Source organism: Nicotiana tabacum, chromosome 23, assembly GCF_000715075.1.
Source record: "Nicotiana tabacum cultivar K326 chromosome 23, ASM71507v2, whole genome shotgun sequence".
In the NCBI taxonomy this organism is placed as follows: domain Eukaryota; kingdom Viridiplantae; phylum Streptophyta; class Magnoliopsida; order Solanales; family Solanaceae; genus Nicotiana; species Nicotiana tabacum.
In genome coordinates, this window is record NC_134102.1 from 58,003,570 (window position 1) to 58,073,463 (window position 69,894).

The window sequence follows — 69,894 nt, forward strand, 5'->3', positions numbered from 1 at the left end:
AATCTACTCCCTCCGTTTCAATTTAGATGACACATTTTCCTTATTAGTTCGTTCCAAAAAGAATGACACATTTCTACAATTGAAAATAATTCAACTTTAAACTCTTCATTTTACTCATTTTACCCTTAATGAGAAGTTTTTATAATCACAAAAATGTCATGGCCCCCAAAGCTTTTACTTAAACTTTTAAGACCACAAATTTCAAAAGTCTTCTTTTTTCTTCTTAAACTCTGTGACGAATCAAACTAGCTTATCTAAATTGCAATGGAGGGAGTATTATCTTTATTAAGAAGTTGTTGTTTGAAAAGCAAATTAGGGGGTTTACATGTATTCTCTAAATTCACAATTAATTTATTCCTACAATAGCACACAAGCGTATAAACAGTTCAAAGGAAACCTAATATAACAGTAACAAACCTAATATAACAGTAACAAGAACAACTAATTGACTATCATACAGCACTGAAGTCGGCAAGAATAAAAAGAAGAGGAAGGGGGAAAAAAAAAAGAGTAAGGAGTCAACTTCAGGTGGCAGATTAAAGTGCCTTGACATTTTGGCAGTTGTCGAGGAGACTGCCTATTATTAAAGCTTAACGTGCTTGCAGCCTTTCCACTACGTAATTGAGGAGACGGCTTTATTAGTGAATATAGACTTGGTCAACAGAATGGTTATAAACTTGCATTGACCTTTTCAACCTGTATCTTAGGAACGGAAGAAAATGAGACCTCACTTGTCACAATAAATAAAAGTATTATATATAAAGTAGAAAGAGTTTAACTAAAATACATCGACTATCAGATTATTTAAAAGCCAATTAAATATAATTTTTTGCGATAAGCATATATTGATAACCTAGATTACATGATAAATGACTTGTCACAATAAATAAAAGTATATATAAGTATCTTTGGCATTGTTGGTGAATACAATTTAAATCCATAATTGAATTACCCATCCCACTGTTTTAGGTTCTCGTTGTTGTCTATTACTAATGTATGCGGGTAAAATCGAGTCCGTTGTATGACTCGACTCTCCGGTGAGCCAAACGGAGCAGGAACGTGACCATAATATATCGGAGTCAGAGCGAAAAACCCCTTGTATCGGGGCTCGGGCAAAACACCTGCCCTCGAGGATATCCGGGCCATTACCTCGAGGCCCGATTTGAGGATTGAGAATTAGGAGAGCATTGCCAAGCAGCTGCACATGACTAACGAAGGGACGTGATATCCGTGCCTAACCGGATACCACGGCGTGAATCTCGGCCAGTATCGGCAGAAAATCAGTGATCGGCGAAGCGAAAGATTTTTACCTTTTTTAGAATTGTACTTAGGGTAAAACTCTCCTACTATATAAAGGGAAAAGCTTATTATTCATAGAGGACATTATAACACGCATATCAAGGCAATATACTCGTATTTTCTCTGTTATTCAAAGTTCTTACTTTTGTTCATCAGTTCTTTATTAGTGTGAACCTAGGATCGAAGGCAGGCATTTCATTAAGCTGTTACTGAGTCCGGGGTCACTCCCCTTAATTGGTTTGACAATTTATTATATCCTTTATCTGTTTAATCTAACGCTATTTATCATTTGTATTGAATTAATCCGCATATCCTTAAAACTACATATAATTCAATTGTTATCTGTTTTTTAGGGTAAACAGTTTGGCACCCACCGTAGGGCTAATCATAATAGTGGGAATTTGATACAAATTTCCATAACGCACTCTATTTTACACTTGTTCTTTGAGCTTCTAATTTCAGGTCAAATTAAAAATGTCAAACTCCCAATCTGCCCATTTGAACGTTGATACTGAGTCCGACCACCATGGCGGGAACAACAACGTGGTGCCCAGCAACGAGGTGTCCCCTGGTGACCCCAACAGAGTCCCAGTCGCGGATCCGATCGATGCTAACTCATACGTGGCTATCGAAGCAAACTTGCCTATTGACCTCGAAGACAGCATTCGTGGGGGAGCCCGATCGATAGCCCGGAGTACACACGATGGCGAAGGTGATGGGATCAACATAGGGGTGATATTCGAAATATTACAGGCTCAACAGGCAACAATAGCCCAGTTGCAGAACCATGGTCGTGCCCCCAGCAGAGTCGAGCCCGAACCATCCCGAGAAAATGCTTGCAGAAATGAACCGGCCACAGAAAGGTCGGGTGAAGCTGAACCCGGGACCAACCCCGAGATAAAAACGATGCTTGAGGAACTGACAAAACGGGTGAAATCGGTGGAAAAGAAAATCGAAGCCAACGATAAAAAAGTGGAGACCTATAACTCCAAGGTCGATCAAATCCCAGGAGCACCACCGATACTGAAGGGCCTGGATTCCAAGAAATTTGTCCAAAAGCTTTTCTCTCCAAGCGCAACTCCAAAGCCGATCCCAAAGAAGTTCCGTATGCCCGAAATTCTAAAATATAATGGAACAACTGATTAAAATGAACATGTGACCTCCTACACGTGCGCCATCAAGGGGAATGACTTGGAAGATGACAAAATCAAATTCGTTCTGCTAAAAAAGTTCGGAGAGACCTTGTCAAATGGAGCTACGATACGGTATCACAACTTACCCCCTAATTCTATTGACTCGTTTGCTATGCTTGCAGATGCCTTTGTAAAAGTGCACGCCGGGGACATCAAGTTCGAGACCGGGAAGTCAGACTTTTTCAAAGTAAAGCAAAGAGATAAAGAGATGCTCAGGGAATTCCTGTCGAGGTTTCATATGGAATGGATGGATTTGCCTCCGGTAGCGGATGATTGGTCCGTTCAAGCATTCACCCAAGGACTCAACCCCCAAAGCTCATTGGCTTCATAGCAGTTGAAATAAAATTTGATAGAATACCCGGCGGTAACTCGGGCCGACGTCCATAACAGGTACCAATCAAAACTTAGGGTCGAAGACGATCAGCTCGGGGCCCCTTCCAAATCTGTTTATCCCATCAGAACTAGTGACAGATCCAAAAAGGTTGTCGATCATGAACCAAGATCAAAAAGAGATCGGTATCAACCATACAATAGAGATCGAAGGGGTAATCAGTCCGGACGCAACCCTGTGAGGAGTGAAAGAAGGAACGATCGAGGCCACAATAGTCAGGGACTCATGAGTAAGAATGGTTTCGACATGCCACTCAGTGTCGATGCTGCTAGCATTGTATCCACCATCGGACGCATTAAAGATACCAAATGGCCTCGACCATTGCAATCCGATCCTGCCCAAAGGGACCCTAACCTAATGTGTAAGTATCATGGAACTCACGGCCACAGAACCGAAGATTGCCGACAATTAAGAGAATAAGTAGCCCGGTTATTCAATAACGGACACCTCCAAGCTGAGTGATCGAGCCAAAAATCACTTCAGGAATAGGGACTCCAACAATCATACCGAGCAAGAGGAACCTCAGCACGTCATTAACATGATCATTGGTGAAGCTGACGTCCCCCAAGGGCCGATGCTAAAGCGCACTAAGGTGTCCATTACAAGGGAAAAACGGACTCGAGATTATGTACCGGAGGGAACCGTATCTTTCAACGATGAGGACGCTGAAGGCATCGTGCATCCACGTAATGATGCACTGATAATATCTGTACTCATAAATAAATCTCGAGTTAAGCATGTGTTAATTGATCCAGGTAGCTCAGCCAATATCATCAGATCAAGGGTCATGGAATAGCTTGGTCTACAAGACCGAATAGTTCCTACAGTCATTTTAAACGGATTTAACATGGCATGCAAAACTACTAAATGGGAGATAACTCTACCGTAAACCTCCGGAACCATTCAGGAAATAAAGTTCTATGTGATCGAAGGAGATATGAGATACAATGCTCTATTCGGAAGGCCATAGATTCACAACATGAGGGCAGTACCCTCGACACTACAGCAGGCATTAAAATTCCCCACACCGGGAGGGATCAAGACAGTTTACGGAGAACAGCCAGCCGCAAAAGAAATGTTCACGATCGATGAGGTGACCTTGATATCCGCACTCTCGACATTAAAGGACCCAAGTTCGGTTACGAGGAAAGAAACCAAATAGCAATCACCGACACCGGCCCCGACCGAACCAGAGAAGCATGAGACAGGCGAGGATGATGATTACGGAGTCCCTAGGTTGTCCATAGCACCTGACAATTCCGATGTCACCAAGTCAATGGTTGAGGAGCTGGAGCAAGTCGTACTGGTCGAGCACTTGCCCAATCGAAAGGTATACCTGGGCACGGGGCTAACTCCCGAGCTCAAGCAAAAACTCATTGAATTCCTTATAGCTAACATAGATTGTTTCGCTTGGTCCAATCTTGATATGACAGGGATCCCACTAGAAATAACTACTCACAAGCTGAGCTTGGATCCGAAGTTCGACCCGATTAAATAGAACAGGAGGCCTCAGTCCGAAGTCAAGCATGCATGCATCAAAGATGAGGTATCCAAACTTCTTAAAATAAGTTCCATTCGGGAAGTTAAGTACCCGGATTGGTTAGCTAACGTAGTGGTAGTGCCTAAAAAGGGAAACAAATTAAGAATGTGTTTAGACTACAAAAACTTGGACAAGGCATGCCCTAAGGACTCTTTTCCTTTGCCTAACATCGATCGCATGATCGATGCGATGGCCGGCCACGAGATACTCAGCTTTCTCGACGCCTATTCCGGGTACAACCAGATCCAGATGGACCCGGACGACCAAGAAAAGACTTCCTTCATCACTAAATACGACACCTATTATTATAACGTAATATCATTCGGACTAAAAAATGTCGGTGCCACTTACCAACGCCTAGTAAATCGGATGTTCGAAGAGAAAATAGGAAAATCAATTGAGGTTTACATTGACGACATGTTATTTAAGTCCATGCGAGCAGAAGACCATTTGGAACATTTGTAGGAAACCTTCAACATACTAAAGAAATACAATATGAAGCTGAACCCGGAGAAATGCACATTCGGGGTCGGGTCCGGGAAGTTCCTTGGATTTATGGTGTCCAACCGGGGGATCGAGATCAATCCCGACAAGATCAAACCAATAGAGGACATCACCGTGGTGGAAAATGTCAAGGTTGTTCAAAGGCTAACCAGGCGCATAGCCGCCCTGGGTCGATTTATTTCAAGGTCCTCCGATAAGAGCGATCGGTTCTTCTCGTTATTTAAGAAGAAGAATAACTTCACATGTACCCCGGAGTGATAGAAAGCTTTGGAAGAACTCAAACGGTACCTTTCGAGTCCACCTTTGCTTCATACTCCGAAGGCAGACGAGCAGTTGTACCTGTACTTAGGGGTATCTGAGATAGCGGTAAGTGGAGGCTTAGTTCGGGAAGAAGAAGGTACGCAATTTCCTATATATTATGTTAGCAGGACTCTAGGCGAGGCCGAAACAAGGTATCCTCACCTGGAGAAATTGGCGCTCTCTTTTCTAAGCGCCTACAGGAAGTTAAGGCCATATTTTCAATACCATCTCATATGTGTCGTAACTACTTACCCATTGAGGAACACAATGCACAAACCTGAGCTCTCAGGATGATTGGCTAAATAGGCCATGGAAATTAGCGGGTACAATATCGAATATCGACCCCGAACAGCCATCAAATCTCAAATCTTGGCAGACTTCGTGGCCGACTTCATGCCGGCCTTAATACCCAAAGTCGAAAAGGAATTGATGTTAACCTCGAGGACTTCCTCGGGAATCTGGACCCTCTTTACGGACGGTGCCTCGAACGCAAAGAGGTCCGGACTCGACATCGTGTTGAAGTCGCCTACGGGTAACGTAGTTAGGAAATCTATTAGAACTATGAAATTGACTAACAATGAGGCCGAATATGAGGCCGTGATTGCAGGTCTCGAATTGGCTAAAAGCTCAAGGGCCGAAGTGATTGAAGCTAAATGTTATTCCATCCTCGTGGTAAATCAAGTCAATGGGACATTCGAAGTGAATGAGAAACGAATGCGAAGATACTTGGATAAACTACAGGTAACGCTACTTCGATTCAAAGAATGGACCCTACAACACGTGCCCCAGGATCAAAATAGCAAAGCTGATGCTGTGGCTAACTTGGGGTCGTTAGTTGATGACGATGAATTCATCTCGAGAACGGTCGTACCACTCATGAAATCTGTAGTGGAAGAAGGCCATGCCAAGATAAACTCAACAAGTTTAACTTAGGACTGGAGAAACAAGTATATAGACTATTTGAAGACTGGGAAGTTGCCCTCGGATCCTAAGGAATCAAGAGCTCTGTGCACGAAGGCAGCCAGGTTTAGCCTGTCCGAAGATACTCTATTCAGAAGAATGTTCGATGGCCCAATCGCAATATGCTTGGGGCCGGGAGACATCGAATATGTTTTGAGGGAAGTTCACGAGGGCACCTGCGAAAATCATTCGGGGGCGGAATCGTTGGTTCTTAAGATAATCAGAGCCGACTATTACTGGATCGACATGGAGAAAGATGCGAAGGACTTTGTGCGAAAATGCAACAGCTGTCAGAGGCATGCACCAATGATCAACCAACCTGGGGAGTTGCTACATTCAGTCATGTCGCCTTGGCCGTTCATGAAATGGGGAATGGACATCGTCGATCCCCTGCCATGGGCACCCGGTAAGGCTCAATTTATAATATTTATGACTGACTATTTCTCTAAATGGGTCGAAGCTCAAGCATTTGAGAAGGTCCGGAAAAAAGAAGTCATCAACTTTATTTGGGACCACATAATATGCCGGTTCGGTATACCGGCCGAGATAGTGTGTGATAACAGGAAGCGGTTCATCGGCAGCAAGGTAATCAAATTTTTCGAGGACCATAAGATCAAAAAGATCTTGTCAATACCCTACAATCCTAGTGGGAACTGACGGGCGGAGTCGACGAACAAAACAATCCTTCAAAACCTTAAGAAAAGGTTGACTGATGCCAAAGGAAAATGGAAGGAAATACTGCCCGAAGTCTTGTGGGCATATCGCACGACCTTAAAATCCAGTACTGGGGCCACCCTAATTTCATTGGTCTATGATACCGAAACACTAATACTGGTCGAGATGGGAGAACCGAGCCTCAGGTTTCGATATGCAACCGAAGAATCAAATGGCTAGGCCATGAGCAAGAGCCTAAAATTACTGGATGAGAGGCGCGAGGCCGCTCTAGTCTGGCTCGCCGCCCAAAAGTAGCAGATAGAAAGATATTACAACCGGAGAGCCAACCTCCGACACTTCAACATCGGGGACTTGGTGTTAAGAAGAGTAACATAGAACACCCGGAACCCAGACGAAGGGAAGCTAGGACCAAATTGGGAAGGTCTGTATTGAGTTATCGAGATTACCGGTAAAGGTTCATATAAACTCGAAGCAGGAAACGGCACACAGCTACCAAACAACTGGAACGTGACCCACTTAAAACGATACTACTATTAAGGTATGACCTCATTCGTTTTCTTTTATTTATTTTATTATGAATTGGGCTAACACTTACAGGCAACAGCCAAAGGAGAATGTAGATGTTAGGTCTGAAAGCACGCGTTGCACTCTTTTTTCCTTGAACCGGTTTTGTCCCAAATGTGTTTTCCGGCAAGGTTTTTCATGAGGCAACAATAAACCGTGCTAACTTAGAGTCGAAGACCGGTTTTAAATGAGTCAATGGTTGCATCAACAGTATTCGAGCCCACCCAAAGATCGACCTCGAATACTGGGGGTCATCACTCTCGGGTTTTGATTTTTAGCAAGGAAGGAAACTCTGTGCTCGAACAATCTAGGCTCGGTGGTTAGGATTTATTGTAAGGTCCAAACGGTCAAATGAATCGTACCCGCGTAGGTTACCTCGGCCATAATACGAGCTTCTACACACTTACAATCTTGTACGTTATACACAAAAATGATAGTAAGTTTCTACCTTCCTATAAAACATGTTTTGCTTCTTAAAAGTATCGAGCCTAAGGGCTATTCCTACCCAGGAACTATCGAGCCCAAGCGCCACCCTTATCCGAGCCTAAAGGGATACCCCCACTCAGGGACTGCCTCTCCGAGATAAGTCCAGGTGGCTCGGGTTATCGAAACCCGGAGGCACAAGACCTAGTAGGTAGTGCACAAACCTAAAAGGCTACGGCCGCCCTAAAAACGGTTCAGAGACGTGCGGAGCCCGTAATCAAAATATAAAGCCTTCAACAAAATTCTAAACTAGTTCAAAGGTTACCCTCGGCAAAAATATAGTCTAAAAACATTTAAACAATCATCTTGGGGAAAGCTTTCGGCCACTCCGAGCCCCCATAAGTTTCAAGCAAAACTTGCAACAGGGATAAATCTTGTTCGGACCTCCGAAAAATAACTTATTACTACGTTTGATTCTCGTGTTAAGGCATTTGAAATCCTTGCAATTGTAAAGGATGCTAAAAATAATAGACTTAAAAATTGCCAAAAGAGAAAAAACTTTATATACATTCCGGAATGTCATTACAAAGGCCAATGAAAACGGCCTCAACAAAATAAATGTAAAGATACAAAAACAAAGATAAAAAATCCTAAGGCATCTACGCTTGATCTTCACCAGAACCCGCCTCGTCACCAGAGCCGCCGAGGCCTTCGGGTTCTTCGGAACCCTCGGAGCTTCCTTCGTCTTCGGGTTCAGCCAGCTTCTTGGCCTTGACCTCAAGTCTCTTCGCCTCCTCGATCTCGGCCGATTTGTCAAAGCCTCGGGCATGGATCTCTTCGAGGGTCTCCCTCCGGGATAGCCGCCTCACATACTCAGCAGTAGTCTTTAGGTGAGCCTCGGCTGCTTCGACATCGGCCCTATACTGGGCCACCATCTCTTCAGCATCAGCGGAGGTTGTGCATAGCTGAGACTTTATAGCTTCACATTCTTTACCGAGGGCGTCCCGCTCTGCCAGAGCCGAACTCAATTGCGATCGAAGTTCATTATTCAATTGGGACCACTTGTTGGCTTTTTCTTTCACCACCTGGAGTTGAACCTCTACCGATGCCAGTTGTGCCTGGGCGGTTTCCTTCTCCGAAGCCAGTCGGTCCATTTTTCTCTTCCAACCATCGGTCATGGCTTGGACCTCATTCATTTTAGCTTGGAGTTGGTCAATCCGTTCAATCTTCTGTTGAACCTGCGAGGGTTAGTCGTTAGCCACCATGGCTAAGTCTTCATTTCTAACTTCAAAAACCTTTACCTTTTCGACTAGATCGGCATGTTCCCGCCTCAGGTTCAAAGCTTCCCTTTGAGCCTCATCCAGCCCAGCCTGAAGGTCCTTGATGGGCCCTTCGTGTTGCTCGCTGAGACATTTATTCATATCTCTTTTCTCGGAAAGCTCCTTGACCTCAAGCTCAAGCTGGTAAACCTCATCCCAGTACCGAAGAAAGCTTTCGTGATGAAGTACCGAGGCCTGCAAAAGGGTGAAAGAAGAAAACATAAGGAATATCAAAAACTAAGTCAAAGTTCAAAAAAGCATAAAGATGCCTTACCCGATTTTGTGCCTGTTGCACTTCGTTGAATAGGCACGGCATGTCCACCTCATTCACTTTTGCCTGGTCTTCTTCGGTTACCAGGCATCGGAGGTAGCTCGCTACTCCCACGGGAGCAAAAGGAACCCGGGCATCCTCCGATACAATGATGATTATCGACCTCTTACGGCCGGGATCCACACTCGGGGCAGGGAACTGGTTGATTAACTTTGGGCTCCTGTTCTGCCCGCCTACCTCTGAAGACGGATCCTTTCTCGGCACTTCTGGTCGCCCAACCCAGAAAAGTCTTCCAAGGCTGATGAGTCCATGCCGTCAAAAAAGGAATGAAGGGGATCGTCCATGCCATGAACCCCTTCGTTAGATTTCTCCTTCCTCGCTTTGGCCTCCTTGAGCATAGACTCGGTGTAGGAGGGCATCCCCGAGATCTGAATTACGCCGGGCACTTCCTTTGGTGCAGAACTGGCATCCTGGGAAGTTTCACCCTGGGAATCCACGTCGACTTTCTGAGTTGGAGGGGGGTCGATCTTGCGAGTCTCCCCCTCGGATACATCTCAATCACCGGGATAGGTTGTCGTCCCGTGAGTTACGAAGACAGATTCATCCTCCGGCTTATCCCTAATCTGAAGAAGGGAGTCAGAGGCATGCACACGGGAACTGGAGCCCTTCTCGGGCTTGCGGAGCACCCACTTCTTCGATTTCTTCGCCTTGGAGCTAGGGGAGCCCGAGGGTTTTCTTTTCCTTTTCTTCTTTCCCTCCATGGCAGCAACAGAGGGAACAACGTGCGGGGGAACATCTTCGTCCCCTTCCAAAGGCCTAAGTTCGGTGGTCTTAGGCAAACCAACAATGATGAAGAAGAGGGGTTAGTATAATATAAAGCAGAGACGTAATGTTGGCTATTCAGAAAGAGACCTTACCATGAGAACGGGCTTCCCATCAGCCCTTTGAGAGTCCGCGCCATGTGCGCTAGAAGTAGGACATCTGAGTACAAATACCCTCGATCCACTCCTTTAACCGGGGGACCGCATTTGGAACCCGTGCAACAGCTGCACAACCACAAACATAAATAAGAAGATTGAAATAAAAGAAGAAGAAATTTTGATGAAGGAGTTGCACTTACGAGACGCATTCCATTTCTCAGGGAATGGCATGTATTTTGGGGGGATCAAATCCTCGGTCTTCACTCGGACGAAGCATCCCTACCAGCCACGGTCTCGGTCTACGTCGATACTGGAGAAAGAAGCCTTGCTGGCCCGACGTGTGAGCTTGATCAGTCCCCCTCGGAACATCCGGGGACTGTATAATCGAAGCAAGTGGTCAATCATGAACTGACGAGATTCGGTCTTGTTCACAAAGTAACGGAGGAGGGTCACGATTCTCCACATTAACGGATGAATTTTCCCGAGGCATACTTCGTACCTCTTGCAAAAATCCAGGACGATCCGGTCCACCGGGCCCAACGTGAAGGGATAAGTGTAAATGCTTAAGTACCCCTCCACATGGGTAGTAACGGCGTCCTCGAGCCCGGGGACTACTACGTCTTTGCCTTCCCAATCGCAGTACTTACGGACTATGGGAAGAACGTCCTCGGTCACAAAACATATATTCCTCGAGACCCCTTCGCCCCGGTCCTGTTTGTGCGAAGGCTTCTTGACCTTGACGTCATGTGCAATTGAGCATCCCTCGGGGATAAACGCCGACAAAGGAGGCTCGAGGGCCGGTTCATTAGCAGCCGCAACAGGGGAAGCCGATTCGAGGGCCACCACCTCGGGGTCAGTCGCTTCAGTACTAGCGGCCGGTTGAGAAGATGAAGAGGCAACTTGTTGAGGAATAGTTTTTGATGTTTTTTCCATTGTCATATGGGAGAGAGTTTGAAAATTTGAGAAATAAACACGATGTTTTGGAAAAATGAGTTTTGAAGGCGAATAACAGGGTATGAAGATTTGAAGAAATTTTGGGTAGGAATCTGGAGATTGCTATGAAGATTGAAGAACATGGATGAAGATTTGAATATTTGAAGAAGGTTTTGATAATGGTGGGATGGCTCAAAGATAGCAGTTTGATCGGAAAGTAAAAAAAAAGGACAAAGGAATGAGACTTTTATGGGAAAACAACCGACGTTTCGCATTCGGGGGCAACCTGCTGGTGAGCGACACGTGTCCGAAGTCAGAACGACGCGATTGATGGGACGTTTCGGCTCCCCGTCGTAACGTACGAAGCAAGGAACCGGAGCCATCTGTCGTTTCCCATCGTTTCGGAAAATCTACTCTTTGATAAACGAGGGGACTATCTGTATGCAGGTAAAATTGAGCCCGCTGCATGACTCGACTCCCCGGTGAGCCAAACGGAGCAAAAACGTGACCGTAATATATCGTAGTCAGAGCGAAGAACCCCTCGTATCGGGGCTCGGGCAAAACACCTGCTCTCGGGGATATCGGGGCCATATCCTCGAGGCTCGATTTGAGGATTGAGACTTAGGAGAGCATTGCCAAGCAGGTGCACACGACTAACGAAGGGCCGTGATATCCGTGCCTAACCGGATATCATGGCGTGAATCTCGGTAGAAAATTAGTGATCGGCGAAACGGATGATTTTTACCTTTTTTAGAATTGTATTTGGGGTAAAACTCCTCTACTATATAAAGGGAAGAGCTTATTATTTATAGAGGACATTGTAACACGCATATCAAGGCAATATATTCTCTATTATTCAAAATTCTTACTTCTGTTCATCAGTTCTTCATTAGTGTGAGCCCGGGATCAAAGGCAGGCATTTTATTAAGCTGTTACTGAGTCCGGGGTCACTCCCCTTAATTAGTTTGATAATTTATTACGTCCTTTATCTGTTTAATCTAACGCTATTTATCATTTGTATTCAATTAATCCGCATATCCTTAAAACCACATATAAATTCAATTGTTAACCATTTTTTAGGGTAAATAGCTAGTTTCTCAAATTGCTGAATTCTTATTTACTTGTAGGAAAGAGTTTATTCACTTGTTTAACATAAAGTACTGCTTTTAAAACATCAAGCATGCATATATACAGCCAGAGCGAAGAAAGTCATACCCAAGAAGAAGAAGTAGAAACTCCATTAGTAATTTAATTATATTGGTATACATTAATCTTTTTGGAATTTTGTCCAGTGTTTCTGCATATTCATATTGTCCTTTCTCTTTGAGACCTTTTTTAGTATACACCGATAATGTAAAACCGTGTTAAGACCAAAGACTCCTACCACAAAAAGTGAAAGGAAAAGGAAAAACATTCATAATACCTCTTTGTTAATTATCTTCATATCGATTAATAGTAACCAGTTATCTCTTCTTTTCAACTATATATCTTGGGCATAGAATTCAATGATCTCCTTGAGATTAAGCTGAAACAAAGAAGAGCAATCATTTTGCATCAACCACAACATGTGTTCAAACAAGATAGCATCCACATCCACCTAAATCACTTTCTTGGCTCTAATATTTTTTTATTCTTCCTTTATCTTCTTTCCTCACCATTTCAATTAAATTCCTAAATGGACTTTCTTCCAACACAAATGGCTCCACCAAAAAATTTCTCTTCTCCTTTCCCGCTACCACAGTTATCAGATCATCTGAATCGCCATAACCGTCGTCCACGAGTGGCCGATACCCTAATAATCGGCCCGAGCACCGCCTTGTCAAGATTGCTACCGGCAAAACTATGCAATCCATGAGATGAAATTTAAAAAATGGAAAGTACTTCTCTAGCTAGTAAATGGTCACTTCTATGCACTATTTTGTATGAGCTAGATCCTTGGACTAGCTAGGTTATAGTTGCTATATTGGTTGAAATGGAAGAAAGGGAAGAAGAGTTCTTGATGAGGGTAAGGATTGAATTGGCCAGCCAACGGCTAGTGTAGGTATTGCATATGCACAAAGAATAAATAGACATTCTAATTAAGATAAAAAAAAAATAAATGGTGTAGTTTTCAATGGTAGTTTTCGTGGAAAGAGAGCCGTTTGAGTGAGACGAAGATTTTCTAAATTTTACTTTCTTATAGGTAGGAAGATGGAAGGTGACAGACAGACAAATGGTAGGTCTAATGGCACTTATGAAATTTGTGTGACTTGGCCCCCATCTTAAGCTTCAAACAAACCTACATCTTACATTTAAACACGTACGTATGGCAAAAGAGCCAGTTGGAGCTACAAATTTCACATCAATTATTCAAAGTGCGTTCAACCATCAAAGCCGACTATATGGGCCACCTGAATTTGCTTTTGATGCTAACAAGGCTTGGAACGAAATACAATAAGATATTACTTCCTCTTATTCATCTTTTTATCCGTCGTTTATGGTTTTCAAATATCTATTAAAAAAATTCGATACGATAAATAATAGGGAGTATCCGAGTAAATTATTGTCTGTATTTTTCTTAAGTGATTAATTAATGAATATATGCCTTCTTGGATGAAGATGAATTGGAGAAAAAGATAATTGCTTTCTTAGTCCTAAGCCGTAGAAAAGAATGTCCAAATGTGGCGAACTTCTCAACATGTGACAATGGATAATCAGGGAACTTCTCAAAAATTTGAAATAAAATTGTGGATACGCTTACGTGGGTAAAGTTTGTTTGAACTCTAAATTTTCCTTCTACTCCAACTAATTTCCGGCCGATTTGCATCCAAAGAGGTCGGTCCAGAACCAAACAAAACGTTACCAGATTTTGGTAGAGTACTGAATAAAGCATCAGTTAGGTATCAAACTTTGCCTTTGTTTACCATCAAAATCGGATAACAATTGAATTTGTCAGTGGTTATAAGGACATGCGGATTAACTTGATACAAAGCGATAAATTAGATTGCAATTGGAATAAATAATGATAAAATAACTGTAAACCACATAAATTGGATGATTCCAATTTAGGAATGTCAGCCACCCTTGAGTTGAATACACTTTTATTGACTGAAAAAATATCAAAGAGTAGGAGTTTGAAAAATGTATTGCTTATCAGTATATGTTACAATGTCCCTCATGAATTGTCCAGTCCCCTTTATATATTAGGGGAGATCTACCTTTTAAGATATTATTTTATTATTCTATAAAAGGCAAAAAGGACCGTTGGTTCCCTTTTTCCGTGATGTCTGCCATAATGACTGGTTAATGGCGAGAATTAAGGACCCCTGTCGGATGAGTTGGCAAAGCTTTCTTCGATGCCGTTGGAAAAAGGACCGGTTATGCCTTCGGTAAACTCGAGGGCATATCTGATGGTTTCGATGGCTAACTTCGACAACGCTTTGGGTTCAATCATAATCACCATGTGCTGATCTTGGCCGATGATGTTTGGCGTCAGATCGATCTTCGAGCTCGACTTCACCTGATCACAGATATTTCGACACTGGTCTAATCGGGGAGTTCGGAAGCTCGACCGAATATCGAGCTTGGTTTTACCCGTATACAGATAGTCTCCTCGTTCTTCGGAGAGTAGATGACAAGGAACGACATGAGCCCCCGATTCTCACTTCGATATATCATGACGCAAGTGATAAATATGACGTCAAAATCCCCTTATTTTTCGGAGAGCAAATGATGGGAAACGATTCGAGCTTTCGATTCTTACTTCGATAAAATATGACGATTCATGACGTAAGTGATAAGAATAGTGGAAACATCCTGCCGGTCCAGTCTTTGAGGTATTAAATGTGTGTCAGTTAACGGTCAGCCATCTTGGGATATGAACCGTCGTGATGTGAACCGCCGTTTGGGAACACTATAAATACCCTTCAATCCATTCATTAGAACCTTTTCCTTTCCAACTCTTACTCTTACGTTTTAAGAGAACTTCAACATCTTCATCTTCTGGTTTTCTGGTTTTAAGTTTAAGAACTTCATTCCTTGTGAGTTCTTTGAAATTTCTTCATAAGTTACCTGCTAGTTACAACTCCTCTTTTACCAACATCTTCTTCTCTCCTCTATTTAGAAAACATGGCAAAGACTTCAAAATCTATTCCTCAAAAAGAAACCCCTTCTTCCTCGAAACCATCAAAAATTGTTTCACTTGCTGCTACTGAGGAACCAACACCGGAACCCCCTCTAAAGTCGTTTGTCCCTTCGGGGTGCCCAACCAGGGCCGACTTTAAGATCGAGAACACCCTCTTGGTACCGGGTCGGTGCGAGCTGGTCTCGAGATACATAGCACTATTACTGACAGCATCCTCGATAAGGTCAAAGAGGACTGTCACTGGGAAGATAGACTCGTTGTGATCCCTACCCCCAAGGAATCGATCACCACCTATGTGGAGGGTTTTCTAAGTGTTTACACTTACCCTTTCACACTCGATCCCTTAGACCTAGTCATCATAGCCGTTTGCAAAAGGTACGAGGTAACTCTCGGGCAGATTCACCCCTTGTTTTGGAGGATTGTAATTCTTTTGCATTTCTTCGTGAGCTAAATCAAGGGGTGTCCATTTACTATCGACCACCTCATGCGCCTGTATAGCCCTTGACTTTACCGAGGGGGATTAATCAATCTCACACATCGAGCCACTAAGGCCATATTCTCGAGCATCGACGAGGATCAGGACCGGGGCTGGTTGGGCCGATTCGTTCGAGTGAGGACCTTGGACTTGATCCCGGCTGTGGATATGCCATTTTCTGAGAAATGGAAAATGAAATGTAAGTATAACTTTGCCTTCAAGATTTCTTTTATTTCTTTTCCTTTTCATCCCTTCTCATCGACGTTATGTGATGATGCAGTTGCTGCCCAGATGTCGGATGCCGTTCCTCGACTCAAGGAGTGGGTCGAGGGCATTGTGACATAGAGACCTTATTCCGAGCGCTTATGTCATGAGCTCTCGAAGGGCCGATGGGAGGCCCGTAATCATGGTGAGAATTTCTTCACTAAGTTATATTTGATCTTACTTTCACATCATCGATCTTTGAATAGTTTTATTTTCTCTTTGTAGGTCTACCAAAAGACGCTGAAATGAGGCCTCCATCGGCCGATGATGACATATACGTCGATCCATCTGCTCCGAAGAAAGATAAAGAAAAGAAAAGAAGAAAAGCTTCGAGTTCCTCGAGCCCTAAAAAGAAGAGACCGAGGAAGCGGCTGGCGCACAAACATAAGAATGCCAGCGCCCGAGAACTCTCATCGGACTCACTCCAACGGTTGAAGGATGAGTCCGAAAAAGAAGAAGAAGATTCTGAGTTGGTGGCCCGCGTGAGAAGCGGTTCCGAAATGCCTCAAAGCCATGGAGGACGTAGAAGAAGCAGTGGTTGAAGTTTCCGAGCCAAGGAGGGTCGAGACCGATTTGCCCCGAGCCAGTGAGGTCGAAAACAAAACAGTGACCGGTACATCTTGGTCAGAAGATAATGTGCCTAAGGAGGTTCTTGGGGTGATTGATCTCTCTGGGTCGCCTTCGTTTACCAATTCTATGATAAACGAGGCTTAGGCGCTGAAAGGTAACCTCGGTGAAGGGTCCCAAGGAGTAGCCGATTCTTTCCACAATTTCTTCGACGGCTTGGATTCTACTACTTCGGAAGATGTCACCGATTTGGGTGACTTACCGGTACCAAGGAAGATACTGTCCCCCGAGATATGGTGGGTCTTCTTCAAGCCCAAAATTAGTGAATCAGTTCCCCGCTCCAAACATTAATCCTACTCGGACACGTGAAATTTGTTTTGTCCATTCCGTAGGATGCCCGGGTTCTCTCTACCCCGATGGGGATTGCTAGTTACCTTCGGTGCTTGGTGACCGAATAGGATTAAGCTAGAATGAACGAGGTGGAAGTGTCCTGCCTGTTCAACGAAGCTCAACAGGCGCTGAATCGGGTAATTTCGAATATCCTTTTATTATGTACTTAGATTCAATAATGAATAATCCTAACATTTTCCTTTATGCTTGCAGGCCTCGGTGCTTCATCACGAGGTCTTTCTCCGATACCGGGAGGAGTTCAAGCATCACGAGGGCGAGACTCGGGAGCTTGACGAGAAGAAAGATGCTTACAAGCTTCTTAGTGAGAATCTCCAGGCCGAGTTAGAAGCGGCTCGGAAGGAGAATGCCTATTTGGTCGACTAGGTAATACGAATATTCGAACTTAGTGATGATGATTCAGACACATTGGCTAATGACTCGAACCCACAAGTTCAAAAGAGACTTGACCAGATCGAGCAGCTCCAGGTGGAGGTGGACATGGTGAAGGCTGGAGCCGAAGAATGGAAGAAAAATATGGACCGCCTGACCTCGAAAAAAGAGATTGCCCGGGCGCAGTTGGGTTCGGCTGAGATTCTGCTTCGGGCTATAAATGATAAATATTCGGTGCAGGCCAATAAGATCAAGGAACTCCATTCTCAGTTGAACTCGGTTGTTTCTGGTCAAGAGGCCCTGGCCAAGGAACTTGAGGCGGCCAAGTTAGAGGTCGTTGTGACAAAGACCGAGGCCGATGATAAAGAGGCTTAGTTCAAGGCCGATGCCGAGGCCATTCAGGAATAAGCGAGAAACATGGTAAAGCATGCGAGGTGGCAATCCCGAAGGGACACCCTCGAGGGAGTCCATGCTCAGAGTTTTGATATATTGGCTGAAATTGAGAATGCCAAGATATGTGAAGCCAAGGCCCGGAAGCTAGCTTATCCCGATGAGGATTCCAAGGGGTCTGAAGAGTCGGGTGGGTCCGATGGTGGCGAAGACCCTGTAGGCGATGATGTAGCCCCCGATGAAGATTAGTCCATTTAGGGTCTTTTTACCTTTTGTATTATCTTTTGTTGAGGTCGTTCGGCCTTTTGTAAAAAATATCCATCGGGGCTATTCAGCCCTTGTAAAGAGGTTTTTGATATATATATATATATATATATATAAGGCTTTTCCTTTTCATAGTTTTTGAATCTTTCCTTTGCTTTATTTGTATTCGCAAAGGTCAAAATGCCTTAGCATGAAATGATTAGGTTATGTTCGAAGGTTCGAACAAACCTTGCCTTTACTTTGTGTTAAGGCATTGTAGGGATTCGGTGTGACCGAAAACTTTTCCCCAAAATAATTTAGGTTTATAGCTTGTCAATGATAGCTTTTAAAACTGGTTATAAGAGATTTTCAAAGGCCTTATTTTTGTTACGAGTCTCGGACGTCTCCGAGCCGTATTAGTATGACCGTAGCCTTTTTAGTTCGGGCGCTTCCTAATAAGCTTTTGTGCCCTCGGGTGTTATTAATCAGAACGGCCTTAGCCTTTTAATTCGGGCAATGCCAAATAAGTTCATGCCCTCGAATGTTATTAACTCGGAATGGCCTTAGCCTTTAAATTAGGGCAATGCCAAATAAGCTTCATGCCCTCGAGTGTTATTAACTCAGAACGGCCTTAGCTTTTAAATTCGGGCATTGCCAAATAAGCTTCATGCCCTTGAGTGTTTTTAACTCAGAACGGCCTTAGCCTTTAAATTCGGGAATTGCCAACTAAACTTCATGCCCTCGAGTGTTTTTTAACTCGGAACGGCCTTAGCCTTTAAATTCGGGCATTGCGAAATAAGCTTTATGCCCTCGAGTGTTATTAACTCGGAACGGCCTTAGCCTTAAAATTTGGGCAATTCCAAAGTGGCAGTCCCCGAGTGAAAGTGAATGTTCGAACTTTGATTAAGGTGGCCCTTGGGCTCGATAGCTTTAGCTTTAGGAATTTCCTTGAAAGATGTAAGAAGTACTTTAAAGGACAAGATGTTTATGTTCAAGGAAGAATCTTCTTTTATAGTCTTGTGCACAATAGTTGTACATGTATACATGTTTTGTGCCAGGGCTCGAGCGGTCTGTGTGGGCACGGTTCATTTGACCGTTTGGGCCTTACAATAAATCTTTTTCTCGTTAAATTCGATATCTCTGAGGGTATTGCCCCTCAGTGTTCGAGGTTGACCGAAGAGAGGCCTCGAATGCTGTTGTGATCAATTCCACCGGTTCCTAGCCGGCCTTCGATTCTAAGTTAGTATAATTTACTTGCTGCCTCGTTAAAAACCTTGCCGAAAAACCCATTTGGGACAAAACCGGTTCAAGAAAAAAGAGTGCAACGCATGCTTTCAGACCTAGGATCTCGTATCATCCTTTGTTGGTTGCCTGCAAGTGTCAGTTTGAAATGTAAAAAGAAAAATAAAGAAAGAATTGGGGTCGTACCTTAGAAATAATATCGCTTTAAGTGAGTTATATTCCAGTTGTTCGGTAATTACTCGTCGTTCATTATTCCGAGCTTGTAGGATCCTTTTTTGGTGATCTTGATAATTTGGTACGGTCCTTCCCAGTTTGGGCCCAATTTTCCTTCGTTCGGGCTTCGGGTGCTCAGCGTGACTTTTCTTAGTACCAAGTCCCCTGTATTGAAGTGTCGAAGGTTGGCCCTTCGATTATAATACCTTTCGATACGCTATTTTTGGGCGGCCATTTGGACTAGGGCAGCTTCGCGCCTTTCATCTAATATCCCTAGGCTCGTATTCATAGCTTTGTCATTTGATTCCTTCGTTGTATATCGGAGTCTGATGCTTGGTTCTCCGACCTCGACTGGTATTAAAGTTTCGGTGCCATAAACTAAAGAAAACGGGGTGGCCCCAGTACTGGATTTTGAGGTCGTACGGTACGCCCATAGGACCTCGGGTAGCATTTTCTTCCATTTCCTTTTGCGTCGGTTAACCTCTTTTTAAGGCTTTGGAGTATAGTTTTGTTGGTAGATTCAGCTTGTCCATTTCCACTAGGGTGATAGGGAGTGGATAAGATCCTTTTGATCTTATGGTATTCGAGAAACTTACTTACTTTGCTGCCAATAAATTATTTTCCGTTGTCACACACAATCTCGGCTGGTATCCCGAACCGGCATATGATGTGGTCCCAGATGAAATCGATGACTTTCTTTTCCCTAACATGTTCGTATGCCTGGGCTTCCACCCATTTAGAAAAGTAGTCAGTCATAAATAATATAAATCGAGCCTTACCGGGTGCCCATGGAAGGGGGCCGACGATGTCTATTCCCCATTTCATGAACGACCAAGGCGACAAAACCGAATGTAGCAGATCCCCAGGTTGATGAATCATCGGAGTGTGTCTTTGGCATTCATCACATTTTCAAATGAACTCCCACGCATTTTTTTCCATGTCGATCCAATAGTAACCGGATCTGATTATTTTTCAGACCAGCGATTCGGCGCCCGAATGATTTCCACAGGTGCCTTCGTGGATTTCCCTCAGAACGTACTCAGTATCCCTCGGCCCTAGACATATTGCAAGTGGACCATCGAATGTTCTTCTGAACAGGGTTTCGTCTTCGGCTAGGCTAAATCGGGTTGCTTTTGTACGCAGGGCTCTCGACTCTTTCGGGTTCGAGGGAAATTTTTCGGTCCTGAGATATTCCACGTACTTGTTCCTCCAGTCCCAAGTTAGGCTCGTCGAGTTGATCTCGGCGTGGCCTTCTTCCACCACCGATATCATAAGCTGCACGACTTCTCCCGAATTGAACTCGTTGACTTCGCCCAACGATCCCAAGTTAGCGAGGGCATCGGCTTCGCTGTTTTGATCCCGAGGTACATGTTGCAAAGTCCATTCTTTGAACCGATGTAATGTCACCTATAATTTGTCCAAGTATCTCTGCATTCCTTCCCTGACCTCGAATGTTCCATTAACTTGATTTATTACAAGGAGGGAGTCGCACTTGGCTTCGATCACCTCTGCCCCCAATCTTTTGGCTAATTCAAGGCCTGCAATCATGGCCTCATATCCGGCCTCGTTGTTAGTCAATTTCACAGTCTTAATAGATTGTCTAATTATATTACATGTTGGTGGCTTTAGTACGATACCAAGTCCGGACCCCTTTGCGTTTGAGGCCCTGTCTGTAAAGAGGGTCCAGATTCCTGGAGATGTCCCTGAGTTAACCAATAACTCTCTTTCGACCTCAGGTACTAGGGTCGGCGTGAAGTCGGCCATGAAGTCCGTCAAGATTTGGGACTTGATGGCAGTCTGAGGTCGGTACTCAATATCGTACCCACTTACTTCCACAACCCATTTGGCCAATCGGCCCGAGAGTTTGGGTTTATGCATAACGTTCCTTAACGGGTAAGTAGTTACGACACATATAGGGTGACATTGGAAGTATGGTTTTAGCTTCCTAGAGGCACTTAGCAAAGCGAGCGCCAGTTTTTCTAGGTGAGGGTACCTAGTTTCGGCCTCACCTAAGGTCCTGCTAACATAATAAATTGGAAACTACATACTTTGCTCTTCCCGAACCAAGACTCCACTTACCGCTACCTCCGAGACCGCTAAGTACAAATACAGTTGTTCGTCTGTCTTTGGTGTGTGAAGCAGCGGTGGGCTCGATAAGTATCTTTTGAGTTGCTCCAGAGCTCGTTGACATTCCGGAGTCCATAATAAGTTATTCTTCTTTTTTAACAGTGCAAAGAATCGGTGGCTCTTGTCGGACAACCTCGAAATAAATCGCCCCAGAGCGGCTATGCGCCCGGTTAGCCTTTGCACGGCCTTTACGTTGTCAACGATCGTGATATCGTCTATGGCTTTGATCTTATCGGGGTTGATCTCGATTCCTTGGTTGGATACAATGAACCCGAGGAATTTACCCGATCCAACTCCGAACGCACATTTTTCGGGTTCAACTTCATATTGTACTTCTTCAATATGCTGAAGGTTTCCTGCAAATGTTTTAAATGGTCCTCTGCTCGCAGAGACTTAACCAACATATCATCAATGTAAACTTCCATCGATTTTCCTATTTGTTCTTCGAATATCCGATTTACTAGGCGTTGGTATGTGGTACCAGCATTTTTTAATCCAAACAGCATTACATTATAAGAATATGTGCCATTTTTAGTGATGAAGGAGGTTTTTTCCAGATCACCCGGGTCCATCCGTATTTGGTTGTACCCGGAATAGGCATCAAAAAAACTGAGGATCTCGTGGCCGGCCGTGGCATCGATCATACGGTCGATGTTGGGCAAGGGAAAGGAGTCTTTGGGCCATGCTTTATTCAAATCTTTGTAATCTACACACATTTTTAGTTTATTCCCTTTTTTAGGGACTACCACTACGTTTGCTAACCAATCCGGGTATTTAACCTCTCGAATGGACCCTATTTTAAGAAGTTTAGATACCTCGTCCTTGATGAAAGCATTTTTGACCTCGGACTGGGCCTCCTCTTCTGCTTGGCCAGATTGATTTTTGGGTCCATGCTTAGTTTGTGAGTGGTTATCTCTGGTGGGATCCCTTTTATATCAAGATGGGACCAGGCCAAACAATCTATGTTAGCTACCAGAAATTGCATAAGTTTTTCCTAAGCTCGGGAGTTAACCCCGTGCCCAGGTATACCTTCCGATCACGTAAACGCTCGATCAATATAACCTGTTCCAGCTCTTTGACCATTGATTTGGTTGCGTCGGAGTCATCGGAGGTTATAAAAGCTTGGGGAACCCCGTTATCATCGTCTCCATAAGTCTTGTGCTTATCCGGTTGAGTCTCGGCCGGTATCAGTGATTGTTATTTGGCCTCTTGGTTCACGCTCGAATTTGGTTCCTTCGATATTGTGGATGTTAATATTAGAACCACTTCTTTGGCTGCAAACATCTCTCTTGCTGCCGGTTGTTCCCCGTAGATTGTCTTAATCCCTCCCCCCCCCCCCCCCCGGGGTTGGGAATTTCAACACTTGGTGAAGAGATGAGGGCACTACCCTCATGTGATGGATCCATGTCCTTCCGAGGAGGGCGTTGTACCTCATGTCCCCTTCGATCACATAAAACTTGGCCTCTCGTATGATCCCCGCAGTATTGACTAGTAACGTTATCTCTCCCTTTATGGTTTTACATGCTATGTTGAACCCGTTTAGGATTCGGACTGCGGGCACGATTTTGTCTTGTAGACCGAGCTGTTCTACGACCCTCGACCGAATTATGTTGACCGAGCTACCTGGATCAATTAACACACGTTTAATTTTAGTTTTATTTACTAGTACAGATATTACCAGTGCATCATTGTAAGGTTGTATGATCCCTTTCGCATCCTCGTCGCTGAAAGATAAGATTCCTTCCCATATGTAGTCTTGAGTTTGTTTCTCCCTGGTGATGGACACTCTGGTCCATTTCAACATCGGCTCTTGTGGAATATCGACTCCACCGATGATCATATTAATGACGTGTTGAGGTTCGGTATCTTCTTGTTCTGTCTGTCTGTTAGAATCCCTATTCCTGAAATGATTCTTGGCCCGGTCGCTCAAGAATTCTCGAAGGTGCCCATTGTTGAATAATCAGGCTACTTCTTCTCTCAGTTGTCGATAATCTTCCGTTCTATGATCGTGAGTTCCATGATATTTGCACATCTGGTTGGGATCCCTTTGAGCTGGATTGGATTGTAGAGCTCGGGGCCATTTGGTCTCCTTGATGCGCCCGATAGCTTATACGATGGCGGCAGTATCGATGTTAAAGTTGTATTCTGATAGCCTCGACGCTTCTTTAGGCCCGACGGACCTGTCGAAGCTATTTTTGGTCATGAGCCCCCAGTTGCTTCGACTTTGTACATTTCTCCTTTCGCTTCTTATGGGGTTCCGCCCGGACCCACTATTTCTCCGATCTCCATTATATGGCAGATACTGATCCCTGTTTGATCCTGGTTCATGATCGATGTCTCTCTTGACTCTGTCGAGGGTTCTGGGGGGATAAACAGACTCCGAAGGGGCCCCGAGTTGATCATCTTCGACCCTGATTTTCAATTGATACTGATTGTGTACATCGGCCCAGGTAACGGTAGGGTACTCTATCATATTCTGCTTCAATTGCTGTGAAGCCACCGAGCTTTGAATATTGAGTCCCTGAGTGAAAGCTTGAACGGCCCAAGCATCAGCGACCGGCGGCAGATCCATTCGTTCCATTTGAAAACGGGACATGAATTCCCTGAGCATCTCATTGTCCTTTTGTTTGACTTTGAAAAGGTTCAATTTCCTAGTTTCGACCTTGATGGCACCGACATGTGCTTTTACAAAAGAGTCTGCAAGCATAGCAAATGAGTCAATAGAGTTAGGAGGTAAGTTGTGATACCATATTATGGCTCCCTTTAATAGGGTCTCCCCAAATTTTTTCAGTAAAACAAACTCGATCTCGTCATCTTCCAAGTCATTCCCTTTGATGGCATATGTATAAGAGGTTACATGCTCGTTTGGATTGGTCGTCCCGTTATACTTAGGTATATCGGGTATACGGAATTTCATGGGGATCGGATTCGGAGCCACGCTTGGAGGAAAAGGTTTTTGCACGAACTTCCTAGAATCCAGTCCTTTCAATATCGGAGGTGCTCCTGGGATTTGATCCACCCTGGAATTGTAGATTTCCCCATTTTTGTCGTTTGCTTCAATTTTTTTCCCCTGATTCTATCCGCTTTGTCAGCTCATCAAGCATCTTTATAATTTCGGGGTTAGGGCCCGATTCTTGTTCATTCGACCTTACAGCGACCGGCTCAGTTCTGCAGGTGACTTCTCGGGGCGGATCGGGCTCAACCCTGCTTGGTGCCTGGCTTTGGCTCTGCAACTGAGCTATCGCCACCTGTTGGGCTTGCAGCATTTCAAAGATCATCTGTAGGCTGATCCCGTCTTCTTCAATGTTTTGTGTGTTTCGAGCTGCAGATCGGGCTCCAACATGGACGCTATTTTCGGGGCTAGTAGGGAGGTTCGCGTCGATGGCCACATATGAATTAACGTCAATCAGATCCGTGGTCCCGAATTCTAACGGGGTCAGCAGGTGGCCTTACGTTACTGGGCGCCACGTTGTTATTCTCACCTTGATGACCGGACTCGTTGTCGATATGTAGGGGTGCTAATTGAGAGTTTGTCATTTTTAGCCTGAAATCAAAGACACTTCAAAGAGCAAGTGTAAAGTAGTGTGTGTTATGGAGATTTGTATCAAATAACCACTATTATCCTTATCCCCCACGGTGGGCGCCAAACTGTTTACCCTCAAAATCGGATAACAATTGAATTTGTCAGTGGTTATAAGGACTTGCGGATTAACTTGATACAAAGTGACAAATTAGATTGCAATTGGAATAAATGATGATAAAATAACTGCAAACCACAGGAATTGGATGATTCTAATTTCGGAATGCGAGCCACCCTTGAGTTGAATACACTTTTATTGACAGAAAAAATATCGAAGAGTAGGAGCTTGAAAAATATATTGCTTATCAGTATATATTACAATGTCCCTCATGAATTGTCAAATCCCCTTTAAATATTAGGGGAGATCTACCTTTTAAGATATTATTTTATTATTATATAAAAGGCAAAAGGACGTTGGTTCCCTTTTTCCGTGATTTCTGCCATAATGACTGGTTAATTGCGAGAATTACAGACCCCTGTCGGATGAGTTGGCAAAGCTTTCTTCGAGGCCGTTGGAAAAAGGACCGGTTATGCCTTCGATAAAATCTAGGGTATATCTGATGGTTTCGGTGGCTAACTTCGACAACGCTTTGGGTTCGATCATAATCACCATGTGCTGATCTTGGCCGATGATGTTTGGCGTCAGATCGATCTTCGAGCTTGACTTCACCTGATCACAGATATTTCGACCTTGGTCTAATCGGGGAGTTCGGAAGCTCGATCGAATATCGAGCTTGATTTTACCCATATACAACCTTCCTTAGCGCTAGCGGGTACGGTTTTAGCTCGGTCTTATCATAGGCGAATTCAAATTTAAATTTGATGGTTTAACCTCTACATTCTTATTATTGAACCAGTTACGCTTTTAAAATTAGTTTCAAAATTTAACACACATTTTTTGAAATTTTAGCGATTTTACGCATGTATACTCCATGTGAAAAATATTTGATTAAGTTAAACCCATTAATTTAATGCTACCTTTGCCACAACTCGTTATATTCTAGCATCGGTTATCCGAGTAGAACGCATGACATAACATATGGAGTAATATTAACAAGGTAAGTTTTGAATCTTAATTTTGTTTAATTTAAATTTTTCTAGTTGCATAACTAAAAAGTTACAAATTTAGTGTTACGAGCAATAAAGGTCAATTGTGTGTTATCAATTTAGTGTTAATTCTTCTGCAAATAGAGGGGGAAACAGTCATTTTGCATTTCTTCTAAATCGCTAAGACAAGGAAGCACGTTATAAAGATGGAATCGGAAATCCTAACTAAGATCCACTAGATTTTGTGGGATTCTCAATTCCAGGTAAAACTTGTCTAGCTTTTAGCATTTCACTAAAAAGAAACGTGATTTCAAGTACTAGATCATATTGGTGAGCATGTTGATTACTCATCATGATTGGAATTCGAAAAAGGAAATAATTTGAAAAAGGAATTAATTTGTATAATCTTAGTAGCTAACGAGAGGATAAGAGATGAAAAGTGCATATCCTACTCCATCCATTTACAAGAATTTCTAATCAAGTACTCTCTCTCCGTTAACTTTTAGTTATGAAGTATTTTTAAAATAATTTTTTATTTTTAATCACTTTTCGCATATCAAGAAAAAAAAATATTTTTTCTATTTTGCCTTTAACATTAATTACTCATTCCAAATCAAAGGGTCAAATATACCCATCTATCTACTTTCATATATTGTCTACATTTAACATCCGTTATACTATCGGGCCAAATTTATCCATACCGTTATACTATCGAGCAAAATTTACCCCTACAATCAGCAAACTTTAAAAAATTACCCCGTACTCCGCAGGTGACCCAGAATCTCCCAAATCATTTTAATTAAGATACTGATTCTTCTTCTTGGTCCACTATTTTCGAAATAATTGGCATTCACCTACTTTCTGAATTGGAAAAAAAAAAATAAGAGAAAAATATTAAATAATACAATTGTTATTAAATAGAGTATAGTAAATTGAAAAATCTAAATTAGGTAGCTTTTCTAAATTCTAAAAGTATTTACAACATCCCAATTTTAATGAATTTGTTGCACCAAATGTATGGAGACTTTGCAATTATTAGTGATTGAAGTTGAAGTTCCTCGTAGACTTTACATTGTCGAATTCAACTTTGATTTAATCAAATGTCTACACATTGTGTACTCTTAAGTTAATCAATCTAACTCTATACTAATCAGGCAATGACAAAATATATTTGAATATACATGTACATACATGATGATCAGTTGCAATACAAAATAAATGAAACACTGAATTCTACTGTATGTATATGATTCAAAAATAAATAAAATTTTAAACCAATTTCAAACCCATTATTACAAGAAGAGAAGTGGGTGCATTGGTAATTAAAAACAAATTATGAATAATTTGTAGTCTAGTAACTTTAGCAATTTCTAAAAACAATGAAGCAAGAAGAACAACAAGTGATTTAAATAAAAAGAATTTGGGAGACTTAGGATTACTTAACGATCAAGGGGTAATTTTTAAATGTTTGTTGATGATAAGGGTAAATTTAGCCAGATAGTATAACGGTAGGGGTAAATTTGACCGGAGGTTAAATGTACACAATATTCAAAAGTAGAGGGGTATATTTGACCCTTTTCCCTTTTCCAAATCAATTAAGACTACACCCATTAATATGGGTATCATGATAAATTATACACTTTATTTATTACTCTCTCCATTCACTTTTACTTGTTCACTAAACTAAAAATGCATTCACTTTTACTTGTCCATTTTAGCAAATCAAGAGAAAGACAATCTTTTTTTCTTGTTTTACCCTTATAACTACTTATTCCCCAAATTATTTCCCAAGACTTTTTGAAATGCTATCATTATTAGGAGTTATATAGTAAAATAGATACTACAATTATTATTTCTTAAGGGACATGAAAAGTACAAAGTGGACAAGTAAAAGTGAACGGGGGAATTATTTCTTAAGGGGTGTGCAAAGTCAACAGTGGACAAGTAAAGTGAACGGAGAAAGTAATTCCTAAAAGAAGTTACAAAGTTAAAACAAATACTCAACCAAATGTCACCTAAGCGACCATGAAAATGGCTTTCTGGAAATCAGCCATGCTTTTTACCTCAGCTAGTACAAATCAACTACATACCAAAAGGAAAAATATTGAAGTGGGGAAAGGTGGGGGGGTTGGGGGGGGGGGGGTGGAGGAAAATAAGCTCAAGTCGAGAACTCAAGAAACACCTATACTCTGCCTCTGTTAGCATCGCGAATATATTGCCAACTCTATTGTAGGGAATGAAGAAAGTCAAATATCGTTGGCAATGTCATGTCAACTAAGGAAGCATTTTTCACAGTGATTTTGGCCAGCCCATATTTGCAAACATAGACATACCATGCATAGGTTGGCCAGCATTACCAAAGGGTCCTGGTTCATGGTGGAAAGGACTATTGCCATTTTCATCAGATGAGTCACTTGAGGCACCTTGAGAAGGAGGGCTCGTTTCTGTGACTGGAGCACCAAAATTCAACATATTGGATGGTGGTGTCGAAGATGGTGCCTTAGACTTTGGCTTTTTCCCTTCTGCAATGAAGCTACCTACAATTACCTGGTCATGAACTTAAAAAACAGTTATTAATGACATATAGTCCACTCACACATGAGGGGAGGGGTACAAAGGTAGATAGAACAGCACCTGCACGGGCGTGGCAGCCATAAGCATTCCTGCAACTCCACCACCCAATACTCTACCATCTGAACCAGCCAGCGACACACTTAGACCACTTGCTCTGCTGCTGTCATTACTTTCCGACCGCAGGAAGGAACCTGACAAGGAGATGATTTCAAATCGGCCCTGCATATTAAAATATATCATGAGATTACTTGTTGAGAATAATATACATATATCATATGAGATTATTAGTATAGGTAATATACTAAATAATTCTGTGTATTACAAGCCAACAACCTAACTCATCCGATGCCACTCACAATCAGGTTAGCAACACCATGTTCTAGAAAAGTACATTGATCAATTAAGATTCCATTTAAGCTCCACATGATCATATGCACAAAGTAAGCGAAAAATTCACTAATGGTCATTCAAGTTACGCTTTGCGTTTTATGTCACTTAAAAATCATTTTTCTAAAGCCTAGTTAAAATAAATATAAATGTGGCCGGAAGATGCAAATTTTGGCACGAAATCTGATGCGGCTATCCTAATCCTCTAATTAATTTAATAAAATTGATGGAATGTGTTAATCCATTTTAACATAAACCCTTAACCGACCCATACCTACTCACCAAATGGGTCAATAACCCATTTAACCCATATTCACAAATGGGTAAATATAAAAGTTAACTACCCCACCATTTTCCACAATACTTATCCATTCTCTTTCACTTTCTATCCTTTGGCGATTTAAGGCTCCAAAACACAAAGTTTCTGAAGAACTTTTGTGTAAAAGGATGGAATCCTCTTTCGTGAAAAGAAATAATTTAGATGACACACTTTCCTTATTAGTCCGTTCCAAAAAGAATGACACATTTCTACAATTGAAAATAATTTAACTTTAAACTCTTCATTTTACCCATCTTTCCTTTAATGAAAAGCTTTTATAACCACACAAATGTCATGGCTCCACAAAACTTTTACCCCTTAAACTTTTAAGACCACAAATTTCAAAAGTCTTTTTTTTTCCTTAAACTTCGTGCCAAATCAAACTACCTCATCTAAATTAAAACAGAGAGAGTAATATTTTTCTTGTTGTTCTTGTTTGTTTATGTCTAAACACAAATGATCCTTTTTCTGCATTGTTCCGAATGGCAAATTTAAGCAAGCCAAGTATAACCATAATTTAAGAGCTATGCACAAAAGAACCAATCAGCCGTGGAAACAGCCTCTTGTAGGAATGCAGGGTAAGGCTGCGTACGATAGACCTTTGTGGTCCGGCCCTTACTCGGACCCCGCGCAGAGCGGGAGCTTAGTGCACCAGGCTGCCCTTTTTGCACAACAGAACCAATCAACTGAAGCTCACTTGCGATCAGCTAAATTAGCTCATTCAAATATATATCTAAGCAGGTCAAGTTCGACTGCAACTTTAAAGCTCTCTAAGCATCAAAAATAAAACTTGACTAGCTCTATTTCATGCTTTTACCTCTCAATGGCTTCGCCTAACTGGGCTTAACAGAACCTCGAGCAAATAAAAAAAATTATAAGGGAACCGCAAGCAAATAATGATTCTTAAAGAAATGATTGGCGCTAAATAAACCTTGTTTGCACTATGGAAATTATTACCTATGGTTAGAAAACACAAGTATGCCCAGGGGAGAAAACCTACCCATAAATATCCTGACCCATGCTGTTTGATTATAAAATATTTAAGTTTTAATTATATGCTCATCATAAACTATTAAATCTCCTATTTTCAAGGCCAGTTTCTGTAAGCCTGCAATCGAACAAAGCGAATTGCTTTTTTTACAGTCTAACCAACTGTTAGCCTGGAAAGTAATGTTGCAAGGACTGAAGGACGCAGATAGCAAATTAAACACTATAGTGACATAGTAATCTCCGCCACCCCTTACTATCACTTTAACGTAGTCAGTCCTAGTTATCTACTAAGGAAAGGTTTGCCTAAGTTTTGCAAGAGAATTAAAAAGATGCTTTAGGGAAGAGATTTATCAATCTCCTTAAAGAAAGCGACCTAAGAGAGTGGATCCAATTTTAAGACAATCCTTCAGACAGAACTTAAGAAAGCGATCTTTTTATGGCATAAAATGCACCTTTATCTTTCCATCATTGGCAAGGTTAAATAGATAGCTAATTCTAGCAACCAAAATTGTATCAATGGTTACTACTCTCCATTGCAGTCAAGGTCAATTGAAATAAGACCTATCTCAAATATCAAACAAATGAAGACAATAGAAATGTCAAAGTCAAACAAATTGACAACAGGAAACAGAAAAGAATTTTGATCTTCATTCTCAATGGCTAATTCCGTATTGCAAAGCTGAGGTCATGTCCTATATATAGTCCAAGTTGTTTTCCAACTCAAAGAAGATGAGCAACGTTTCACGGCTGAGATAAAAAGATCAAATAGATCTCAGAATAAAACTAAAGTACTGTTCAATAACAGTTTTGCTTTTTGCCCACAAATAACTAGGCCACTCAAGAAACAAATCTATAAGCATTATTGCATTTATGAGTGTACTACCATCCATTGAAGACTTTCCAGTGTTTCAACCCATTTAAACCACATCCATCACACAAACTTGCGCATGAAAAGCAAGGACTAGGTCTAACACGAAATAGAAGAAAGAGGAAAGATTGAATTAAAAAGCAGATAAAAAGAGATGTGGTTTCTATTACCAAACACTTCTATAGTTAAACTCCGTATTTGTTATCAATCCACCTGACAGATATGTGCTCAAAAATGTACAGGGACACAAATCAAGATTCTCAGGGTAACTAATGTGTTTCATACAAACCTCTAATCAGTAATCAGGCAATAACAAGGACCAAAAAATGGTATCAGTTCACAATAGTTTTTTAACAATCATTTAAAAGAGGATTCAATTAAACAAACTAATAAACTTAGCAAGGACTACAGGAAATATTCCAAACTATGCTACGTCAAGAGTCAATTTTTCAAGAAGTATTAAAAATGTTAGGTGAAAGTTTGTATATAAGATGGAAAAGCAGATACTTTAGAACAGGCTCCCATTAACTCCGGTGCACAGGCACGATAGGTAAAACTATATGAACTAAGATAATGAAACAGAAATTGTCTTAAAGGCAAATGCATACAAACCTCGTAGGACACAGTGCCACCTCCCATTGCTGGTTGGCGAAGGGTGACGTTACAGATGGCTCCATTTGCAGATAGTATACAAACTGTACGTGGCCCCTGCTGGGAGAAGGCGATTATTTTTGATGCTATGTCCTGAAGACGAGGAAACAGATTCGCATCATATTGAACAGCCAACTGAAGATTCACAGGACTAGGAATTTATTAGAAGTCAATTTTAACAAAGACAGATAAAGCTAGAAAACAAAGGCTTCAAACTGCATCAGTGTTCTGCAAAACCGTAACAAAAAAAATAAAAAATAAAAAAACACCCCACCACCAAGCCCTTTAGTAGATACAAATCTATGAACCATGGGCAGCAAAAATTAAAGATGTACATCTACCAAAGGTGCACCTTCTCAAAAGATATGTCTAAAACGGTAAAACCTATCCAATTCTTTTGATTTTGCAGCATACAAACCAAGGTGCAACAATTTTGCATAAATCTAGATAGGCACATGCAATCTATCTGTTAAAAGCCACCCATTCAAAAGTCTAATCAAATGCTGAAAAGTATACCCTACCATTTTCGTAATACTAATTCACAATTAAAATAGTTGAGATCTCCCAAACAACATGTATATCAAAAAGAACAAAGTAACTTCTAGTAACAAGTTAGAGTCAAGGATACGAACCTTGGCCAAAATAAATAAAAATGCTATATAAACTAAGTAATTTTCGCAAATTATAAAAACGGACTGAATAAGCAAACGAAGATTGACATACTTGAACCTTACCACTGCAACCGGTCAACTGAACTCTTAAACTGGTCATATACAATGTCAACCACCAATGACGTCGAAACAACATGCTGGAAACCCTACTTATTTCCACAACCAAAACAAGAAGTTCTATACACAATATTCTTTACAGAATGAGATAAAATACAACAACAACAACAAGGACTACAGGATTAAGCATAAATTAGTTCGTTATTTCCAAATCCATACTTCCCCAAAAACGAAAAAATAAACTAATTAATTTACCCAGCCACTTCCTGGTGCAATATTTACACCTCTTGCGTTCCCAAGACACCAGTGTGAAAAGCCTACCTTCCCAATGCCCAGGATACCTCTCAAAGCACTCCAGCTGGTGGCAAAGATCATCGATCTCCAACCATAAGGTTAGGGTTCAAATGATAATGTAATGTAAATTGATTAATTCCAAATAACAAGGACTACAGGATTAAGCATAAATTAGTTCGTTATTTCCAAATCCATACTTCCCCAAAAACGAAAAAATAAACTAATTAATTTCCCCAACCACTTCCTGGTGCAATATTTACACCTCTTGCGTTCCCAAGACACCAGTGTGAAAAGCCTACCTTCCCAATGCCCAGGATACCTCTCAAAGCACTCCAGCTGGTGGCAAAGATCATCGATCTCCAACCATAATGTTAGGGTTCAAATGACCAAGGGAGCAAAAGCACACCAGGTAGGGGGATTTGGTAGTAGAATTACTACACCTTAGGGGTGAGTAACCTTCAAGCCAGAAGATACGTAACAATGCCTCAATCCCAAACAAATTGTGATCGCTAGAGTAAAAAGAATTAAGGTGTCACATTTGAGTTAAGATTTTGTCTTTTTACTGATTACCTGTTTTGTTAACATACAGGTTTGACCAGGAACGGAAAAAGATTGAAGCATTTGTCGGATCAAAAGCTGGTATTCAGGTAATATCAGGTTAACCTAGCACATGCACATCTTATTATACTGACCGGTTACTGCCATTGAGTTAACTATCTTTTTTTATAAGGGGCTATATGAAACATCATTGTCCATGTCACTCCATTTAAACTAACAGTCCAATATTATATAATATAATTTAAGAAAAAGCACTAGAAGTTCTTTATAATCTCTACCGCATATATAAATCTCTGACAAGATGACAAGACTCCTGGAAACATTGGTCCTAAAGTAAACAAGAGATCATGAATAAAACTTAATCCCAACTTATTTGTATCGCCTATCTGGATCTTTTTCCCCTTCCTTCAACAATGCAAAATTTAAGTTAATTCATAATACCAGGAAGATTTCTTATATTAAAGTTCTACTATATTATTCATAATCACTATCATATCCATCCATATCATCTCCTTGATGGTTCTTATATATATTGTTGCATGAAATAGCCATCTAGTCTCGTAGAAAAAAGACAAAACATAGGTCAGCTCCTGTGGGCACGTGACGCGCATGCCTTAGCGTCATTGTGCCTACAATAAGTGCCAAGCCAATGTTTATAAAAGCAAAAATCGTGAAAAAGCGACAAGCCTCATGGGGCTTGAAGCAAAAAAGCGAGAAGTAAAACGCACTCTTCTTTGAATTGAAGCACACAACTTACAGAAAATTAAAGAATGCAAAATAATATGAACTTAGAAATATAATACTCCCTCCGGTCCATAATAAGTGACTTTTTTACCTTTGGCACATCCATTAAGAAAATACTAACTCCTAGAAAAAAATAGGTATTGTGACTAAACTACCCTCAATTAAAATTTGCGTAAGTAGTTATAGTAGCACTTACCGTAGCTCTATTATACTCCAACTTAAAGTGGCACTTAGCGAAGCAACAAATAAACCTTTAAACTCAGCGGTGGATCCAGTATTTAAACCCAATGGGTTCAACTTTTATGGTTTTTAGCGTTGAATCCATTATATTTTTAAAGTTATGGGTTCATATCTACTACTTTTGCAATTTTGATGAATTTTTACATACAAATTTTTATTCCGCGTCGAAAGTTATGGGTTCAGTTGAACCCATCCCCAGAACACTACATCCGCCTATGTTTAAACTTCTCTTCTCAAGTCATTTCTCAACACATAAATCTAATTATATTAATGGCAATCAGCCTGAGAATGTGATAAAAATGTGAGGAAGTTATTCTCACACTTAGCGCACATCAATTGCTGAACCTATTTAGTGTTATCATTAAAAATTGGAGTAGGTTAAGAAACATTCTAGGGATAAGTAAATAAGGATAAATTTGGAAAAATAAAGTGAATTCTTTCTTGATTATTATGTAAAAGGACACTTGTTTTAGACCAAAATTAAAAGGTAAAAAAGTCACTTATTATGGACCGGAGTAAGTAATGAAATTGCAAGTAAAATAATTAACTTTAGCATCAAAATACAATGATGTCGATCGATATTAGTTCAACTTCTCAACGTTGAGATTCGAATAACCAGTTGCTTCTCCTTTGGGTTACCTTGAGAGTCATTGTCTGAAGCGCACATCTCTATCAAGCGCAAGGATTCACCTATAAAGCGCTACCCTCGCTTCAGATGACAAAGCTATGACTCATAACAACAATGTGCCAACTAAACAAGGTAACCACTCAGCTTGCTCTACACCTAGGTTCAGGGCTTAAGCACGTCTCAAATGATATTGTGAGCTCCATGGCCAATCCTAGATCTAAAAGTCCCAAGATGAATCCCGCCAACCCTTTGGATCAAGGATATCATTCAAGGAGGAGCAACTAAATTACTTCTCATGTTACACTGATATGACTACATCCCTCTTGAGCTCGTGTGCAGCAAAATCGTTGACTTTCACCAATGAAATCTTCAAATCGTAGCAACAGTTACATAAATGCATACATTCTCTATGCTATAAAAATCTCCAACAAGATTGTTGGTCATTTTTGTCTCATTTGCATCTCAAAGGAGACAGAAATGCGACTTTCCTTTCAGTCAATTCGGGGAGTTTGCAATTTCACCAAAAACAGATGCTTCTGTACCAAGAATTCACTCTCTCCAAAAATATTTGTCGCAAAGTCATTATAATGCAAAAACACAGTGTAAAACATGCATATAACAGTGTAGATAGACACCTCCTAACACGTTCAGTAGGTTAATGAGCATGTTTTGTAAAAACAACATAACATACTTACCAAAAAAGAAAATAAAAAACAAATGAACAAATTATACCTCCCCAACATTCACTGTGATCACATGGGGCGTAAAGCCGACTCCAGCTGCACCTGTCAACCATCAAGAATCCCAAGAATCACTTACTGCAAGCAAACTGAATTGTAGAAAGAAGTTCAAGAAACCGAAAAAGGCAGTATTTTTTTTCTTTTTTACAAACAAGTAAAAACTCAAATTACAACAGCAATAATATACTGTATATATACCTAAAGCATCAAGCTGTTTTTTTGAAGAACTAGGAGGCCTTCCTCGGGCCTTTTTGGACGGGTTCTCTGAAGATGTACCCTCCACATCACCACCACCCCCAGAATCTGTATTCGTCGGCACCACAGAAGAAATAGGGGTAACAGGAGTAGGAGAGAGACCCAAAGCGATGTTACCATCAGGAGAATACTTTCTGGGTCGGCCCCTTTTCTTCCTGACAGGCTCAATGCTGAACCCAGTAGTAGCTGCCCTAGGAGATGATGCATCTGAGTAATCAAGATTGGGTTGTTGGACTGCAGAAGCAGAAGCAGTATTCACCGCTGAATTAAAGGGGAACCCAGAATTCTGTTGCTGGTTCTGGTGCTGGTGCTGCTGGTGTTGAAGCTGTTGCATCATGACAGAAGAATTGTTGTTGTTATGTGTTGGAACATTGTTGGATACAGCATAGGAGTTGGCTTGTTGCTGCTGCTGTGGGTGCTGTTGTTGTTGATGTTGTGGATGTTGATGTTGTGGGTGTTGTTGGGGTTGATGTTGTTGTTGGGGTCGTGCCATCATCATAGGATGGCCATGTGGCGGTGTATGTTGTTGTTGGTGGTGTTGGCTTTGGTGGTGTTGAGGGAAAGAATGAAGATGGGGGTGTGGGGATTGATGATGATGTTGATTTTGGTGGTGACCCGCTTGTGATTCTTGGGAATCCATGGAACACAGAATTATTCTGGTGAAAAAGGGAGTTTTCAAAAAATGTAATCGAGGGGGTGGGGGAAGGTACTGTTTCTGTGCACTGAATACCTACTACTGTGGAGTGAGAGAGTACAAAATGAGGAAAGAAAAAGAGAAGGGGAGGGGGAGGGGGGAGGGGGGGGGGGAAGATGGTGGAAACACTGAAAAGCGGAGGAGAAGTTGGACTAAGGGGGAAGACGCAGATGGGAATTTTAGGGTTTTATGGGATTTTTTTATTTTTGTGCTTGCGGATCTGTCTGGCGACTGCGTGGTCTTTGCAAACTACCACAACAAATAGTCATTTTATCAAAACTTTGCGATATAGTCCAGATTTGACCATCATTTTTCTGAGTAACTCCTTCTAAATCAGCCGTAATTGTAACAATTTATTCTCTCCACTCTAGAAAAACATCACTTGAAGACTACCGTTAGTACTCCACCACTTATATTTCCTACAACACTCACAAAAAGAAGACAAAAAATCACACTATTCGAATGATCTCTCTTGCACCTTCAGTTGTATCATTTTCCCCGATCAACATTTTACCTCTCTAATAGAAGAAAATTGATCATCAACCACTATAATTGCACATTCACTCTCACAAGATGTAACTATCCAACAGGTCATACAGTATTCTAGCATCTTGTTATGTTATTTGAGACTTTGAGTAGGTTTGTGTGATATTTTATGACTTGTGGGTATGCATAATTTGGATCACGAAGGATTCGGGAAGACTTAGGAACACTATTTTGCTATTTGGAAGATTAAAGGCTAAAAGAAGCAACTTCACCCCTCAATTTATGTATTCACGCTTTTATTCATGATTTGAAACTTCTAATAAGTTTATATGATGTATTTGAACTTGTACGTATATATTCGAATTAGAACCCGAGAAGCCAGGGAGCATTTTAGCGCCATTGCATAGAAGTTGGAACTTAAGGATTCATAAGTTTGACTTTAATCTTCGTTTTGAGTTGTTGTGTTTTGCTTTGTGTTTAGAGCCTTTGAATAAGTTCATAAAGAGATATTTGGACTTGTCGGGATGGTTTGGAGGAGACTCGAGCGACACGGGTAAATTTCAGCACGTTTTTAGCAAGTTTGAAAAAGCTTTGAGCTGCTGAAACATAACCTGCTGCATTTGGCCTCGCTTCACAAGTATATCTTCCAACATATAGCTAATTCAGGGATGATTAATAAATAAAAAGAATTGTAGGCATTTGAGTCTAGTTTTTAGAGGTGCAAATCGTTTGTCATTTAGACATTGTACAAAGAGTTAACCTTTCTACTGGAGGATGGCATTGCTATCACAACTTAACCAAAAATGTTGCAAGTTAGAGACCTGATGCGATGCATAGCGTAAGAGTGTAGGGTTAATTTTTCAGCAGATTCTTAGATTTCTTATATAAATAGCCATATTTTGTACTATGAGCTTATTTCATACAGGGAGCTCGAATTTAGGTAAATTTGGAAGAGTTTTTCATCTACGACGATGGGCTACTAATCCCAACTCGATTATATGATTATAACATGAATCTATCATCAGTTTTGCCTTAGAATCAAAGAATCATAATGATGGAAACGAGGATTTTTGACTTGAAGGAAAGAAAGTATTTTTGATTATTTCAATATTGATTTGCACTCGAATTGAGAACTGATCACGCTCAACTCTAGTCCTAAAAAGGATAAGCAGTCGCTGCAAATATAATTTGGTCTAAGAGTCCAGAGTCGAATCTCACAGACAACTAAGGCTTAGCTACATCTTTTTAATATCACTAAGTAGACAAGCTCGAACAATTTCTAAGTTATAAATATTAAGATTCTTATGTCTAACTAATTAACTAACAACTTAAAGTAGTATATTAATAATCAGAGATACTAAGGGTTGGAGACAAGATTAAGGAGATCTAAAGTTATGATTTTCCCAATTGTCAGAATCCTTCCCGCCACATCTCCTATAATTTCGCCTAAGTATTCTCTACCGATCGTGAGTAGTTCGGGTGTCGTAATTCTCTCTCGAGTAACTACCACTATTTACTATATGTATTCTCTCGAACTACACTAGCTGGCACTAATTCACCGCTCACTACGATCGCACCAAGATTTCGTTATCTCTAATCCCGCCTTTAAACCCTCCGTATTGACATCTCACATACGTTAGGAGTGATGTTGTTCAACAACTACCTAAATGCGTACTCTCTCTCGAGCAGTACACACTAAATAGGCACAGTTAATTGATGGACATTCAATCAACAACAACAAACACGTAGTTGAACAAGTAGAGAAATCCAACGGCTCAATTATATAAAAACATAACAATAATTTATCCTCCAAAAGGTTCCGTCAAAGCCCTAGATAATAAATTAGCTATTTATAATAGTATGCAAAACTACAATACTATAATTCATAGCCAATAATGAAAATAGAGGAAGAAAGAGGGGAAAACGTGAAGTTGAATCCTTCTCCTTGCTTCAAGTGTGTTCTTGCCTCTCTAAAGTCTTCTCTCTCTCCAAAATAGTAGCTCCCTTCAAAATTACATTTTAGAATATATTTATAGCGACTAGGGTTTGTATGGGGCGAATTTTCCTTCTCCTAATTCGGATTGGAAAAGTTAATTTTTTTTTGCTATTGTCCCGGCCTGGCGAAGTAAACCTCGCTTCGCTGTCCGGGACTTTCCTGGTTTCTTCTGCTACGGTCCCTGTCTAGCGAAGCGAAGTCGCTTCGCTTTCCGAAACTTTTCTCTTCAGCTCTTTTTTTCACCAATTTTTCTCCTATTTAATCCTTTTCCATATAAGTTTGTTCCTACATATAAAAAACATGTAATGAGCATATTTTCACTTCAAAAATGGTGTGAACTCTCACAACTCACATAAGAAATAATATACAAACATACTAAAAAATATGCACTTTTCACCCTTTATCATCACCCCACACTTAACCCCTGCTCGTCCGCGAGCAACAAAATTAAGCACATGTGCAAGAAACACATTTCGAAATATATTCAAGCATCACACCAATGACAATAGTTTAAATCAACGCTTAGAACCCAGCATATGCACTCTTCATACCTTTTCTCAAGTTTTAAACCCATGCCAAGATCATTTAAAATATTCATGTGACTCTTTCTAATATACTCGCCTTAAAACTTGACTCTAATACATTCCACACTATGACTCGCTCCTTGTGCCAACTCAAAAACCAAGGTCTCTACCAATCCTTTGTAAATCATGTGCTCTCACTAACAAACCATAGAGAAAATAGTCCATACACTCAAATATAAGTTCAAGTATAGTCTAAGGACTCTCAAATCAGAAGAATTTTCTCATTCTCACAAAGAAACTCTTATGCCACCAAAACTCATACCATAGGCTTGCCCCTAGTGTAAGTCTCCACTAATTTAAGCTCGCAAAGTCTAGGATCAAGTAGGGCTTTATAGGTTGTAATGTAGGCTAAGGAACGAGTAGGATATATTTGAGAAAATAATGACTAACCCTCCTAAATACACTACATTTCTCTTCCAAGCACATTCTTATCATGACCACTTCAATGTCTTGCCATTTAACCATATACATTTAGGCCTTTCTTTATTAAGCACGTCAACATATAGATACTTACTAGCCCAGACAAAGATATAGGAGGTGTTATTTTTTTTTCACTCTCCTTAATTTGGTATTTTTGGCTAGTACTTTTTTTTTTACAAGTGCACCTTGTCGGCCTTTCTATGGTTTCACTCAAAAGCTACCCAATCAATTTCTTTACTCTTCTAGCTACTTAAGTGCTTTCGGAGGTAAAGGTTTAACAAGATTTGATTAAAAACAAAGATGGTTCATCTTGTAATGTGGTTGCCAAAGAAAAGGTCTACATGCTCAAAAGGGGTGACTATAGATAATATTAGCACTAGTAGGCAAATAGGCTAAATGGTCAATCAAAGAAAGCCTATATCACCTCCCAAACTGACAAGACTTAATCATTTTGCTTTGACTTACACAGGGGGCAAGTTCTAGACTAGCAAGGATGGCACAGAATACACCAAAATCTCACCTCACACAATGCACATGACTCACTCAGGACGGCTTGGACCCGACTCTCAAGTTAAAGCAACTAGCACAGTCATCATAAAATTTAAGCACACGGAAAGAGTCAAAAGATGATCCTCGGTGTCAAAAGAAAGCCACACATATTTTCAAGACATGTAATTACTAAGACCATGAAGAAAGTACTTTGTTCAAATGCTCCTGACCTAAGCCCCGATATAAAACATGTCAAAATGCATAGATACTCAAGTTCTCCCCATTCCATTATCAATTCAAAATGAAAAAAAATGAAAATCTTTTTTTTCTTTGGACTTTAAACCCTCAAGAAAACTGTCTAGGAAGTCTATCATTGGGAAAAGACACAATTTTTTGAAAATTCTACCTACAAAAAAAACTACTACCCGGTTCAAAGAGTCATCCCTTGGAAAAGAACCGTGGCTATAAGAAAAACCAAGAGGGATTATTTCTACCTAATAACTTTTTTGATTTTGTTTTTCAACACACATAAAATAACACAACTAAAATAGCATAGGAACACTCAAACAGTCTCTTTACCCCACACTTAAAATTGTGCATTATCCCCAATGCACACTCAAAAATACAAGAGGGTAAAATAAACTACCTGGTAGGCCAAAAGCCGAAGCATTAGCCACTCATGGGGTAGTCAGACTTCTCCCATACTTGGTTCTTTGTGCGGGCATCCCAACTTAGTTCTAACCATCTTACTTACATTTGCTTTTTTCCTATAGCCTTGCTTCCCATGCTCCTAGAGAAATAAAAAACAACACTATAAAAATAATGCAATAAAAAAAAAAAAAAAAAAGAAGTAAAGCTGGGTTGCCTCCTAACAAGCGCTTGATTTAATGCCGCAGCACGACGTAAACTATTTTTTGCCTCCACCTCGAGCTTATGAATTGAACCCCAAGTTTTGCTTCAAGCTTATGATTATGCTCCTGGGGTGGTGGAACGAATCTAACTTTCCCAAGGAAACAATGTAGTGTTCTGCACTTCTTGGCCTTTAGATGAGGTGTGTAATCCTGACTTTCTAGCAAGAAGAATTCCAGAATGTTGACACCTTGTTCCTCATTCCTTGACTCCTCAATTGGCTCGGATGACTCTATTTCTATATTATCATCCAAACACAATGTAGAAAAATACTTGGAGTATGGACCAATGCGCTCAACTACATGAACTGTGGGACTGTCAACATCCTCAATACCAATGACACTAGAGTCAACTAAATATGTATCCTCAATGTTCTTGGATGACTCTAGTATTACTTCTTCAACATATACATCCTCAAATTCTGGTTGGATAGATTGTTGGTGTTCTACTCTGACCTCCTCCATTAGCATCTCAATTTCTACATCTAATGCATGCTCTTTTTGGCTACTATCCACAATATCAGCTTGTTGAGCATTAAATGTTTCAACTAATTGACTCACTTGTACTTCCAGGTTATGAGTAGTTGCCTCTTGCCTTTGGATAGTATCACATAGCCTTTGTATTTGCAGTTGTTTCTCATTACTTTATTCTGTGAAACACTTTAACATATCTTTGATCTCCTTCGGGTCAGCTTCCCCGGGTTCTTTATTCCTGTTAACCTCACAAGAAAAAGTAGAACCATCATAATAAGGGGTTGGGGGAGAATAAGACATATAAGCACAACCATAAAAGTGACTATCTTGACCACCACAAACATTACATACATTCCACATACAAGATTGAGTTGGTGCACATAACTCGTTCTTAAAAATATTTTGACAATTTTGTCACAGGTGGTTTCCTCCACAATATACACAAGGAAGTTCAACAGTAGAATTACCAACATCAAAACTTTCATAATTCAACAATGTCATGTTTCTCAAATTAACAAGAAAAACTAAAATAAAAAAATCAAATACTAGAAAATAAAATAAAAGTTCAAACTTGAAACCTAGTAACATGTACCGCTACAACTACACCATTAGTTCCCCGGCAAAGGCGCCAAAATTTGATCACGCCCAAATCTAGTCCTAAAAAGGATAAATGGTCGCTGCAAATATAATCTGGTCTAAGAGTCCGGAGTGAAATCTCACAGAGAACTAAGGTTTAGCTACATTTGTTTAATATCACTGAGTAGACAAGCTCAAACAATTTCTAAGTTATAAATATTAAGATTCTTATGTCTAACTAATTAACTAACAACTTAAAGTAGTATATTAATAACTAGAGATACTAAGGGTTGGAGACAAGATTATGGAGGTCTAGAGTTATGATTTTCTCAATTGTCAGAATCCTTCATGCCACATCTCCTTTAATTTCGCCTAAGTATTCTCTACCGATCGTGAGTACTTCGGGTGTCGTAATTCTCTCTCGAGCAACTACCACAATTTACTAGATGTATTCTCTCGAACTACACTAGCTGTCACTAATTCACCGCTCACTACGATCGCACCAAGGTTTTGTTATCTCTAATCCCGCCTTTAAACACTTCGTATTGATATCTCACGTATGTTAGGATTGATGTTGCTCAACAACTACCTAAATATGTACTCTCTCTCGAGCAGTACACACTAAATAGGCACAGTTAATTGATGGCCATTCAATCAACAACAACAAATATGTAGTTGAACAAGTAGAGAAATCCAACGGCTCAATTATACAAAAACATAATAATAATTCATCCTCCAAAAGGTTCCATCAAAACCCTAGATAATAAATTAGCTATTTATAATAGTATACAAAACTATAATACTATAATTCATAACCAATAATGAAAATAGAGGAAGAAGAAGGGAAAACGTGATGTTGAATCCTTCTCCTTGCTCCTAGTGTGTTCTTGCCTCTCTAAAGTCTTCTCTCTCCCCAAAATAGTGGCTCCATTCAAAATCACGTTTTAGGATGTATTTATAGCGACTTGGGTTTGTATGGGGCGAAATTTTCTTCTCCTAATTCGGATTGGAAAAGCTATTTTTTTTGCTCCGGTCCTGGTCTGGCGAAGTGAACCTCGCTTCGCTGTCCGGGACTTTCCTGGTTTCTTCTGCTGCGGTCCCTGTCTAGCGAAGCAAAGTCGCTTTGCTTTCCGAAACTTTTCTCTTCAGCTCTTTTTTTCACCAATTTTTCTCCTACTTAATCCTTTTCCATATAAGTTTGTTCCTACATATAAGAAACACGTAATGAGCATATTTTCACTTAAAAAATGGTGTGAACTCCCACAACTTACATAAGAAATAATATGCAAACATACTCTTATATATTTTCATCCTTTATCAAGAACCTTCTTATATATTTGGCCTTGTGAGGGTATGGATTAGAGGGATTTAAATTTTGCTTTCGGATTTGACCATCTAGCCTGGATTGACTTTTGTTGACTTTGACCTAGGCATATCCTTTGCTTATGGAATTGAGGCATATGACCTAGATTGATGTTTTAGAGAACCTCACTTCGTTATCCGAGACTTTTCTCTTCAGCTCTTTTTTCACCCATTTTTCTCTTATTTAATCCTTTTCCGCATAAGTTTGTTCCTACATATAAAAAAATACGTAATGACATATTTTCACTTCAAAAATGGTGTGAACTCCCACAACTCACATAAGAAATAATATGCAAACATACTCAAAAACATACATTTTTCATCCTTTATCAAGAACCTTCTTATATATTTGGCCTTGTGAGGGTATGGATTAGAGGGATTTAAATTTTGCTTTCGGATTTGACCATCTAGCCTGGATTGACTTTTGTTGACTTTGACCTAGGCATATCCTTTGCTTATGGCATTGAGGCATATGACCTGAATTGATGTTTTAGAGCATTCTTTGGGCTTGTTTGAGGGACTTGGAGCATAGAAAGATAGATTTTGAAGAATAGAACTAGTTCGGAGTTGAGACTTGACCATGAATAGGAAACTTTTATCAAATTATCTTGTTTGCTATGTGCTAGGTATTTTTGGTATAACCTACATACAAGGTGACGAGTGTATATAAGAATACCATATGATTATGTGCTTGGATAGATGGATAAGCTTCATAATATTTACTTGATTTACTTGTGTCATGACTGTTTGTGCATTTTCATATGCTTGTATAATTGTATAGGCATTATTCACATGCTAGTTTAATATTATAGATTTTATGTACTTATTTTACATGATGGAACTGCTTAGTCATGCATTGTTTCTTATATGCACCTTATTAGCAAATATATTTTGTTCTCATTACTTATTTGAGGCTGTTATGTGTAAAGTTGAGTTGTTCGACGTGTGCATTCATGTTCCTGTTGAGGTATCAATTTGGACTAGCATTACATATTCCTGCTGAGGTATAGTTTAGCTATGTCATTACATGTTCATGTTGAGGTATCCGTTTGGGCATATCACTACATGTTCTTGTTGGGCGTGTGAGATCAAGTTTCTATTTACGTGTGGATTAAGATCTATCCATCTAGAATCATGTGATCACCCATGTTACCTTGAACCGTATGTGAAGGTTCAAAAACCAATGGGTTTCTGGTTTGATTATGATAGTGAATAAAGAGAATGAGCAAAAAGGTGAAAGAATTATTTTGTTTAAGTGATCCTTTATGTATATTCATGCATTTTTATATACTTATTCATGCTTATTATCTATATATGCTTTTCATGCATTCATACATATGTATAAAACTTATTAGAAGGTTGAGCGCACTTGGGAAGTACCAATTGGATGTCAAGGTTGACTATATATCATACATATATGATATTAGGCTCTTGTTGATGCGTTTCATATGTTCAATATTTTTATATATGCTATTTGAAGCATTGATACATGCACGGGACATGCTTAGCCGAGATAATATGCATCACTTCATATGCCCTATATATACATATTATTATATGCTTGAATTTTAATAGCTTATTGTGGTGCTTATGTGCATTTTCTCTATAATTTCTATGTATGAAATGTATAGGTTTGTAAAGTAAATATTTTGACTAAAGTTTTGCCACTACTTTGTTAGGGGATAGTAAGGAATACTTACTAAGTACTGTGTTGGTATACTCATATTACACTTTTACACCCCGTGTGCAAATATTGTAGTCGAGCTATAACAGAGTTTGAGAGTGAGCGTTGGAGATTCAATAGTGTTCCAGTTGTGATCTACCAATTGTTTGCAGTAGCCTAGAGTCTATATTTCTATTTATGTATATTCAAACAAATGATGTATTTTCTTCATATCATCCTTGATTCTTATCCTTAGTTGTTCATGACTTGTGATACCAGTTCTTGGGGTAGTTGTATAAAATTTCTCACTTTTATTTCATTATTTGTAAGATTATCTTCAGTTTGGGTTGCATTTATGTTTGTTGGTTCACCTAGAGGATTAGGTTAAGTGCCATCACGACTTGGTGGGATTTGGGTAGTGACAAAGTGGTATCAAGTACTAGGTTCGCAGCTTATATGAGTCATGAGCGGTGTCTTAGTAAAGTCTTATTTATGGATATATAGAGCTCTATATCTATAAGCGAGAGGTTATAGAGGCATTTAGGAAAGTATTCCCTTTTTCACTTATTTTTCGTGCTATAGAACTGGAAGTAGGACCTTGAAATTCTTCTTGTCTTTCCTATACAATGTTAAGAGCATGTTCTTTGTTTTAGCACTAGAGGATCGAAATAATGTCATGGATGGGTCATGAGATGTTTTCCCCGTGATATAGGATAGGCCAGTCTAAAAGATAAGTCTCAGGTTTAGACCCAAAATAGGCTCAGAGGACTTAATTGAGTGAGCTTGTTTAGGACTCTTTAGTCCGATAATGCCCCTAAAAATAGGAGTAATGGTGTATTGATGCTATGATATAGCTATGTTTTCCTAGTTGGTTGCTTGCGGATTTAGTAGATGTCTTCATAGCATTAAAGGATAGTAGAGGGTTATGTTGCCAAAGGGAATTAGTAGAGTTTGCTAAACAGCTATGTAATAAGTATTATGTGCCTAAGAACTAAACTTGGAGAGTTAGATATAACGAGAAGAAATTACTTTAGATGCAAAAGGAAATGGGGAATGCTTGATCATCGTCCCAAACTATTAGTACAGTCTTATGGTATGGATATAATAATAGACATTCAATCGTTCATTAGTGGGATAGAACAAACTCTTACATCTTTTGGGTATGTGTAAACTCGAAAAGTTCAGTTGATCACATAGAGATAGTATCCATTATAAGGTTACAATGGGAAGTCGGATAAGGACAAAGATAAGTAAGCTTATCTCTTATGATGAGATCCAAGGCTTTTATGACTTCTTATTGATATATTTTCCTTCTATCGCGCATAATGGATGTGCTATGAAGAGAGTTTGAATAGCTTGAGCAAGGTGACATGACTGTTATAATGATAAATTGTGCATCTAATAGATGTTGTGAGATGCGCTATACTTAGTACCATAAGATCTTATGAGAAGTTTAGCTGAGTATCAATGAGAGGTAATAGTAGTTAAGAGAAAAAAACTATTGTAAGCTCTCGGATGATGTGATTATGGATTTAAGATAAGTGGGGAGCCTATCATCAACGATTATACCACACGTGCATGTGTTGTTATAGTTCCTAGGACAAGGTGCACTTGCAAATTTGTTACAATTTGAGAAGGGTGTCATTGGGGTTTATTTGGAAAAAGGGTTTTGCCGGATATATGATGTGCTACACTTGATTGATGCTCCAAGACTGTTGGATTACTCAGACTTCTCATTTTTAGTAGGCATGATGTTGAATGAATAAATATTCACTCGGTTGCCTAAGGGTGAGGTTACTCTTTTTAGGGAGATTTTGTATAATGGAGCACAAGTTGTTTGACATGTTCGGTTGTGCATTGGGACACTAGAGTGGTTGACTCTCAGGAATGGTTCTAGTGGATTCAAGTTTCATGATATGTTACTTGAGGAGACCCCAAATGTTTTACTTGTTTGAGAATTTGATTTTAGCATTGGATCGTGTCAGAGTCTTAGAGTACTTTTATATAACTGTTAATATGACTTTGTAGAATTGGAGAGATGAAAGGAATAATTTCATATTCATTGAGGGAACTTTAGAGAGAACATCTCGATTTGAGGTACTTCCGTGTATGTGATGGAGGTAGAGAGGCCTACGGATATTATGATAATGTCATTTCATATCAGGATCACTTGGTGTGTATTTTGGTTAAAGAACATAGTGTTTCGGGAAGACAAGGGATGTCTTTAAAGGGAACAGTAATCTGCAGAATATTGAGGTAGTATAGTAATGGTTTGGACCAGTATTGCAACAGAAATGATTGATTTCAGTGGTGTAATCAGGTATTACAAACACCGTGTACGAAGACTTTTGGGTTTGTCCTTCTATGTAGCTTGGTTGACTTAAAGAGGTTCAATTATAATGGCTTGATTGTGTGGAAGTGAACCTCTAAGGGCTTGAAATAGTTTTGATCATGAAATTAAAGTCGATGTGCCTCACCAGTTGGTTTAAGTTGTATGATTTTAAGACAATGAAACTTATTTAGAAGAACTATCATACTTTGAGGATTTGGAGTTGATAACAAAATTTATGTACTCAGATATGAAATTATTATCAATGTAGTGAGTCGTGTGAGGTTTGTATTTATGTATAAATGTTGTCGACATCTTCATGTAGAAAATCAAGGGCTAGAGACATCATTAAGAATTTGAGTAGCTTAAGAGCGTGCTAGTACTATTTTGTATCACTCAGGAAGGGAGTGGGTTGCAGAGGATGCTTACAGATGAGGTCTACGGATAATTTGATTAAGTGCTATGGTAATTGTGTGATAAGTAATTGTTGAGGTTCAGAGATCTTAGATTGAGGAGTATGGTTCAAGAGGTTGCTGGCATTGTTTCTGTATGATTAGAATGGTGAACAGGTTAAGGAAAAGACCTTAAAGACTCATAGATTGGAGTACTTGATGCATTAGGGTTCCACGAGGTTGTATCAGGCTATGTGTGACTTGTAAAGACAAATGAAACATGAAAGGAAAAGATACAAAATGTTTCTTTTGGGTATTTGAGTTGATACTAGTTAGATATTAGTAGTTGGGACTGGTGGGTTAGAAACTTATTACGATATCCATGAGTAGAAGTTAGAATGGGTCACTATGGACTTGTGGAAGACTTATTACCTTTTTTGAAAAGATTTTTAATCTGTTTGGGTTACTAGTGGCCCATTTGGATTGTATATTTAATGATGGGTTAGATTTGCTTAAGCAATGCAGTATTTACTCTAGATATACCACTTGGAAGATTATCATGTTATCCAAAAGGTTGTACGTTGCACTAGGTACTTGTTTCATCAGATTGACAGAGTGACAATTCACTGTGTGATTATGGCAGTTGTGTCAGATGGTTTGGGTGCACAGGCTGAGTTGGGTTGAGCTTACTTATCCGCTACTTGATGGACAGATTGAGTTTGGAACAAAAGGGAATTTACTAGTATGGTGCGCAAACCATGTCATTTGAGGTTTTATGTGGAATTTGACATGGTTTGTTGTCACAACCCAAAATCTCCACCAATCGAGATCGTGATGGCGCCTAACACTGCTTGCTAGGCAAGCCAGCACACAATAATAAAATATGAAAGAACTGCAATAAATGACTAATAATAGGATAATGACATTGCATAAAAGCAATTTCTAAGATAAACGTGATAAGTGTGAAGCCAAAAACTAATGCAAACTATCTCACGATGTGGAGTCACAAGTACATGAGCTTATAGAGTTTACTACATACACTGTTTTGAAAGAAAATACAACATTGTCCGAAGAATGGAAACAGTACAATGGAAATAAAAAATGACTCAACACCTACAAACGAAATACAGCTCTACCTCGAATCACCTGCCTGGTATCTGCTAAGCACCTCGCGGGACTCTACTGGTACCGATGTTCGGATCTGCACAAGAAGTATATTATGAGTATAACCGACCTAATGTACTTAGTAAGTGTCGAACCTAACCCGACAAGGTAGTGACGAGATTAAAATAAGACACCCACAATAAACCTGTACAGTTATATATCAAGAGGTAGCAAAATAACAGATAAAATAATCAAATATGACAATGGATTAATGACAAGTGGAAGGGATAACAAGTACACAGGTAAAGAGGCATAAATCGGTAACATAAAGTAAGGTGTCACTGGTAAGCCTCTTTCAAAGTAAGTAACGAAGTCACAAAGCCAAGTTGACATTTCAAATATCAAAGTAAGAGCAAGGAAATCCATAGAATTGCACGGCATCACCCTTCGTGCTTTTACTCTTATCCTCACATTATAATATAAAAGCAAGTGAACTACATCAACATTCATGCTTTTACTCTCATCCTCACATAATAATAATAAAGCAAGTGCATGCCATCATCCTTCGTGCTTTTACTCTCATTCTCACATAATAATAATAAAGCAAGTACACGGCATCACCTTTCGTGCTTTTACTCTCATATTCTAATAATAATAAAGCAAGTGCATGACATCACTCTTCGTGCTTTATCCTAACGTTGGCACAAGCAATGATATCAATATATAAATAAGGCACGACAACACCCTTTGTGCATTTCAATCTTTCTCACCAAGTAATCACATACACCACATTGCCAAACGAGGTGGGAAGCATATTCAACATCAACAATAGTATTTTTACGCAACTCGTCATATGAGAATCTTCCAACAATTAGTGCCAACAACAAATCAATATTTTTCACGATATCAACACACAATATAACAATAATCTCAATATAAGAAATATAATAAAAATGAGTAATCAAATAATTCAACAATCTATCTAAAGCATGGAAGACATAATACACAAAATAACATAGTACAAGTAAGGCTAATTCTTCTCGCATGCTTATCCCATGGTCAACGCATATACACTCGTCACCTTGCATATACGTCGCCCCCAACACATAGATCACATAACAAATAAACTCGATTCTACCTTATTTCCCTCAAATCAAGGTTAACCAAGACACTTACCTCTTTTAGGAACACAATCAACGATCCAACATGGCTTTTCCTTTAGAACAAGCCTCCAAACCAATCGAATCTAGTCAAATATTGTTCAAAAAATTCAAAACAAGCTTTAGAAACTCCCACGAATAAAAAAGATTCAATCTTTATTATAATTGAAAAAAGTCAATAGAAAGCTAACTCGGGCCCACGTGGTCGAAATATGAAAATAGGACCAAATTTCGACTACCCATTCACCCCCAAGCATGGATATGTGATTTGTCTCAAAATTTGACCTCAATTTGAGGTCTAAATTTTAATTTTATAAAATTTCTAAATTCTACCCAAAGCCCCCAATTTTTGCTTTGCAATTCATAGATTTGATGATAAAATTCATGGAAAAGTAATTGAAATTGATTGAAAACAAGTTAAAGTTACTAATCTATTTGGGAAGAAATTAATCACCAAAAATTGCCTTTATAGGGTCTAGGGTTAAAAAATGGTGTAAAAGAGCTAAGTACCGAAATCCCAACATTTTACCTAGCTCCAGATGTCGCAATTGCGAACTCTTGTTCGCAATTGCGACCATCGCAAAAATGCGAACCATTGTCCGTAAAAGCGAACAGCTTCTGAGCCCTTCAGTTATCACAATTGCTCGCCTAAACTTCGCATTTGTGAAGTCCCACCTATCGCAAAAGCGATCCTGTCTTCGCATTTGCGAAGCTCTCCAGTACAGCATCCTAGTCGCAAATGAGACACTTTGATTGCAAATGCGATGCCCACCTGCTTGCAAATGTGACCACTGCTTTGCAATTGCGAAGCATGCCTGCCCCTGCCCTTTATCGAAAATGCGAGCTTGGCTTTGCAAAAGCGAAGCTCGCATTTACGAACAGGTCCTCGCAAATGCAAGTGCAGATTAAAGAGCACCAGAAGTTCTGTTAAGCCAAAAATAGTCCCCAAAGCATCTCAAACTCACCCGAGTCCCTACGGCTCCAATACGAACAACCACTGGTGACGATCAATTTTGACCCTCCCTTTTAAACTTAATTTATTCATACTTAATGATTTGCAATAAATATTTTGAAAAATATTTTCTAATCAATAATATATATTTTTACAAAAGTATTAAGTATTAATGGTGTTGAAATTAATAATTTAGTATTATAATTACAAAATATATCATACTTACTATTTTAAGATTATTAAAATAACCTTTATATATATTACATAGGTTTTATAATTAATTTAATAAATTATTCCTTAATTTTTGGTTAATTAATCTACTATTTCAATAATTCAAAATCTTTTATAAGTAATTAATTAATTACAATATTTAGTAATGTATTTGATAATTATAAATTTACTACATTTTGTTGAAAGTAATTAAGTTTATTTAAATTAATTTCAAAAGGGTTAAAAAACTAAAAGGCTACCATTGCAATCTCCTAATTAAACATAAAGTGGCTACCATTTAAATAAAAAACGGCCCAATAACCAAGCCTAAAGCCAAAACCCGACCCAGTCCAAACACCCCTTCCTCTCCACTTTAGCAAACCATGCCACTCCCTTTAAACCAATAGCGGTGGGCCACTTCACCCATCCCAATCACTCACACAACAATTACAACGAATCCAAGCCATCCATCTCGTAGATCAACGACTCCGAATTTATCTCCATTATCCCCTTAATTTCAATACCCCATCAGACTTAATCGTGGTCATTGAAACTAGGAGATCCAACGGCCCTCACATTTTCTCCTTAAAAACTTTTAAACCCGGAATTATCAGGGCCGTTGAGCTAAAGAATCAATGGCCCAGATCCCTTCTCTAGACTTTATCCCTATAGACGGACTACCCAACCCCAAAACCCTAAAGCATTTCACCTAAGACTCCCCCCTTCCTTTTTCTCTCTCTATCTCTAAAATGTCATGAATGAATCAGTCACAGACATTGCACAAATTTGTGCAAGGTTACAAATCCTGACCCCAAATCATTATTTCTCGCCGGTGCTTCCCCATTTCGTCATACAAATTTGAAATCTCGAAGTCCTCTGACTTAGATGCAAACATGAAACTTCAAGTCCTCAAGTCCTTCGATGCTGCAATGAAATCCCTCATGCATGAGCACCTCATGATGATTATTCGAAGCCAGAGGTCAAATGCAATGACTTTTGGATTTTCGGTCTTTGTTCGCTGGTTTTCTCACTTGTAACGGATGTCACACACTCAAGTAAAACTCCCACTGATCTTTCCCCTCTGTTCGTTTATGATTTTACTCGATTGTGCTTGCATCACCATTCCTCCGTCACTCTCCACTACCAATTTGAATATGTGAAACCCTAAGGCTTCAAAGGCCACTATAAATTGGGGCTTTTATTGCTTTCACCTAACACATAGCAAGATACATATGAAAACCATCTAACAATACAGAAAAACATTAATTTTAGTCTTGAGTAGCAAAAAATCAAACTAGGGTTCCTAACTAGCTTTGATCTCCTTTCCTTTATGGGTTTTGAGCTTCACATTGGTCGGAATTTGAGCTCTTGATTCTTAATGGCTAAGGAAGATTCTTGTTTGGTTTATTGCTCAAAAGAAGGTCAGTGAACTCGACCGTTTTTCTTTTTTATTTTCTTTTAGTTGCTAAACTATGTCTATTCTGCTATCTCTTATTGGTTGTTTCAGCTTATAATATTTTTAATGTTAATTTACAATTGATTACTTCTATTCATGATGTGTTCATAGTCAACTATTATACTCAGACATTGTATTATTCAAGTGGATACCAATCGTTTGTTGCGAGATTATAATGAATACTGCTCTAAGTAACCTATATGATCAACCTTCTGTAGTTAACTAAAGACTCTTGATGATTCCCTGCACTTGTTTGACTGTTCTGTTATGGCTTTCATGGTCACCTTATTGATCCTGCATAGTGTTATCTGTTAGCCTGTACTTGAAGTTATTTGTGTGATAAAACAAACTAAGGATGTATATGAATACCTAAGGTCAAGTATAGAACTGTCTCTTTAACTTAAGTATGGCAGCTTAAAAATGTTTGAGTTGCTTTTCCTCTTTAATGTGTTCTTCTATGGTTCTGTGACTCTAGAGAAACCAATGTAAGAATCTTTTGTCAACTCCCATAATTGCTTAATCATATTTGTGTGTCTCATTGCATGAGATAATGCCTAGAGGTAACTAGAATGGGTTCTAATGAATCTCGGTATCCAAGTGTTGTCTGCTGTTATCTACTTAGCCTAAGGCCATGCCAGAAATCTGACTAAAGTTGCATCTGTTGTGATTGAGTACCACTTGTTGAATTAGGTGTTGCTAAACTTCATGATGTTAGACTAGTTTGAATGAATATGAGTCTTTAAGAGAGAAGACAGAGTCACCATTCCTAGTTTGGGCATATCATACTCAATTATTTGAATGACTCCTTTTCTAACATGCTCCTGTGATTCTGTTAAACCTCATGGTTGTATAACCATGTCTTGATCTTACTATGTAAGCATGTCCCTAACTAACTGGATTTTTATACTTATTCTTGTGTGTATTCTGATAGTTGCCATACATTTAGCTTAAGCTATGAAGCTTGGTTAAGATATTTTCATGTTGTTTTGATGTTTCATTTGTTGTGAGAGCTGAAACTAAGCTTCATCATAGCTGAATTTCTATACTTGACCTGCATAACATATCTTTAATATAAGGTTTTCATTGCCTTTTCTGAACTCACATAATGACACTGCTAGTCTGATTTCATGATTCCCTATCATGTTTGTGATGGTGTAACCCTGTTAAATGTCCCATGTAAGTGCTCTCTCTTGGATACCTTGCACTTATCTTGTTCTTGAACAACTCTATGATCAAATAAGTACCTACATTATCTTTAAAACCTCATCAAGCTTACCTAAATGAAATAGGATTGGTTTATGAATCTAAAATGAACCTTCTATTGTTGCATGTTTTATTTGAGTATAGTAATATGCTTTATTTCACAATGAGATTGGGTGAGTATAAAGTTAAGAGCTCTTAGAAGGAAACAATCATGTCATTTGCTTAGAATGTAATTGAATTGTTAACTCGCATCTTTGTTAATACCCTTTAGAGGTTTCAATTGAAGCCGTTAACCTGTACACATACTAGAAGTTAAGATTTAGTTAAGATGAATCCTGTCGCACTCCGTTTTCTCGCGAAAGCGGGTTTCGACATGTAACAACTCTTTTAAATGACAACTCTTGAGAGGGCCAGTTGCTCATATCGGCTCTGTATCCATTCAGCACCACTAAGCTCGGCCTCCCATATGATTCTTAGGGAAGGAATCTTCACCTCGGTAGGTATAACAGCTTCAGTACCATAAAACCAGTAGATAGGGGGTTGCCTCAGTTGATATGCGGACTGTGGTGCGGTATCCGAGCAAAGTAAATGGTAGCTTCTCATGCCATTGCTTGTAGTTATCCACCATCTTCCTTAATATCTTCTTGATGTTCTTGTTGGATGCTTCCATGGCTCCATTCATTTGCGGTCTATATGCTGTAGAATTTCGGTGCTTGATTTTGAATGTTTCACATATGGCTTTTATCAGATCAGTGTTGAGATTGGCAGCATTGTCGGTAATGATTGACTCAGGCACTCCGAATCGACAAACAATACGATCCCGGACAAAGTCTGCTACGACCTTCTTAGTCACAGCTTTATAGGAAGCAGCTTCGACCCATTTTGTGAAATAATCTATGGCTACCAAGATGAATCTTTGTCCATTAAAAGCAATGGGTTTAATTGGTCCGATGACGTCCATGCCCCAGGCAGAAAGGCCAGGGTGAACTCGTTGCATTGAGTTCGTTGGGTGGCACCCGTATCATATCAGCATGTACTTGGCATTGGTGACACTTCTGTACATATTTGATGCAGTCTGTCTCCATAGTCACCCGGAAATACCCTGCCCATAATATCTTCTTGGCTAGAATGAACCCGTTTATATGAGGTCCGCAGGTTCCGGCGTGTATATCTTCAAGCAACCTAGATGCCTCCTTGGCATAGACATATCGCAGCAATTCAAAGTCAGGAGTCCTTCTATTTAGAATTACTCCGCTCTAAAAGAAGTGGTTGGCCAATCATTGAAGCGTACGCTTCTGAGTGTGTGTGGCATTTCCTGGGTATTCTCCTTTCTCCAAATACTCCTTGATATCATGAAACCATGGATTTCCATCAAATTCTTCTCCAACATGAGCACAGTAAGCTGGCTGCTTACGAATCTCTATCGGGATAGGATCAATAAAATTCTTGTCTGGATGTTGTATCATGGAAGACAAGGTAGCCAGTGCATCTGCGAACTCGTTTTGAATTCTCGGAACATGTTTGAATTCTATCTTCGTGAAGCTCTTGACCAAATCTTGCACACAGTGCACGTATGGCAACATTTTAGTGTTCTTGGTAGCCCATTCTCCGAGTACTTGATGTACTAGCAGATCTGAATCTCTGATTACTAGCAACTCCTGAATATTCATGTCGACGAACAATCTGAGTCCCAAGATGCAAGTCTCGTATTCTGCTATATTGTTGGTGCATGGGAACCTAAGCTTGGCAGATACCGGGTAATGTTGACCGGTTTCTGATACCAAAATAGCTCTGATGCCCACTCCTTTGAAGTTTTTGGATCCGTTGAAAAACATCCTCCAACCATCATATGTTTCGGCAATATCTTCCCCTACAAACGACACTTCGTCATCGAGAAACTACGTCTTCAATTGTTCATATTCTCCATCTACGGGGTTCTCTGCCAGGTGATCAGCCGATGCTTTCCCCTTGACCGCCTTCTCAGTCACATAGATGATGTCAAACTCACTCAGCAATATCTGCCACTTTGTTAGCTTACCCGTAGGCATGGGTTTCTGAAAGACGTATTTCAGCAGATCCATCCTCGATATGAGATATGTGGTGTATGCACAGAAGTAGTGCCTCAAATTCAGGGCTATCGATGTCAAGGCACAACAGGTTCATTCCAACAAAGAGTACCGGGCTTCGTAAGGTGTGAACTTCATACTCAGATAGTATATCGTCTGCTCTTTTCTCCCGGTTTCATCATGTTTTCCTAGGACGTAACCAAAAGCTCCATCCAACACAGATAGGTACATCAATAGAGGTCTCTCGGGCTCTGGTGGGACCAACACGACTGGCTTGGACAGGTACTCCTTGCTTTTATCGAAAGCCCTTTGACACACTTCGGTCCAGCTTATCGCAGCATCTTTCCTCAGCATTTTGAAGATCAATTCACATATTACCATTGACTGTGCTATAAAATGGGTGGCTTGGATAGGTACTCCTGAATAACTTTGATCTTTTTTGGGTCTAACTTAATACCATGACGACTGACGATGAAACCCAGCAACTTTCTAGCAGGGACTCCGAAAGCACATTTTGCAAGAATTAACTTCAGATTGTACTTTCGAAGTCGGTCGAAAAACTTCCTCAGGTCTGCTATGTGGTCCGAACTCCTCTTAGACTTGATGATGACATCATGCACATACACCTCAATTTCTTTATGTATCATATCGTGGAAAAGAGTAGTCATGGCCCTCATGTAGGTAGCCCCGACATTCTTCAAACCAAACGACATCATTTTGTAATAATATATTCCCCATGGGGTGATGAAGGATGACTTTTTGGCGTCCTCTTCGTCCATCCAAATCTAGTGATATCCTGCGAAGCAATCCATAAAGGATTGGAGTTCATACTTGGCACAATTATCGATCAGTATGTGTATATTGGGCAATGAGAAATCATCCTTTGGGTTTGCTCTATTCAGATCTTGAAAGTCAACGCATACCCACACCTTCCCATCCTTCTTCGAAACTGGTACAATGTTGGCTAGCCAAGTTGGATACTTGACCACCCGAAGGACCTTGGCTTTGATCTACTTGGTAACCTCTTTTTTTATATTTAAACTCATATCTGGATTGAATTTCTCGAGCTTCTGTTTTACCGGCGGACATGTGGGGTTGGTAGGTAGCTTATGCGCCACTATGGATATGCTCAACCCTGTCATGTCATCGTAGGACCATGAAAAAATATCCTCATATTACTTTAGAAATATGATGTACTCTTCCTTCTCTAATGGTGATAGATGAATTCTAATGCGGGTTTCTTTGGTTGTTTCAGAATCGCCTAAGTTTACTGCCTCAGTTTCTTCCAAATTGGACTTTGTTTTGTTCTCAAAATTCTCTACCTCTTTGACAATTTCCTCAGGTATTATATCATCTTCCCAAACTTCTAAATTATTTTCCTTATGTTGCATTGTCTTATTACATGTCACAATCGTAGGTTCATCAGGATATGTAATAATTATGCTGAAAAAGAATGTAGAAAGATAATAATATAAATAAACAAAAATCAATGATGCATTAATAAAACTTAAAACTATCAATAAGTATGACTCGATGTCTCGAGTAATTATTTCAAAACAAAACACTAAAAATGTCTTAAATGCCAAAAACAATTTTAAAAGTAAATCATGCTAGTTCTGCCAAGGCTACCTAAGTGCCCGGCGAGCCCGAGATGGTGTAGTAGTCCAGTTCCTGAGAACATCTCCTTATCCCATTATCTGAATGGTGAGGTTTTCCTCCTCCTCCTGCTCCAAGATTGCACTGCAGTCCATATTTTCCTCATCCAGAAATAGCTTCCTCATACCGGCCAAAACGTTATCTTCCTTGAATCCCTAAATCATATCAGTCTGGCAGAATGTCTAGTGCAGCAATGGTATGGGTTATTCTAATGGATAGTAAAAGTCACGCCATGGCAGTGTCCAATCATTATATTCTTGCATGGTGTATTCGTATCCGAGACCAAAGGTTGTGCTATGATATTGTGGCTGTATTGGTTCTGTGATCCCTTGAAGCTTTGGACCAAGACCCTTGGCGAGCTCAAAACATATACTTAAATTATGCTCGCTAATCAAATATAGTATAGTATAATATCGTATCAATAGGGATTGGATTTAAATAGTATTCTCATAGTTTCTAGCTTGGTCGCTATACAAGATGATCAACAATTGAGATTTATATGATTTCTAACTAAAATTAACTAAGAGTTTAAAGCTATTGACTAATGACAATCGAAACAAGAAATAAGCAAAGAAAGTTATCAATGGGAGAAAATAGGGTTTTGATAGGATATGTGCACGATAATTATTTGGGATCTAACTCTAGATAATTCACTTCTAATGTGTAAGTGAGTATCTCGAATTCACTCAATTATTAGTTCACAAGTTTAGCAAAAACTCCTCTCTCGATTAAGTCTCCACCTCGCGAGATGAACCAAATTAAGCACGTAAAGATATGCAAGAATGCATAGTGGATTGATCTTTAGGAGAACCTCTTTCGATTATCCTCCTAACTAGGTTTAATCAATGATTCAACTAGCCTCTTTCGATTACTAAGAAGAATTAATGAACTAAACCAACAATATAATGTAAAGATATCACAAGTTATGCCTCTCTCGATTACATGAATACGTGAATATAGATGCAATGATTAAATAATCCAAAAATGCTTCAATATATATAAAACTAGAGTTATAATCCACAAACAATCATCAATACACCAAATCCATCAAACCCTAAAGAGAACTACTCCATAGATATGGATAAATTCATCACAAATAAAGTTAAAGTATAGGAAAACATAAATTCGATCCAAACTCGGGCCTTGAGTGATGAAGGAATGAAGAAATCCTTGTGCTTTTACCTCCAACTCTTCCTTAGCCTCCTTAGGTCGATTATGTGTCAAACGCTTAGAAAATAACGTTTTCCATGTATTTATACCAAGTAGAGTCGGGCCCATATGAAACCACCTTCTCCTAGCCGAAATAGAATTTTCACTCTGTAAAAATTTCACAGGCGCGTCGCATGGGGCGACACTGTCACGCCCCGAAATCGGGGAGCGCGACTGGCACTCAACCGAGTGAACCCGACCGAGCAAGCCTGTTAGATTTTCTTCTACCCAAACTCACCCATGAATGGAGATAATACATATTTTCATTAATTAGACAAAAAGGTGTTCATGTCTACAATACCAATTCATTACCAATAGTTTCATCATTTTTAAAGTCTCAAATGGAACAAGTAATACAACCACAACATAACATAGTTTGACTTTCCCAGCACCAATACACAACCCACACTATATCTACGGAGCCTTTAATAGATACAAAAGAGTACTATGATAATGCCGTCAACAAGTCCCGGCTATACCTCAAACACAATACACGAGGAACAAAAGATACATAACCCCGAAATGAAGTGGGGCTCACCAAGTCAGCTGGGAAGAGGATGTACCGCTATCACTGATCAATGTCTCCTGCTGTGGAACCGACTGCATCCATTGAAGATGTAGTGCCCCCGGCAAAAGGGACGTTAGTACATATGAAATAGTACTGGTATGAATGATAAAACACCCTCTCAATAGAATAATAAATAATACAAACAAGAATATTATAATATCAGTGGAAGCATTAAACAACATCAAACCTCAATTTAGGATCAAGACAGTGTTCAAATAAATTTCAATATGTTTAAGTTAGGAGGTTTTTAGTACCAATATGACACTATTCCCGACTCCAGTATTCACAATACCAATACCACCGTTCTTTTAGCATGGAGTCCGATCACGACACTACAAGAAAAATTCGCAATAGCGAAGGGAAAATTGGTCCCTAAAAGTAAGGAATTGGTCCCAAATGGTTAATAGCGACCAGATAATATGGTCCTTATAGCTTCCGCCGCTAATGTCATTAAGGATGAGATAGAGTACTGGTCGCTAAGACTGTTTCGCGACCAGTTTAACACTAGCCCTTAAAAGGTTTTTAAGGACCATGTTTTTGGTGCCTATTTGTTTATTTTAGCGACTAAATTCCTGGTCCTTAAAATATTTTCGCGACTAGTTTAAATGTGGTGGTTAAAATGTTTCACGACTAGTTAGAAGCTGGCCGTTATATCTTTTCGGAGAAGTTTAACGCTGGTCCCTGAGTCGAACAGGTCAGTACTTCAAAGCTACAGATTTAGCAACTAAATTTTCTACTCCTAAAAAGGATTTAAGGACTAATAGTCTAGTCCCTAAATCACATTCAATTTGCAACTAGAAAATCGGGAATATTCATATATAGATGATGTTGCTTTCATAAAATAATACCAAAAATGATCAACATCAGTTAGTTGCACCATACATCAATGATGTAAGCTAGTCACAATATTGTGTTCATAAACATTTAGCAAAAAACTGCATATCACTAATATCCCTCGATTGTAATATAAAATTTTCTTGAAATTCCCAGCAAAATGATGGTTAATCTATATGTCGTCAAAAATCTGCTTCTAGTAAACTTCAATATCCAAAACCTGTAGAAGAAATAAGAAATTTTAGTTAGAAAAACTATATATAACAGTGTAGACGGAATGTTATCACAGTAGGTATGGGAATTGACAAAAAGAACAGTAAATTATTAGGTATGGAAGAGCATAATTTAGGTGATAGAGACCACTCTAGAAATAGACCCAAGGTGTATCATTGCCTTTTTGAAAACTTTGAAACTTTTATTTCTTAGAGTCAAAACTTGAATCCTGTTCAAGAAACCAACCACGATGGAAGTTGTTCTAATCTAGTTTGATGCTTCCTTGTCGTCGTTAATTAACCAGATTTTCTGAAAATAGTTGCCACTCATAACATGAGAAATAAAAAGAGAGATTTCCTAATTCTTTAGGAATTGTACCTCTAAGACCCATCTCCCATGCTTGAAACATAAAAAGAGAGCCATTTTATGCTTGTTACTAACTGCTACTTGGTCCAGTCAATGTTGGATTTTTACTGGAAATTGCTTTCTTCTTGGAGTCACTGGATTTTAGTTTCCAAGTATTAGTGATTGACAAAAAGAACAGTAAGTTTAGTAGGTATGGAAGTGCATAATTTAAATAGTTGATCAAAATAAAACTTACATTATAACTAGAATCAAAATAGAGCCTATATTATAATAGTTGATATAGTTGATTATTACTATGTTAGTGTCATCTAGGTTCACTTGTGGGTGGAAAAATAAGGCAGAACTAGGAGAAGGATAGAAGGAAAAATTGTACTTGGATGTATTTCTGATTTTCTGTTGTTCAGGATAATGTGTTTGCTTTTTATTGCACAACATATGTTTTGGAAAGTGTAGGAAAATAGTTGACAACTGACAGTAGTGTCTTGTGACAATGTGTATCTTGTTTAGAGAGATAGGGAAGAGTTGGACTATACTACAATGAGGAGCCAGGTGGAATTAGGTGCTATCGGGAGATGATGAAGAAACTCTTCCATGAAACACAACGTTTAGCCCATTTGAAAATGCCTTTGTTAGATAGTGGTAACTGAGTATTTATTGAGGATTTTGTCGAACCATACTGGAACATGGATGATACAAGGAACCAGCCCACCTTGTTTCTTTGATGTTCTAACTTTCAAGAAATACCTTATCCACCCTTTCCTTCTTTGTGAAGATCTTTTGTTTCTCTTATATCTTTGGAAGTGCAATGAGGCATCAGGTGCATACAACATGATACTTTGTTAATCAACTGAAATTGTTCACATCCAGTTTTTACTATCTGTACTTAAGCTTAGTAGTAGAGTAGTGAACATGGTTAATTTAATGCTCAAAACATTGACCTAATCAGAACATTACGAGGCTTAGCCTATATTCTCTTTGCCTTATCATTACTCACATTTGAGCCCCATTTGCTTGAAAGACAAAAAAGCAAAATCTATTCCATGACTGAATGTTGGGATATGCTGAACCAAATTATAAATCATATTGCAGTCCTAATACGAGCAACCAATACCCATTTTTGGTGAAATTTCAGTTCTGGGGTGCTTGACGTTCTCTGATGTCCGATGATTTTACGAGCAACCAAACAACTCCTCTTTTGTAAAAAATTCTCCTCACACAATAAAGATCACCCAATTTAAAACCCAATAATCTCACTTTTATCACTCACACAAGAAAGATCACTATTCAAAACAACCAATTGCAGAAAACAAATAAAGAAACAAAAAATTACAGAACCCTTTTGCGATTTCTGATTCAATGGGAAAAAAAAAGCACGAAGAAGAAAAAAGAAACAGAACAGATTAAAGAGAAAGAAATTAAACTTACTCTTGTTTAGGCGGATAATCTAATAGTATAATTTGTGTAAAGTACTTTGGAGGTTTAGCGACCTCCGAAGAAGAAATTAAACAGAACATATTTCTGAATTTTGACGAAGTTTAGCGGCCGCCTCTTTGCAACCTTCTGAGTTCTAATTCAACCTTCTAAATTTTGAAGGAGTTTAGCAGCCATCTCTTAGGGATTTTAGTCTGAAAGTACTTTGGAGGGATTTTAGGGTGAAAGAGAATTTGGAGGGATTACCGTGAAATTTTGGAGCTTAATTTCCTTTTTTTTCTTTTTTTACTTTTAGTTTTCATCAGTTTCCCACCCTATCCTGCTAAAATCTAATATTAGAGACCAGATATTAATTTTTGTATAGACCAGAATAGGTCTGGTCGTGTATTTAAAAGATAAAATTGCATATTAAAGACCAAAAAAAATTCTCATCCCTATAAGTACACTTTTAGGGACCATATTTAAAACTTGTCGCTAAATGCTGGTCCCTAATAAGGGTTTTCTTGTAGTGCGACCCAATCGGCTAGGCTATCTCATTAGAGACATCAATCACAATCACTCTCAATACACATACCACCGTACCTTTAGCACAGAGTCCGATCATGACCCAATCTCTAGGCCATCTCATTAGAGACATTAACCACAACTACCATTTCAATTATAATTTATAGCACAATCACTACCATGTGTGCAGCATGGTATCCGATCACGACCCAATCGGCTAGGCTGTCTTATTCGAGATATCAACTTTTTTATATCAATCATCGCATTTCATACTTCTTTCACATTTTTTCATTTCATTGGCACTAGTGGCCACAATTATAAAATCATTCTTGGCACGTTGGCTGCATTTAGTATTTCATGCTCACCTTTTCAATTTCAAACATCATCATCATCATCAACAACAATTACAATTCAATTCAAGGTTTGTAGTACACATGTGAGCAATTTAGAGTCTTAGGCACATAGAGATATTTCACAAAATTTGGCATAATAGCATTCGTTTGAACTTGACTTGAAGTCGAAATATTATTAATGCACAACCTATATTTTGAACACATCCTCAATTGATAACATAACATAAATAAAATATTTGGGATACTTATTGCCATATATCTTTCAACACAACCTTACTCGGAATAGCCACTTTTATAGTAAACAATTCGGGACTTACATAGATTACATGGATACCATGGGATATAATTCTAGGAGAAAGGTTTAGCCAACATACCTCAATTGAGCTTCCTTACACTCTAAAATATTCCGGAATTCTTAGCAACTTCAATCTATTTTAGAAATATAACAAATTAAACCAAAATTAGGAGGATGATCATAGTTCTAGCTCATTTGAGCATTTTATCAAACACTAGGTATGCATTAAGGTTTCAAGGTCCTTTTATGGAGGATTCCATCATCCACAACCCATTCTTTGCCATTTTTAGCTCAACAATCTTCATACACCCCTTGATAACACATGCATGTAAAATAAATAACTCTCATGCCCAAAATTATCTTACTAATTACCCATTTCTAGATACAATTCGAGATTGAGGGTTAGGGTGTAGAATCTTAGCTCTAGGATAAAGATCTAGTGAGTTTTCCTTGTTAATCTTCCAAGATTCGAGCAAGAATTGAAGAACAAATTTTGAAGAACACATTCTCACTCTAGGGCACTCTCTCACTCTAAAAGTATCAGATTTTTGGTCAAAAATGGTACACATCGTCTATTTAACGAAGTAGGGTCGGGTTATAAAAACCCAAAAATGTTGTCCCGGAACAGGATATGCGATCGCAGAATGGATATGCGGTTCGCAGAACAGGCTGCATAATTGGCCATCGGAACTGGGAAAATCTGACTCGGTGTGCGGTCATTATACGGCCTGCAGACCTATTCTGTGGTCGCATAATACACCACAGAACTGGTCTGCGGTCGCACAATGCGCCGCAGAACCTCCTTCCGAAAATCACAAAGTTGGATATGCGATCAGAGTGCGGCCCACAAAATCGATTTGCAATCGCATAATGGACTGCGAAATGACATCAAAAACTCCTCAGTTGCCTGCTCACTCTACGGACATTATGCGGTCCGCAGAGTGATTCTGCGGCCGCATAGTGGGCCGTATAAGTGCCTTTCTTCTGCCCAAAGTTTTCCTTTACTTTCCAAATCTCAAACACGTAAGCCCAATTCGGCACCACGAAATATTAGTTTTCCTTTGTGAAATTTTACAGGGCCTTACATTCTCCCCCACTTAGGATCATTCGTCCTCTAATGAGGGTCAAAATCTGCTATTAGCATCAAATGTGGCCTAATTGTTAATTCTCACTCACCAGTAGTTTCAAAATTTGGCTAACTCCCTAAATTTTCAAAAATTTTGCCAGAGTCTCCCCTGTAACTGGGCCTATCCACCTACCAGCGAATCTCAGAAATCAATCCTAACAATATATACATGATCCGATGATGCAATATAATATAAGAACAACACCAATCGTGGCCTCATAAGCAATGTATTGCCAGAAAGGAACACCCTTAACGTCAATTTGTACAAATGATACATAATTCATAGAAGGTAACCCTAAGAATTTTCATAGAAGACAATTTTATAAATACATGGTTATTCAAACAAATAAGGATACATTTTCTTCATTTCTTCCTCGGCCTCCCAAGTAGCCTCTTCAACCTGTTGGTTTCGCCATAGCGCCTTTCACGGATGCAATTTTTTTATTTCTCAACTTTCGGACTTGCCGATCAATAATAGAAACTGGAATCTCTTCATAAGTCAATTCTTCATTAACCTCAATAGTCTCAACTGGAATAATGAGTGTCGGGTCTCCAACTACTTTCTTCAACATAGACACATGAAATACTGGGTGCACTAATGACATCTCAGGTGGTAGCTCAAGCTTGTACGCCACCTCACCGATCCTCTAAATGATTCTGTACGGTCCGACATACCTCGGACTCAATTTCCCTTTCTTAACAAATCGCATTACATCTTTCATGGTGGAAACCTTCAAGAATACCCAATCATCTTCTTTGAACTCTAAATCCCTACGACGAACATAGGACTTCTGATGACTCTGAGCAGTCTTTAACTGCTCCTTAATGATTTTAACTTTTTTCATAGCCTGATGTACGAGGTCTGGCCCTATCAACTCTGCTTCCCCAATTTCGAACCACCCAATGGGAGATCTACATCTCCTTTCATATAAAGCCTCGAACAGTTCCATCTGAATGCTAGCATGATAACTATTGTTGTAGGTAAATTCTATGAGTGGCAAGTGATCATCCCAGCTACCTTGGAAGTCTAGAACACAAGCGCTCAACATATCCTCAAGCGTCTGAATAGTTCGCTCTGCCTGCCCGTCAATCTGCGGGTGAAAGGCTGTACTAAGATTCACCTGAGTATCCAGACCTTGCTGAAATTTCTTCCAAAAATTAGTAGTAAATTGTGCTCCCCGATCAGATATGATGGAAACTGGAGTGCCATGCAACCTAACTATCTCTTTGATATACAACTGAGCATAATGTTCTGCTGTGTCGGTAGTCTTAACCAACAAAAAGTATGCTAATTTCATGAGTCGATCCACAATCACCCAAATTGAGTCAAACTTGCACGGAGTGCGAGGTAGTCCTACCATAAAGTTCATATTAATCATTTTCCACTTCCACAATGGAATTTCTATGTTCTCTTCCAACCCACAGGGCCTTTGGTGTTCGGCCTTCACTTGCTGACAATTTGGACATATTGCCACAAAGTCCACTACATTTCTCTTCATATCAATCCACCAATAGACTTTCTTAAGATCATGATATATTTTTGTAGAACTCGGGTGCACGGAATACCTAGAAGTGTGAGCTTCAGTCATAATTCTTTCCCGGAGACATCCACGTTTGGAACACATAGTCGTCCTTAGTACCTTAGTGTACCATCATCCATGCCAAGCGAAAATTCCATGGTCTTATGTTTATGAATCCCTTCTTTCAATTATGCCAACAATGGATCGTTGTATTGTTTCTCTTTGACTTCCACAACAAGTGATGATTCAGACTTATTTTGCACAATCACCCCTACTTCACTAGAGTCCGCAAGACGAACTCCCAAACTAGCCAATCGGTGAACTTCCTTGGCCAATGGCCTTTGATATGCCTCCAAGTGTGCGAAACTGCCCATAGATTTCCGGCTAAGAGCATCTGCCACAACATTAGCCTTCCCCGGATGATATAGAATATCAATGTCGTAGTCGTTGAGTAACTCAAGCTATCTTCTTTGCCCCAGATTCAATTCCTTTTGCTTGAAAATATATTGAAGGCTCTTATGGTTCGTGAATATATCCACATGGACCCCATATAAATAATGACGCCAAATTTTCAGTGCAAATACCACCGCCGCAAGTTCTAAGTCATGTGTTGGATAGTTCTTTTCATGATTCTTGAGTTGCCTAGAAGCATAAGCTATCACCTTGCCATGTTGCATTAATACACACCCAAGTTTGATTCTCGAAGCATCACAATATACTACAAACCCATCCATACCGTCTGGTAGAGTCAACACTGGTGCCGTAGTCAATCTCAATTTCAACTCCTGGAAACTCCTTTCACATGCATCTGACCATTGGAACTGAATTGCCTTCTGCGTTAATTTAGTCAACGAAGAGGCAAGGGTTGAGAACCCTTCACCAAACTTTCTGTAATACCCCGCTAAGCCTAAGAAACTGTGGATCTATGTTGGGGTTGTAGGCCTCAGCCAATTCTTCACAGTTGCAATTTTCTGAGGATCAACCTTAATTCCTTCACTAGAGACGACATGACCCAAGAATGTGACAGATTCAATCCAAAATTCACACTTTGAAAACTTTGCATATAACTTGTGCTGATATAGGGTTTGCAGAACTACCTTGAGATGATCAGCCTGGTCCTTTCGATTGCCTGAATATACAAGGATATCGTCAATAAACACTATCACAAAGGAGTCAAGAAAAAGCTTGAAGACTTGATTCATAAGATCCATGAAAGCTGCTGGGGCATTTGTTAGCCTAAAAGACATTCCCAAAAATTCAAAGTGCATATATCGGGTTCTAAAAGCTGTTTTCGGAACATCTTGCTCCCTGATCTTCAATTGATGATATCCAGATCTTACATCGATCTTGGAGAAGTACCTAGCACCCTGCAACTGGTCAAACAAGTCATCTATCCTTGGCAGTGGGTACTTATTCTTGATTGTGACCTTGTTAAGCTGCCGATAGTCAATACACATTCTTAGTGACCCATATTTCTTTCTTACAAAAAGGACCGGTGTGCCCCAAGGCGACACACTTGGCCAGATGAAACCCTTTTCTAACAAATCTCTTAATTGTTCCTTTAGCTCCTTCAATTCCGCTGGTGCCATTCTGTAGGGTGGAATAGACATAGGATGCATGTCTGGCATCACATCAATCCCAAAATCAATCTCCCTGTCTGGTGGGATCCCTGGGAGTTCATCCGGAAAGACTCCCGGAAATTCATTCACAACAGGCACGGACTTAAGTGTAGGTGCATCAGCATCGGTGTCCGTAACCTGGACCAAATGGTAAATACACCCCTTGTTGATCATTTTCGTGGCCTTAAGGCAAGAAATAAGCCTAACTTTCGGCACTACATCATCACCCTTCCACTCAATAACTGGCTAATTTGGAAATTCGAACCTAACAGTTTTGGTTCGGCAATCAAGCTTGGCAAAACGTGAATAAAGCCAATCTATCCCTATTATCACATAAAAAGCGACCATTATCAATTCAATAAGATCGGCCACGGTGTCCCGACCACGTAACGTGACAACAGAATCCCTATAAACCCGCGCGGCCAAAATAGATTCACCAACTGGAGTAGACACAGAGAACGACTCATGAAGCTGTTCCGGTTCTATCCCAAATTCCATAGCAACATAAGGAGTGACATATGACAAAGAGGAACCTAGATCAATAAGAGCATACACATCATGAGATTGGACAGTCAATATACCTGTGACAACATCTGGAGAACCTCTGAATTTTGGTGACCCCTCATAGCATAGAAATGGCCGGATCCTCCCGAACTCTGTGCTCTATCCCTAGCTGCACCACGCCCTGTGGGTGTTGGAGTGCCTCGAGCTGAAGGAGGTGCTGTGGATATAGTAGCTGTAGAACTTGCCAGTTGTGACGAGCCCCTGCTCGCACCCTGGCGGGACGAACGATAATCCCTCTGAATGTGACCCCTCAATCCGCACCCGTAGCATATGGGTAAGTCCATGTAGAATATTCCTAAGTGCATCTTTCCACACCTAGGGCATGGGGGCCTCCTCTACTGCTAGAATCTACCACCATGACGACCCTGCTGAAAGGAGCCCCTGTTGCCCTGACTGGGCTTGAAATGGCTCCACTGTTGCTACTGACTGGGCCCTGATGGCGGTGCACTAGCTGAAGACTGAGCAAATGACTGAGATGGACCTGACAACCCTCCCCTAAATGTTGAATTGCCACCACCAGAAGAACCACCTAAGTTACCCGCAGACCGGGCCTTATTGCTACCCTCCCGCTCCATTCTGTTCCTCAATTTGCGAGTCTCTGTGGCTTGAGCGAATGCCACCATCTTACCATAGTTCATATCAGAATTCAAGGCAGCTGTAGCGGCCTCATTAATTACCAAGGGACTAAGTCCCTACACAAAGCGGTGCACTCTAGCCTCCATAGTGAGCAACATGTAAATAACATATTTAGACAGGTACGCGAATCTCATATGGTAATCCCACACACTCAGGC

At 39.7% G+C, this 69,894-nt stretch overlaps 2 protein-coding genes across 3 annotated transcripts; both read right to left on the reverse strand.

Moving 5' to 3' along the window:
• Positions 1-8,391: 8,391 nt before the first annotated feature.
• LOC142177575 (uncharacterized) lies at positions 8,392-13,326 on the reverse strand. The gene is made up of 5 exons (XM_075246735.1): positions 10,560-13,326; positions 10,357-10,485; positions 9,443-10,269; positions 9,151-9,363; positions 8,392-9,087 (listed from the first exon to the last, which is right to left on the reverse strand). The coding sequence occupies exons 3-5, from the start codon at positions 9,482-9,484 to the stop codon at positions 8,509-8,511; spliced, it is 834 nt and encodes a 277-aa protein (XP_075102836.1). The 5' UTR covers positions 9,485-10,269; positions 10,357-10,485; positions 10,560-13,326; the 3' UTR covers positions 8,392-8,508.
• A 14,962-nt stretch (positions 13,327-28,288) lies between these two features.
• LOC107821720 (AT-hook motif nuclear-localized protein 10-like) lies at positions 28,289-37,410 on the reverse strand. 2 transcript variants are annotated; one of them, XM_075246259.1, is made up of 5 exons: positions 36,263-37,410; positions 36,057-36,109; positions 32,094-32,267; positions 28,978-29,136; positions 28,289-28,890 (listed from the first exon to the last, which is right to left on the reverse strand). In XM_075246259.1, exons 1-5 carry the CDS (start codon positions 36,957-36,959, stop codon positions 28,633-28,635), a joined length of 1,341 nt encoding a protein of 446 aa, XP_075102360.1. In that variant the 5' UTR covers positions 36,960-37,410; the 3' UTR covers positions 28,289-28,632. The 2 variants fall into 2 exon arrangements, with proteins under 2 accessions (XP_075102360.1, XP_016503656.2); XM_016648170.2 differs by having other exon boundaries at positions 32,094-32,225; positions 36,263-37,398.
• Positions 37,411-69,894: the final 32,484 nt, after the last annotated feature.

Coding starts and splice junctions, on each gene's coding strand:
- LOC142177575 (XM_075246735.1), bottom strand. CDS start 9,484: ATGCCGTGCCTATTCAACGAAGTGCAACAGGCACAAAATCGG. Junction 9,364..9,442: donor TGCAACAGGCACAAAATCGG/GTAAGGCATCTT, acceptor ACCCTTTTGCAG/GCCTCGGTACTTCATCACGA. Junction 9,088..9,150: donor ATGCCGATCTAGTCGAAAAG/GTAAAGGTTTTT, acceptor TAACCCTCGCAG/GTTCAACAGAAGATTGAACG.
- LOC107821720 (XM_075246259.1), bottom strand. CDS start 36,959: ATGGATTCCCAAGAATCACAAGCGGGTCACCACCAAAATCAACATCAT. Junction 32,268..36,056: donor TCACAGTGAATGTTGGGGAG/GTATAATTTGTT, acceptor GTGAATCTTCAG/TTGGCTGTTCAATATGATGC. Junction 29,137..32,093: donor GTGGCACTGTGTCCTACGAG/GTTTGTATGCAT, acceptor TTTAATATGCAG/GGCCGATTTGAAATCATCTC.